The sequence below is a fragment of the Tamandua tetradactyla genome, chromosome 7 (genome assembly GCF_023851605.1).
Source record: "Tamandua tetradactyla isolate mTamTet1 chromosome 7, mTamTet1.pri, whole genome shotgun sequence".
Taxonomy (NCBI): domain Eukaryota; kingdom Metazoa; phylum Chordata; class Mammalia; order Pilosa; family Myrmecophagidae; genus Tamandua; species Tamandua tetradactyla.
Window position 1 is genome coordinate 109,572,700 of NC_135333.1, and position 60,948 is coordinate 109,633,647.

General features: G+C 37.0%; 1 protein-coding gene across 3 annotated transcripts; it reads right to left on the bottom strand.

The window, feature by feature from the left end:
* Positions 1–35,716: 35,716 nt before the first annotated feature.
* On the bottom strand, positions 35,717–60,627 carry CCNT1 (cyclin T1). Of its 3 annotated transcripts, XM_077170745.1 has the most exons (9): positions 60,216–60,627; positions 58,539–58,620; positions 51,859–51,987; positions 49,175–49,235; positions 47,717–47,779; positions 46,362–46,407; positions 45,073–45,236; positions 44,837–44,907; positions 35,717–41,669 (listed from the first exon to the last, which is right to left on the bottom strand). In XM_077170745.1, the coding sequence occupies exons 1-9, from the start codon at positions 60,374–60,376 to the stop codon at positions 40,266–40,268; spliced, it is 2,181 nt and encodes a 726-aa protein (XP_077026860.1). In that variant the 5' UTR covers positions 60,377–60,627; the 3' UTR covers positions 35,717–40,265. The 3 variants fall into 3 exon arrangements, 2 of the variants coding, with proteins under 2 accessions (XP_077026860.1, XP_077026861.1); XR_013179687.1 differs by lacking the exon at positions 45,073–45,236 and having other exon boundaries at positions 41,556–41,669; positions 60,216–60,615; XM_077170746.1 differs by lacking the exons at positions 49,175–49,235; positions 51,859–51,987; positions 58,539–58,620; positions 60,216–60,627 and adding an exon at positions 48,185–49,164.
* Between the last annotated feature and the right edge of the window lie 321 nt (positions 60,628–60,948).

Sequence of the window (60,948 nt, forward strand, 5' to 3'; positions counted from 1 at the left end):
ATTTATTTTTAATCCACATGTTTTACTCTTCTGTCGATAAGGTATGTAAAAGGAGAATCAGACACAAGGTTTTCACAATCACACAGTCACATTGCAAAAACTTTATCATTCTACAATCATCTTCAAGAAACATGGCTACTGGAACACAGCTCTACATTTCCAGGAAGTTCCCTCCAGCCTCTGTTATGCCTTAACTAAAAAGGTGATATCTATTTAATGCATAAAGATAACCTCTAGGATAACCTTTCGAATCTGTTTGGAATCTCTCATCCATTGACACTTTATTTTGTCTCATTTCACTCTTCTCCCTTTCGGTCAAGAAGGTTTTCTCAGTCCCTTGGTGCTGAGTCCCAGCTCATTCTAGGATTTCTGTCCTGCATTTCCAGGAAGGTCCACACCCCTGGAGTCGTGTCCCATATAAACAGATGGAGGGCAGTGAGTTTGCTTGTCGTGTAGGCTGAGAGAGAGAGGCCACATCTGAGCAACAAAAGAGGTTCTCTTGGGGGTGACTCTTAGGCTCAATTTTAAGTAGGCTTAGCCTATCCTTTGTGGAATGAGGTTTGATATGTACAAACCCCAAGATTGGGGGCTCAGCCTACTGCTTTGGTTGTCCACACTGCTTGTGAGCATATTGACAATTCTCCACTTGTGGAAGTTGACTTTTCCCTCTTTCTCACCATTTCCTCAAGAAGACTTTGCAAATACTTTTTTATTCACTGTTCAAATCACTCTGGGATTTACTGGAGTATCACTCTGGGCAAACCTACAAAATTTCATGCCCTACTCCATGTACTATGGTGTTCAATTAAGCTATCTACATAAATTATATTAGGAAATGCACTAGTCAAAATATAAATTTTGTACCAAATATTTTTTGCTTTAGTCTCACACATAAGTTATAGCTTTAAAATATTAATTACCGCCTATTTTCAACATCCTGCAGTATTGACATTCCTTTGTTCTTCCACATGCAAAAACTTTTTAAAATATGTACATTTAGTCACAATCATTATACACTCTAGGCATTCCTAGATTATACCATCTCAGTCTTTATCATATATCTTTCTTTCTGATTTCTTTTGTGCCCCAGCCCTCCTTCCTCTATCATTCTCACATTCAAGTTCATTCAGTGTTCTATTATTATTGCATTACAGTTAGGTAGTATTGTGCTATCCATTGCTGAATTTTTACAATCAGTGCTATTGCAAAATCTTATCCCTTCAGCTCCAATTACCCATCCTCTACCCTAGTTCTAGGTCCTGATGGTCTCTATTCTTAACTGAAATTCTCCAAGTCCATTCAGTAATGTTAGTTCGTATCAGTGAGACCATACAGTCTTTGTCCTTTTCTTTCTGGCTAATCTCACTCAGCATAATGTCCTTAAGATCCATCCATTTTGTTACATACTTCATAACTTTATTCTGTTTTACAGCTGCATATATTCCATCGTATGTATGTACCACAATTTGTTTAGCCACTCATCTGTTGATGGACATTTTGGCTCTTTCCATCTCTTTGCAATTGTAAATAATGCTGCTATAAGCATTGGTGTGCAAATGTCCGTTTGTGTCCTTGCCATCATATCCTCTGAGTAGATACCCAGCCATGGTATTGCCACATCATATGGCAATTCTATACTTAGCTTTCCTGAGGACACGCCAAACTGCCTTCCACAGCAGTTGTACCATTTTACATTCCCACCAACACTGGATAAGTGTGCCTCTTTCTCCACATCCTCTCCAGCACTTGTCTGTTTTATTGATAGTGGCCATGCTGGTGGGTGTGAGATGGTATCTCATTGTAATTTTGATTTGCATTTCCCTAATAGCCAGGGAAGTTGAGCATCTTTTCATGTGCTTTTAGCCATTTGTATTTCCTCTCCTAAGAAGTGTCTGTCATGTCTTTCACCCATTCTGTAATTGGGTTGTTTGTCTTTTTGTTGTTGAGTTGAAGAATCCCTTTATATATTCTACATACTAGACCTTTATCTGATATATCACTTCCAAATATTGTTTCCCATTGCATAGACAGCCTTTTTACTTTCTTGACAAGGTTCTTTGATGCACAGAAGTGTTTATTTTGAGGAGTTCCCATTTATATATTTATTTCTTCAGTGCTCTTGCTTTGGGTGTAAGATCTAGGAAACCACCACCTATTACAAGATTTATAAGATATTTCCCTACATTTTCTTCTAAAAGTTTTATGGTCTTATATCTAATGTTTGGGTCTTTGATCCATTTTAAGTTAATTTTTGTATAGTGTGTGAGATATGGATCCTCTTTCATTCTTTTGCATATGGATGTCCAGCTCTCTAGGCACCATTTATTGAAGAGACTGTTCTGTCCCAGGTGAGTTGACTTGCCTTATCAAATATCAATTGTCCATAGATGAGAAAGTCTATATCTAAGCACTCTATTCTATTGCATTGGTCAGTATATCCATCTTTATGCCAGTGCCATGCTGTTTTGACTACCGTAGCTTCATAATACACCTTAAAGTCAGGTAGTGCAAGACCTCCGGCTTCATTTTTATTTCTCAGGATATTTTTAGCTATTTGGGGCACCCTGCCCTTCCAGATAAATTTGGTTATTGGATTTTCTAGTTCTGAAAAGTAAGTTGTTGGGGGCGGGCCACAGTGGCTCAGCAGGCAAGAATGCTTGCCTGCCATGCCAGAGGACCTGAGTTCGATTCCCAGTGCCTGCCCATGTAAAAAAATTAAATTAAATTTTAAAAAAAAGTAAGTTGTTGGGATTTTAATTGGTATTGCATTGAATCTGTAAATCAATTTAGGTAGAATCAACATCTTACCTATATTTAGTCTTCCAATGCCTGAACACCATATGCCCTTCCATTTATTTAGGTCTTCTGTGATTTCTTTTAATAATTTCTTATAGTTTTCTTTGTATAGATCTTTTGTATCCTTAGTTAAATTTATTCCTAAATATTTTATTGTTTTGGTTGCAATTGTAAATCGAATTTTTTCTTGATTTCCCACCAGATGGTTCATTGCTAGTATATAGAAACACTACAGATATTTGCATGTTGATCTTGTAACCTGTCACTTTGCTGCACTCATTTATTAGTGCTAGTATTTCACTGTGGATTTTTCAGGGTTTTCAACATATAGTATCATGTCATCTGCAAACAGTGATAGTTGTACTTCTTCCTTTTCCATTTTGATGCCTTTCATTTCTTTTTCTTGTCTAATTGCTCTGGTAGACTTCCAATACAATGTTGAATAACCATGGTGGTGGTGGACATCCTTGTCTTGTTCCTGATCTTAGGGGAAAGTTTTCAGTTTTTCCCCACTGAGGATGATGTTAGCTGTGGGTTTTTCATATATTCCTATTAGCATATTGAGAAAGTTCCATTCTATTTCTATTCTTTGAAGTGTTTTCCAGAAAAAAAGGATGTTGAATTTTGTCAAATGCCTTTTCTGCATCAATCGAGATGATCATGTGGTTTTTCTGCTTGATTTGTTGATATGGTGTGTTACATTAATTGATTTTCTTATGTTGAACCATCCTTGCATACCTGAGATGAATCCTACTTGGTCATGGTGTGTAATTCTTTTAATGTGCTGCTGGATTCAATTTGCAAGAATTTTGTTGAGGATTTTTGCATGCATATTCATTAGAGAGATGGGTCTGTAATTTTCTTTTCTTGTATCTTAGTCCTGCTTTGGTAAGATGGTGATGTTGGCTTCATAGAATGACATAGGTAGCCTTCCATCCTCTTCAATCTTTTTGAAGCAGGGTTGGTACTAATTCTTTCTTGAATGTTTTGTAGAATTTACATATGAAGCCATCTGGTTCTGGACTTTTCTTTTTGGGGAGCTTCTTAATGACTAATTGAATTTCTTTACTTGTGATTGGTTTGTTAAGTTCTTCTATTTCTTCTCAAGTCAATGTTCATTGTTCATGCCTTTCTAGGAAGTTGTCCATTTCATCCATGTTGTCTAGTTTATTAGCATAAAGTTGTTCATAGTATCCTCTCATTACCTCTTTTATTTCTACAGGGTCAGTGGTTATGTCTCCTCTTCCCCATTTCTGATTTTATTTATTTGCATCCTCTCTTTTCTTCTTTTTGTCAACCTCAGTAAGGGTCCATCAATCTTATTTTCTCATAGAACCAACTTCTGGTTTTGTTGATTTTCTTGATTCTTTTCATGTTCTCAATTTCATTTCTTTCTGCTCTAATCTTCATTATTTCTTTCCATTTACTTCCTTTGGGGTTAGATTGCTGTTCTTTCTCTAGTTCTTCCAAGTGAACAGTTAATTCCTTGATGTTTGCTTTTCTTCTTCTTTTTGATACAGGCATTTAGGGCAATAAATTTCCCTCTTCATGCTGTCTTTGCTGTATCCCATAAATTTTGATAAGTTGTGCTTTCATTTTCATTTGCCTCGAGATATTTACTGATTTTTTTTGTAATTTCTACCTTGACCTCCTGGATGTTTAAGAGTGTGTTGCTGAGCCTCCATATACTTGTGAATTTTCTGGCCCTCTGCCTGTTATTGATTTCCAACTTCATTCTTTTATGATCTGAGAAAGTGTTTTGTATTATTTCAATCTTTTTAAACTTATTGAGACTTGCTTTGTGATCCAGCATATGGTTTACCCTTGAGAATAATCCATGAGTACTTGAGAAACAAGTGTATCCTGCTGTTGGGGGGTGTAATGTTCTATAATTATCTGTGAAACTAGTTCATTTATTGTATGATTCAAATTCTCTGTTTCTTTATTGATCCTCTGTCTAGATGCTCTGTCTGCTGATGAGAGTGGGGAATTGAAGTCTCCAGCTATTATGGTAGATGTGTCTGTTTCTTTTTTCAGTGTTATCAGTGTTTGTCTCATGTATTTTGGAGCACTCTGGTTCAGTGCATAAATATTCGTGATTGTTATGTCTTCTTGTTGAATTGTTCCTTTTATTAGTATATAGTGTCCTCCTCTGTCTCTTCTGTTTTACATTTTTTTATTTTAAAAAACTTTTTATTGTTTTAACTTTTTATTGTAGCATTTTTTACATTTGAAATCTAATTTTTTGGCTATTAGTATAGCTACTGTTGCTCTTTTCTGATTGTTGTTTGCATGAAATATCTTTTCCCAACTTTCTTTTCAACCTGTGTTTATCCTTGTGTCTAAAATGCATCTCCTGTAGACAGCATATAGATGGGTCCTGTTTTTAATTCTTTCTGCCAGTCTATGTCTTTTAATTAGGGAGTTTAATTCATTAACATTTAGTGTTATTACTGCAAGGGCTAGTACTTTCTTCTACCATTTTGCACTTTGGATTTTATATACCTATCTAATTTTTCTTTTTTTTACCTTTACTGATAGTCTTCATTTCTACACTCTTCTCCACACCTTGCTCTCCTGTCTCTTTGTATCTGCCTCTAGCACTCCTTTTAGTATTTCTTGCAGAGCTGGTCTCTTGTTCACAAATTCTCTCAGTGATTTTTTATCTGAAAATGTTTTAATTTCATCCTCATTTTTGAAGGACAATTTTGCTGGATATAGAATTCTTGGTTGGCAGTTTTTCTCTTTTAGTAACTTCAATATATCATCCCACTGTCGTCTTACCTCCATGGTTTCTGTTGAGAAAACTACACGTAGTCTTATTGGGCTTCCCTTGTATTGATGGATTGCTTTGCATTTGCTGCTTTCAAAATTCACTCCTTCTCTTTGACATCTGACATTCTGATTAGTATGTGTCTTGGAGTGCATCTATTTGGATCTATTCTGTTTGGGGCATGCTGTACTTCTTGGATCTGTGATTTTTAAGTCTTTCATAAGCATTGGGAACTTTTCAGTGATAATTTCCTCCATTAGTTCTTCTCCTCCTTTTCCCTTCTCTTCTTCTTCTGGGACACCCACAACATGTATATTCATCTGCTTCATGTTGTCATTCAATTCCCTGAGTCCCTGCCCATATTTTTCCATTCTTTTCCCTATATTTTCTTTTGCTTGTCAGATTTCAGATGTCCCATCCTCCAATTCACTAATCCTATCTTCTGCCTCTTGAAATCTAACATTGCAGGTTTCCTTTTTTTTTATCTCTTCTACTGTGCCTTTCATTCCCATAAGTTCTGTGATTTGTTTTTTCAGACTTTTGATTTCTCCTTTTTGTTCATCCCTTTCCTTCTTTATATCCTCCCTCAATTCATTGATTTGATTTTTTATGAGGTTTTCCATGTCTGTTCAAAAATCTTGAATTAATTGTTTCAACTGCTGTATCTCATTTGAATTATTGGTTTGTTCTTTTGACTGGCCATATCTTCAGTTTTCCTAGTATGATTCATTATTTTTGCTGGTGTCTAGACATTTAATTTCCTTAATTACTTCATGGAGACTTTCCCTTTTTTTTACCTAGGATTTTCTTGCTGAATGACTTTGTTGTCTATCTGTTCTTTGATATTCAGTTCAGCTTATTCTAGACCTCTAGCTTAGATTTTGTTTGACAGATCAGGATTTTTCAGTTCTTGTTTTCTTGTTTTTTGCCCTGCCTGCATGGTGGTTTTTTTTTTTTTTTTTTTTTTTTTGGCCTTAGGAGGGTCTACTTAGGTATTATAGACCCCAGTTAGATTTTCCCAGCCCAGACTGGCCTCCTCTCAGGAGAAAAGAGTCACCTGCTACAGTTTTCCCTGAGGGTGAGACCCAGTAGGTTGAAAGACTTGCCTAGAAAGCCTCTAGACTCTTGTGTTTTTCCTATCCTACCCAGGATGTGGTGCTTGCCTGCTTGCAGGTCCCAGCAGCATAAAGTGATGTGGTACCTTTAACTTCAGCAGACTCTCCCTGCTGGGGGCATGTGTGAGACAGAGGAGAGGTTCTGATCTGGCTTTAATTGCTTCAGTTTTCCAGACCTTAGGGTCTGAACTCCTTGAGGGAGGGATTCCACCTGAGCTGGGTGGGCCCCACCCCTCTCCTGAGGGAAGGCACATCCTCCAGGGAATTACTTCATTTCACCTGACCAGCTTCTTTGCCTCTCAGACAAGCTTAATTCTCCCCTTGCCTGGGGCAGTTGGAGCCTGAGAAGCCTTGCAGTTGTATGCAAAGAGCAGTCAAGCCTAGAAACACAGCCACAAAAAAGAAAAGAAAAAAAAAAAGCCTTTTCAGTGCAGGACCCTCATACCTCAGGTTTGCCAATCAGGAGCTTAAGTTGGTTCATTGCTCTATGTATCTCCAGGTTCTATGTATGCCCTTCTTTCCTCCAGGGCCCAGACCTTTTCAAGTATTTTGTGCTGTCCAATCCGATAAAAGCTCTGGTTGCCACCCCCACCATCATCCCTGCACCTCTGCACTGGAGCAAAAACTAGTAACTTTAGCTTTTATTTGGGGTTTATCTGAGCTGGGGGCTATTTTTAAAGTCAGAATTTGTTAATTAATTCCACAATTGGAGTTTGGTTGAGCTCAGCCCCTTGCTGTTAGTAAAGTCTCTTTCCTTTCCAGCCTGTGGGGGAGGGGCACCAGTCTCTGTGGCTTGGGGGACTTGCAGTTCCGGGTGTGCTCACAGCTGGTCCAGTTTGTCCAAAATGGTGTATGCTGTGTGACTGGTCACTGATGTGGCCCCAGCAGTTGTTCTGTACTGCTCCTGGCTATTTACTAGCTGCTCTAGAGGATGAACTAAATTCCACACCTCACTAAGCCGCCATCTTGGACACACACCCCCAAAGGATAGCTCTTTAGTCCAAACAGTTGCAAAGGATTTGTTCTTTCATCTTGCTAAAAAAAAAATGAAATGCTGATAGTGGTTAAGTTATTTGATATAAGTTCCATAAAAAATGTTTAAACAATATTATAGAAATTAAAAGAAATTTAATAGACTTCTGTTGGTTATTAATCTGCAGCATGTTAGACAATGTAATGTTCTAATTATGGTTTCAGTTCTTTTTAAAATGTCATAATGTCACAGAAACAATCAAATTTCCTTGTCAGCTATATTGTTTACTCCGATGCTTCTCTGAAAGTGCTTGCAAACAGTACAGGTCAGAGCTTCATTTTCAACAAAAAGAGATTTTAAAAGAAAGCAAGGCAAGTACATAAATTATGCTCTACCCATTAACATAACCTGGTAAAAATATATTTTTTTAATTGGACCTCTGTTTTAACTAAAGTGCTTACATATTTAGGCTCCAAATGCCACACATAGCATCTCCCCATTTGAGTTATTGGCACAGCCAATTCCACAGCCTGCAAAACTATAAAAATATCAGACACATATATCTTCTAATCATGCCCCAGAAGTAGATGGAAACTACGGACACCTGTAACTCCGCCTGCTGAAAAGAGTTCCATCACCTGAGCTCTTCAATAAACACTGCCTCCAGATTGGATCTATTGCATAGTGCCAGAGAACCCTGTGAAACAGGCCAACAGAACCCTGGATCCCATCTTCCTGTTCTCAGAAAGACCAACAGTGCTACAATATGAAAGAAGCACAAGAAATAGATCCACTGGGGAAATAATAGCTGGAACTATGTGGTTAAAACCTAAAAAGGACACAATTGACACTAAAGCTTACTCCTATAGGGAGACAGCATGTGTGATTCTTTAAGCCTAACACTCACTCATTAGCAGCAGATATGCTAAGCCACAAAGGAGAAAGTTCTGCAGTAATTTTACTTACAAGAAAAAAACCTTTACATTTAGGTACCCACTGAACATTTATGTTTAAGCCCCTAGTCTTCTTTCTGCTTCATCTAAGTTCCTCTGTCTTCCTGTTTGAGTTGCAGCCATAGCGGCATTTCACAACCATATTGACAGTTGGGTATGCAGATACATTCTAGCTTTAAATAGTTATGGACTTCCATGAGCAAGGGGTGCCAATGCTTTTTGATTATCTGCTCAAAATACTCTGGAATGTATCCAGACATTACATTAAGCTATGCAGAATTACAAGCCCTCATTCCCATTCTGGGATACATGTGTTTGGATTGTTTAAATGATCTATCATCATTTAAACAGACAGGTTGAGTTAGATTATGTGCAGAAAATTAGGTTCTGGACAAAATATGCCTCTCTTCCTTTGGTCTTATAGAGTAGATGAAGTTCTAAAATGTAGACAATGTCTTCCTTATGCCTGCATTCTGATTTACCTTAGTCCTGACCCAGTGTCAGCTTCATTCTTATATCTAATTGAAGCCGGATCTCTTTTTCAACTATTTTAGCAGTTGTTGTTTGTGGCAATGCTGCCTTTCAGACCTGCAGAACCCCTCCTCTGAGTCTTAGGTATCACACAGGTACCCACAGTTCCAGGGCAATATCAGGTTATACATATACAGCATAACCTCTGAAAATCTAGATACCAATTACAGGTCCAGACTGAATGTGACTGCTATAAGAGCTTACAGTCCAGGCCACAAGTTTTCTCATAAGTATTTTCCAAATGAGACCATACAATATTTGCTCTTTTGTTTCTGGCTTATTTTGCATCACATAATGTCCCCCAGGTTCATTCACATCATTGCATGCCTCACAATTTTGTTCCTTCTGTAGCAGCACAGTGTTTAATCATATGTATACACCACAGTTCACCATACTATTCAGTGCATCCTTCAGTCACCTCCATCCATTGGGTAACATGTATAATATCCAAAGTCAATAGTTTATGTCTCACGTTATCCTCTCTTAGTTGTATAATCAACAGCACTCTCAATTTTAGACAAGTTTCATTGCTCCCAAGAGAAAAATAACCAATAAGCACACCCTCACCAAATAGAAAATCCAAACCTCCCCTTAACTCTTGTTCTTCCCCCTCAATTATTTACCCCCAGTATTGCTGGGGTATTGTTGCTGTCTTATTGTTAAGCATAGCACACAGTATATAGCTCTTTTAAATAGAAAAACTCAAAACATTTTAAAAAGCAGTGTTTCAAAACCATAAGGCCTTAAATATGATCACTCTTGCTCAAGATGGTACCTGTGCCATGATTGGCACCACTTGCTGCTCACATATAACTGATGAACATACAAATGTCACTGATGCCTTGCATACTCACAATAGTCTATAAACCATAGCCAAAAGTTAGGATTTGTGGACTTCTTTTCCTCTTTGCTTACTAATCTACCCTTGCATTGGAGTTATTATACTCTTCTTTTTGGCATATTGATAGTATTGATTATTTGTCTACCTTGTCATTGTTTATATTATAGTTGTGCCCTCATTTCTCAACATCACAGTCTGTAAACCTATGGCCTCCCATTCCCATGCTCAAGGACCTGTGCAGAAGAGGTGGTGGAAAAACTATAAGAGTAGTGGGATGAAGTAAATTGTAACAGAGTAATATTTTCCCACTTTCCCTATTCTACTCTTTAATTATGCTTGGGCTCCTGCTCTGCTTTGGCTCAGAATTCCTTCCAGGACTCACCAACTTCATGTCTCAATGACTAAAAGCCACTAAGCTGTTTTTTGTTTCATGTGTCCCTAAGCTACAAGGCCTTAATCAACAAGATAATCCCCCTTGGTCTTTGGGAAGTCCTGAAACTGCCTTGACCAAAAGGAGTGAATGTGAAATTAGAATGGTAAATAACTTTACTGATCATCTTAATTTGCTTAAACTTCATTTTTACACAGCAAACAACTAAGAAGAAACAAAAAAGCAACTAAGGCAGGCTAACATACCAACAATCCTTTGCAGTGCTGAGTAAGACCCTCTACCTCCATGGAGAAGAAGGAACTGTAATAAACAAGTCCAACAAGGCTGCTTATCTTCATGAGACAAGCCCATTCCTTAAAAAATAATACCCTAGTACCAAAAGAAAGGTGTGTTAGTCAGGGTTTTCTAGAGAAACAGAACCAACAGGAGAGATCTGTAAATACGAGATTTATAAAGGTGTCTCATGCAACCATAGGGCAGGCTGTGAAGTTGTGGCTTTGACGAAGGGTCTGGACAAACTCCACAGAAGAGGCTTGCACACTGAAAGAAGCAGTGAAAGAGTCTCTCTTCTTTCTTAAAAACCTTCAACTGATTGGATTATCTAATTGTGGGAGATGCACATTAGTTAATCAGCCACAGATAGAATCAACTGACTGATGATTTAATACACCCACCTTGCAGTTTATCAACCAGCCATGAATTATCCTCCCAGCAATGGTCAGATCAGTACTTGCCTGACCAGACAACTGGGAGTAATCATTTGGCCAAGTTGACACCAGAACCTAACCATCAGAAAAGGTAAGGCGGCAATCTTCTTTTTAATAATTTTAAATATTAATGATAATTCTAATTATATAAATATATATACACACATATACTTCATGATTTCTAAAGATTTGTTTACATTTTGTGTTTTATCTTACTGTATTAAGAACTTGTTCTTTCGCCTCAGATCAAAGTAGGACACTGTCACCCTCCTAATTTTAAATGTTGGCTCTAATTTTAAAGCGGTATATTTGATTTCCACCGTTGGTAATGTGGAGTCTGAAAACAAATAAGTGACCCAAAGGTTGATGTGGTGGTGTTCAAAGTGAGGCGGCTCCCTGGCTTTCTGGTTTTGACAACAAGCTAGAGATTTTCAAAGCCTCACTTTTGATTAAACCCCTTATTAATTTCTGCCAATCCTAAAGAACACCTAGGACATTATGCAAGATTCTACAAAGGTTCCACACACTAGGGTAACTTTCCAGAAACTTACAACCTCCAGATGGGTCCTTGGACCAGATAAATCCTGAAACGCAGAAGGGCCAACCCTTCCAGAACATCAACTAGTTCCATCTCCCTATCCCATAATGTCGACAGCTCCTTCCAACATGAAAAAGTTACAATGGGCAGAGCTCAAATACCCTTAAAGAGTGGCAGAAAGATCAAAGGTGATGGTGGAGTTATACAGAGAAGTTAGGGTTTAACAAATGGGAATGAGTGCTGAATCACTATATTGATATTTCTTTTAGTCTCCAGTATGTTAGAGCAGCTAGAAGTGAAAAACTAAAATTGTGGAATTGTAATCCATACCAAACTCTGAAATCTGTTCTACAACTAGTTGTTGTGATGTGCTTTGAAGTTTATTGCTTTTTTTGTATATATGTTATTTTTCACTAAAAAAAATATAACTTATTAAAAGGAAAACATGAAAGAAAAAAAAAATTCCCAACCAGTACAGCTGCATAGGCTGGCACCAGGGCCCAAGGGCCTCATTTTTGTATGGTCTGAGGCACAGGCAATAATAAATTATCATTTCCCTTTTTTGGCTACAAAGCGCTCGTCCTTTAATTTGTATTCTCAGAGCCTGCATAGGTCCTGTCCTTAACATTTCCATGGGCGCAAGTCCGCAGGTCCGTGGTTTTGCATTCTAGTGGCTCAAGTCCAATGGAGCCTTTTAGTCCATTGTTTCATGGATGGTTAATCAAGTTTAAGAGGGCCTGTCCTGCAAATCATCCTGCCTGGGGCTCCCACTTACTCAGCCAGTGACAGTTGACCTGCCCAAGTGCACTATCTACCACCAGATGCCACCCAGAGAGAAGGAAGGGTAGGAAAAAGAGCCCTGAACAAGGGGCTGGGAGGGGAGTTAAATTAAACTAAGCAATAAAAGCAGATTGTCCAACAGAGCTGGGACCTCTCACCTCTCTTTTCTTGCGAGAGCACCCGCGTGTACTCTTCTCTGCATGTGTATTTAATACGCTTTCTGCCTGCTTACTCAATCTGTGCTCTACCCTTGAAGTCTTTCTTGTGGCATGGCCAAGAACTTAGAAATTCAACACCAACCACAGTTTGAGTCCCCTGGATCTGGGTCTGAAGCCCCGGGACCCACATTCCTGAACCATCCCCCTTGCTCTGACCTCTATGCCTTTCTGTTTTCTGGGTACCATTCTGTACAGGGTATGAGGCCCTGACCTGTGTTTGTCTGTTGAGTGTACTGCTGGAAAATAAGTACTCCAACAATTAATTAATATTTAATGGAATTAAGTATGCGTAACTGTTAACTGGAGTGTTACTTAGAAATAGTGTTTCGAGCCTGTTTAATTGTTAATTGGTATGTTTGGTCCAGTTATTAATTGATGTGTTACTTAAATATAGTAAGTGTTAAGCTTCTGTGCAAATTTGTTAGTTGGTGTGTTACCCTAGTTGTATTGTTCAAGTGTTCCTAATTAGTTACTGATTATGGAAATTTTTTAAATTGGAAAAATCTAATAGCATTCCTGAATATAGATCTTTGGGCTGTATTTTGAAAAATTGAAAAGATTTTAGTTACAAGACTATGAAAATAAACAAAAACAAGTTTATTTTTATAACACAGTCTAGCCTCAGGTTGATTTAGAATCAAGAAAAAAGAAAAGGCCTGAAAATGGTTCTATAGACAAGGACACTGTATTACAGTTAGAGCTGTTCTTCAAAAAGAAAAAGCAGAAATGAGATGAAATGATGAATATTGAATCCTTTATTTGTCCTTCTCAAAAGTATATTTCCGGGGCAGGCCATGGTGGCTCAGCAGGCAAGAATGCTTGCCTGCCATGCCAGAGAACCCGGGTTCGATTCCCGGTGCCTGCCCATGTAAAAAGAAAAAAAAAAGTGTATTTCCATGTCTACATTTTGTGTGTGTGTGACTTTTTATTCGTGTCTGTTTGCTTGTTAAATGTGTATGTCTCTACCACCAGATGGTAATATCAAATTGGTGAACAAAAATTAAAGAGCACTATTTGAATGCTTAAAGATAAATAAGCATGTATATAATATATATATATACTCCTGGAGTACCAAAGAAAAAGAAAAACAAGCAACCCTCTAGGCACCAGGGTTCAAAGCCTTAGAATATGTAATCACTGTAAAAATACCTAGACCCTGGAATTTCCCTAAGGCAGCAGAGAGCTGTTTAGGGAAAGGGCAAAGACTCTTCCAATTGTCCAGATCACAGTTTTAGGTGAAATAGATCTAATAATTGAAAATAATTAAAAGAAGGGCATAAGAACTCTTGTCAACACTAAGTCCTTAAATCCTACTGCCTTCATTAAAAATTTTAAAACCAAGTTCAACAGACCAGGTCTCATTCTTACTGTCTCACCTATTCCTGCCCTTAGGACCTAACCAGCTAAAGCAGTTATGGGGGAAGGGTTGGGTTCAGAAAAGTGCAGGAGGTGTGGGCTTGGTTTTGAATTCATTCTACTGAGCCAGAGATTAGAAATGGCAGGCACAGAAGAAATGCTGCAATATTTTATTCAGAAAGAATTCCAAAACCAGTTATTTTTTCCAATAATACCTTTGCAATGATAACCATAGCAAACAAATATTAAAATATAAATAGAATTGGGATAGGACTAATTGAATAAGATCTACTTGCCAAATTTCAGTAAATAAAAGAAAGAGCGCTATGAAAAACTTTTCCTGGATTTATGCTTGGGACAAATTAAACAATTGTAGTATGTGTTCCAGAGATTGATAGTTAACATACTTTTGAAGCTGTTCATATTTTAGGATATTATAAAAACAAAGAGGTTTTAAGAGGTTAAAAATATCTGTTTTTATAATATCCTAAAATTATGAACAACCTCAAAATTATGCATATTTTTAAAATTTTTTTATTAATTAAAAAAATTACAAGAAAGAAACACAAACATTCGCAACACATACACTCAGCAATTCCCAATATCATCACATAGTTGCATATTCATCATCATGATCATTTCTCAGAATATTTGCATCAATTCAGAAAAAGAAATAAAAAGACAACAGAAAAATAAAACAAAAACAGAAAAAAAAATTTTACATACCATACCCCTTACCCCTCCCTTTGATTGATCACTAGCATTTCAAACTAAATTTATTTTAACATTTGTTCCCCCTATTATTTATTTTTATTCCATATGTTCTACTCATCTGTTGACAAGGTAGATAAAAGGAGCATCAGACACAAGGTTTTCACAATCACACAGTCACATTGTGAAAGCTCTATCATTATACAATCATCATCAAGAAACATGGCTACTGGAACACAGCTCTACATTTTCAGTCAATTCCCTCCAGCCTCTCCATTACATCTTGGTTAACAAGGTGTTATCTACTTAATGCGTAAGAATGACCTCCAGGATAACCTCTCAACTCTGTTTGGAATCTCTCAGCCATTGACACTTTGTCTCATTTCACTCTTTCCCCTTTTGGTGGAGAAGGTTTTCTCAATCCCTTGATGCTGGGTCTCAGCTCATTCTAGAGTTTTTCTCAATTCCTTGATGCTGAATCTCACCTCATTATGGGACTTCTGTCCCACGTTGCCAAAAGATCCACACCCCTGGGAGTTGTGTCCCATGTAGACAGGGGGAGGGTGGTGGGTTTGCTTGCTGTGTTGGCTGGATAGAGAGGCCACATCTGAGCAACAAAAGAGGTTCTCTTGGGGGTGACCCTTAGACCTAATTTTAAGTAGGCTTGACCTATCCTTTCTGGGATTAAGTTTCATATGAACAAACCCCAAGACTGGGGGCTCAGCCTATAGCTTTGGTTCCCCACACTGCTTGTGAGAATATCAAAAATTCAACTTGGGGAAGTTGAGTTTTCCCTCATTCTCACCATTCCCCAAAGAGGACTTTGCATATACTTTTCCACTCACTGATCAAATCACTCTGGGATTCATTGGGGCATCTAGCTGGACAAACCAACAAAATCTCATGTCTTATCCAAGGTTCCATGTACTTATGTTATTCAACCAAGCTATCTACATAAGTTATATTAGGAAATGCACGAGTCAAAATATAAATCTTGTACCAAATAAACATTTTTGCTTTAGTCTCACACATAAGTTGAAATTTTAAAATATTAACTACAATCTATTTTCAGCACACTGCCGTAATGACATTCTTTTGTTCTTTCTCATGCAAAAACATTTTTTAAATTTGTACATTTAGTCACTGTCATTATACACTCTAGACAATCCTAGATTATACCATCTCAATCTTTTTCATCTATCTTTCTTTCTGATTTCATTTGTGCCCCCAGCCCTCCTCCCTCTATCATTCTCACATTCAGCTTCATTCAGTGTTTTAACATAATTGTGTTACAGCTAGGTAATATTGTGCTGTCCATTTCTGAGTTTTTATATTCAGTCCTGTTGCACAATCTGTATCCCTTCAGCTCAAATTACCCAATATCTTACACTATTTCTATCTCCTGATGGTCTCTGTTACCAATGAAATATTTCAAGTTTATTCACTGATTTCAGTTCATATCAGTGAGACCATACAGTATTTGTCCTTTTGTTTCTGGCTAATCACACTCAGCATAATGTCCTTAAGGTCCATTCATGTTGTTACATGCTTCATAACTTTATTCTGTCTTACAGTTGCATAAAGTTTTTCTCTTTTAATAATTGAAATATATCATCCCACTGTCTTCTTGCCTCTGTGGTTCCTGCTGAGAGATCTGTGCATAGTCTTGTTGGGCTTCCCTTGTATGTGATGGATTGCTTTTCTCTTGCTACTTTCAAGATTCTCTCTTTCTCTTTGACCTCTGACATTCTGATTAGCAAATGTCTCGGAGTATGTCTATTTGGATCTATTCTGTTTGGGGTATGCTGCACTTCTTGGATCTGTAATTTTAAGTCTTTCATAAGAGTTGGGAAATTTTCAGTGATAATTTCCTCCATTAGTTTTTCTCCTCCTTTTCCATTCTCTTCTCCTTCTGGGATACCCACAACATGTATATTTGTGTGCTTCATATTGTCTTTCAATTCCCTGAGTCCCTGCTCATATTTTTCCATTTCTTCCCTATATTTTCTTTTTCTTGCCAGATTTCAGATGTTCCATCCTCCAGTTCACTAATCCTATGTTCTGTCTCTCAAAATCTGCCCTTGAGGTTTCCATTGTTTTTTTCATCTCCTCTACCATGCCTTTCATTCCCATAAGTTCTGTAATTTGTTTTTTCAGACTTTCAATTTCTTCTTTTTGTTCATTCCTTGCCTTCTTTATATCCTCCCTCAATTCATTGATTTGGTTTTTGATGAGGTTTTCCATGTCTGTTCATATATTCTGAATTAATTGTTTCAGCTCCTGTATCTCACTTGAACTATTGGTTTGTTCCTTTGACTGGGCCATATCTTCAATTTTCCTAGTGTGATTTGTTATTTTTTGCTGGCATCTAGGCATTTAATTACCTTAATTAGCTTATTCTGGAGATTGCTTTCACTTATCTTACCTAGGGTTTTCTTGCTAGATGAGTTTGTTGTCTATCTGTTCTTTGACCTTCAGTTCAGCTTTTTCTGGGCCTCTAGCTTAGGTTTTGTTTAACAGAGGATAATTTTTCAGCTCTTGCTTTCTTGTTTCTTGCCCTGCTTGTAAGGTGTCTCTTCCCTCCCCACCCTTAGGAGGGTCTACATAGGTATTATAGACTCCAGTTGGGTTTTCCCAGACTAAACTGGCCTCCTATCAGAGGGAAGGAGTCACCTGCATCAGTTTTCCCTGAGGGTAAGACCCAGCAGGTTGACAGACTTTCCTGTGAAGTCTCTGGGCTCTGTTTTTCTTATCCTGCCCAGTATGTGGTGCTTGTCTGCCTGCAGGTCCCACCAGCAAAAGATGTTGTGGCTCCTTTAACTTTGGAAGGCTCTCCCTGCTGGGGGCATGGTGGAGGCAGAGAAGTTGTAGGCTGGTTTTAATGGCTTTAAATTGCTGAACCCTGGGTTCTGAATTCCTTGAGAGAGGGATTCCACCTGAGTTGGGCTTCACCCCTCCCCTGGGGAAGGTACAGGCGGGAGACAGCCCTGAAAGCAGTCCATTTCTGCCTATGCCTGGGGCAGTTGCAGCCTGAGTAGTCCTGCTGCTGAATCCAGAGTCAGCCAAGCCTCCATAGAAACAGCCACAAAAACCTCCATTTTGTCCCCTTTGCTGTTTTTTGGTTAGCCCAATAAGCGACCTCCAGACCAGGTTCGCCTGAGCTGGGGGCCTATTTTTAGTAGTCAGAATTTGTTTATTAATGGCACAATTGGTGTTTGGACTCAGTCCCTGCTACTGTTAGAGTGTCTTTCCTTTCCCTCTGGGAGGCCGCCTGTGGGAGAGGGGCTCCGGGCGCCAGCCACGGCAGCTTGGGGAACTCACGGTTCTGGGGAGACTCGCAGCTGGTCCAGCTGGTCCAGACTGGGGTACACTGTGTGTCTGGTCACTATTGTGGCTCTGGTAGCTGTTCTATACTGTTTCTGGTTATTTAGTTGTTGTTCTGGAGGACGAACTATAACGTGCACATTTCTAAGCCGCCATCTTGGCCCCTTCCCTCTATTTATTTATTTTTAATCCATATGTTTTACTCATCTGTCCAGAGTATAGATAAAAGGAACATCAGTTACAAGGTTTTCACAATCACACAGTCACATTGCAAAGCTTTATCATTATACAATCATCTTCAAGAAACATGGCTACTGAAACTCAGCTCTGCATTTTCAGGCAGTTCCCTCCACCCTCTCTGTTACACCTTAGCTAAGAAGGTGATATCTATTTAGTGTGTAAGAATAACCTCCAGGATAACCTTTTGACTCTGTTTGAATCTCTCAACCATTGACACTTTATTTTGTCTCATTTCTCTCTTCACCCTTTTGGTTGAGAAAGTTTTCTCAATTGCTTGCTGCTGAGTCCCAGCTCATTCTACAATATCTGTCCCATGTTGCCAGGAAGGTTTACACTCCTGACAGTCATGTCCACGTAGAAAGGGGGAGGGCAGTGAGTTTGCTTGTCATGTTGGTTGAGAGAAAGAGCCACATCTGAGCAACAAAAGAGATTCTCTTGGGCCTAATTTTAAGTAGGCTCAGCCTATCCTTTGTGGGATAAATTTCTTATGAACAAACCCCAAGATAGAGAGCTCAGCCTATCGCTTTGGATGTGCCCACTGCTTGTGAGAATATCAAGAATTCTCCAAATGGGGAAGTTGAATTTTCCCCCTTTCTCACCATTCCTCCAAAGGGACTTTGCAAATACTTTTTTATTCACTGTTCAAATCACTGGAATTTATCAGGGCCTCACTTTGGACAAACCTACAAAATCTCATGCCCTTCTCAAGGTTCCATGTACTTAGGGTGTTCAATTAAACTGTCCACATAAGTTATATTAGGAAATAAACTAGTCAAGATATAAATTTTGTACCAAATAAACATTTTTTGCTTTAGTCTTACACATAAGTTAGGGTTTTAAAATATAAATTACCATTTATTTTCAACACTCTACAGTACTGACATTCCTTTGTTCTTCCTCATGCAAAAACATTTTTTAATTTGTTCATTTAGTCATTATCATTGTATATTCTAGGGATTCCTAGATTATACCATCTCAGTCTTTATCATCTATCTTTCCTTGTGATTTCATTTGTGCCCCAGCCCTCCTCCCTCTATCATTCTCACATTCACCTTCATTCAGTGTACTAACATTATTGTATTACAGTTAGGTAGTATTGTGCTATCCATTTCTGAATTTTTACAATCAATTCTGTTGTACAATCTGTATCCCTTCAGCTCCAATTACCCAATATCTACCCTATTTCTATCTCCTGATAGTCTCTGTTCTTAACTGAAATTCTCAAAGTCCATTCACTAATGTTAGTTCATATCAGCGAGACCATACAGTATTTGTCCTTTTGTTTCTGGCTAATCTCACTCAGCATAATGTCCTCAAGGTCCATCCATGTTATTACATACTATATAACTTTATTCTGTCTTACAGTTGCATAATGTTCCATCATATGTATATACCACAGCTTGTTTAGCCATTCATCTGTTGATGGACATTTTGGTTCTTTCCATCTCTTGGCAATTGTAAATAATGCTGCTATAAATATTGGTGTGTAAATGTCCATTTGTGTCCTTGCCCTCACATCCTTTGAATAGATATCTAGCAATGGTATTACCTGATCATTTGTCAATTCTATACTTAGCTTCCTGAGGAACTGCCAAACTGCCTTCCACAGTAGTTGTACCACTTTACATTCCCACCAATACTGGATAAGTGTGCCTCTTTCTCCACATCCTTTCCAGCACTTGTCATTTTCTGTTTTATTGATAATGGCCATTCTGGTGGGTGTGAGATGATAACTCATTGTGGTTTTGATTTGCATTTCCCTAATAGCCAGGAAAGTTGAGCATCTTTTCCTGTGCCTTTTTGCCATTTGTATTTCCTCCTCTTCTGAGTGTCTGTTCATGTCTTTCACCCATTTTGTTATTCGGTTGTTTGTCCTTTTGTTGAGTTGAACACTCTCTTTATATATCCTGGATACTAGACCTTTATCTGATATACCATTTCCAAATATTGTCTCCCATTGTGTAGGCTGTCTTTTCACTTTCTTGACAAAGTTATTTGATGCACAAAAGTGTTTAATTTTGAGGAGTTCCCATTTATTTATTTATTTATTTATTTATTTATTTATTTATTTATTCAATGCTCATGCTTTGGGTATAAGATCTAGGAAATCTCCACCTATTATAAGGTTTATAAGATATTTCCCTACATTTTCTTCTAACAGTTTTATGGTCTTAGATCTAATGTTTCGGTCTTTGATCCATTTTGAGTTAATTTTTGTATAGTGTGTGAGATATGGATCCTCTTTCATTCTTTTGCATGTCGATATCCATTTATTGAAGTCACCATTTATTGAAGAGACTGTTTCATCTCAGATGAGTTGGCTTGACTGCCTTATCAAAAATCAATTGTCCATAGATGAGAGGGTTTATATCTAAACATTCTATTCAATTCCATTGGTCAGTATATCTATCTTTATGCCAGTACCATGCTGTTTTGACCACTGTAACTTTGTAATACCCCTTAAAGTCAGGTAGTGTGAGACCTTCAACTTTTCTTTCTCGGGACATTTTTAGCTATTTGGGGCACCCTGCCCTTCCAGATAAATTTGGTTATTGGTTTTTCAATTTCTGAAAAGTAAGGTTTTGGGATTTTAATTGGTATTGCATTGAATCTATAAATCAATTTAGGTAGACATCTTAATTATATTTAGTCTTCCAATCCATGAACATGATATGCCCTTCCATTTATTTAGGTCTTCTGTGATTTCTTTTAGCAATTTCTTGTAGTTTTCTTTGTATAAGTCTTTTGTATCCTTAGTTAAATTTATTCCTGAATATTCTATTCTTTTGGTTGCAATTATAAATGGAATCTTTTTCTTGATTTCCCATCAGATTGTTCATTACTAGTGTGTAGAAACACTACAGATTTTTAAATTTTATTTAGTAATTAAAAAAATTAACAAACCAAATAAAACATTAACATATATAATCAGTAATTCACAATATCATCACTTAGTTGCATATTCATCATTTCTTAGAACATTTGCATTAATTCAGAAAAAGAAATAAAAAGACAATAGAAAAAGAAATAAAATGAAAACAGAAAAGAAGAAAAAAAAGATTATACCTACCATACTCCTTACCCCTCACTTTCATTGATCACTAGCATTTCAAACTAAATTTATTTTAGCATTTGTTCCCCCTATTATTTATTTTCACTCCATATGTTCTACTCATTTGTTGACAAGGTAGATAAAAGGAGCATCAGACACAAGGTTTTCACAATCACACAGTCACATTATGAAAGCTATATCATTATTCAATCATCATCAAGAAACATGGCTCCTGGATCACAGCTCCACATTTTCAGGCAGTTCCCTCCAGCCTCTCCATTACATCTTGAATAACAAGATGATATCTACTTGATGCATAAGAATAACCTCCAGGATAACCTCTCAACTCTATTTGGAATCTCTCAGCCATTGATACTTTGTCTCATTTCACTCTTCCCCCTTTTGGTCGAGAAGGTTTTCTCAATCCCTTGATGCTGAGTCTCAGCTCATTCTAGGGTTTTTCTCAATCCCTTGATGCCGAGTCTCCTTGGCATCCTATTCTAGGATTTCTGTCCCACGTTGCCAGAAAGGTCTACACCCTGGGAGTCATGTCCCATGTAGACAGAGGGATGGTGGTGAGATAGCTTGTTGTGTTGGCTGGAGAGAGAGGCCACATCTGAGCAACAAAAGAGGCTCTCTTGGGGGTGACTCTTAGGCCTAAATTTTGAGTAGACTTGACCTATTCTTTGTGGGGTTAAGCTTCATATGAACAAACCCCAAGGCTGGGGGCTCAGCCTATAGCTTTGGTTGTCCACACTGCTTGTGAGAATATCAAGAATTCAACTTGGGGAAGTTGAATTTCTCCCCATTCTCACCATTCCCCAAAGGGGGCTTTGCAAATACTTTTCCACTCACTGATTGAATCACTCTGGGATTCATCAGGGCATCACTCTGGACAAACCAACAAAATCTCATGTCCTACCTGAGATTCCAAGAACTTATGGTGTTCAATCAAACTATCTACATAAGTTATATTAGGAAATGCATTAGTCAAAATATAAATTTTGTAACAAATAAACATTTTCTGCTTTAGTCTCACACATACGGTGACCTTTTAAAATATTAATTACCATCTATTTTCAGCATTCTGCAGTAATGACTTTCCTTTCTTCTTCCTCATGCAAAAACATTTTTAAATTTTGTACATTTAGTCACTATTATTATACACTCTAGGCATTCCTAACACTACAGATTTTTGAGTGTTGATCTTGTAACCTGCCACTTTGCTATAATCATTTATTAGCTCTAGTAGTTTTGCTGTGGATTTTTCACTTACCCTCTATTCTGATTTATCTTAGTGCTGTCAAGATCAGCTTCATTCATATCTCTAGTCAAAGTCTGATCACTTTTTCAACTTTTTAAACAGTTGCTGTATGAAGAAATGCTGATTTTCATACCTTCAGTGCTCTAACTCTGAAAGTCCCATGTGTCACATAAATACCTTAAGTTTCAGGGAATGACCAGTTTATACACAAATAGATCAATATCACAGAATTTAGAAATAACAGTTACAACTCCTGCATATATGTGACCACTATAAGACTTTACAATCTAGGACACTTTACAATAGGTTCAAATATGATAACCCATCCTCTTGACTTCAATTCTCAGAGTTCATAAATTATAGTTCATCCATATGAGTGAGGCATGATAATATTTGTCTTTTTGTTTCTGATATTTCATTCAACATACTGTCCTCAGGTTTCATTCACCTAATTGCATGCCTCACAATTTCATTCCTTCTTGCAGCTGCTCAGTAGTCCATTGTATACACCCCCTTCCATTCCTCAGTCATTGTACCCTCAGACCACCTCCATTTATTGTGGATCGGGAACATTACCACCATAAACACCAGTGTGCAAATGTTCATTTTTGTCCCCACATTCAGTTCCTCCAGGTACATACCTAGCAACAGTGTTTCAGGACCTTATGGCAACCCCAACCCTAGCCTTCTGTAGAGCTACCACACTGCTCTCCAAAGGGGCTGCACCTCTCAACTTCCCTACCAACGTGAATAGGTACATCTCTTTCTCCACATTTTCTCTAGCACTTGTTTCTCTGTGTTCATTTTTAAACTGTTTTATTTGCACATCATACAATCCAACCTAAGTAAATAGCCATGCCTTCATCACTATAATCTATATAAAGACATTTCCTTTTCTTCTGCAAATAATCCATGTCCCTCTCCCATATCCCCTGCTGGTTGATATTTGGTTTTGGCATAATGCCTTTGCTACATTCAGTGGAAGCTATTACAATGCTCCTGTTGACTATAGATGCTAGTTTGCACTGATTATATTTTTCCTGTGTACCACCCCATTTTCAAAACCTTGCAATGTTGACATTCATTTGTTCTCCCTCATGCAAAAACGTTTTTAAATTTGTGCATATAATCACCTTCATTGTCCACTTTAGGCATTTTGTGCTGGTTTGAAACTGTTGGCTATGCCAGAAAAGCCATGTTTTTAAATCCTCGTTCGGTATTTCTGGGTAAGATCTTTTTTATTGTTTCCATGGAGATGTGACCCACCCAACCTGGGCAGTAACTTTTGATTAGATGGTTTCCATGGAGATGTGTCTCTACCCATTCAAGGTGGGTTGCTTACTGGAGCCTTTTAAGAGGCAATCATTTTGGGAAAAGCTACTGTGCCAACAGAGCCCACACAGCCAAAGACCTTTGGAGATGAAGAAAGAAAATACCCCGGGGGAAAATGTTTGAAATAAAATGACAGAGACCCCAGCAGACACCATCCGCCTGCCTTCCCAGATAACAGAGGTGTTCTGGGGATGATCAGTCTTTCTTGAGTGAAGAAAACTTCTTGTTGGAGGTTATTCTTTTGCATTATATAGACATCTCTTTTTAGTTTATGGTATATTGGAGGGAAGTGCCTGAAACTGTTGAGCTATGTTCCAGTAGTCTTGATTCTGAAGAAGATTGTATAAAGATAATAACTTTTACAGTGTGACTATATGATTGTGAAAACCTTGTGTCTGATGCTCCTTTTATCTTAGAGCAGCTAGAAATAAAAACTAAAAGAACTAAAATTGTGGAATTGAAACCCACACCAAACTCTGAAATCTGTTCTACAACTAATTGTTGCAATGTACTTTGAAATTTATTGCTCTTTTGTATATATGTTATTTTTCACAAAAAAGAAAAAGAAGAGGAAGAGTATAATAGAGAAGATAGGATTTAACAATGAATATGACTGCTGAATCAATATATTGATATTTCTTTTGGACTTCAGTATCTTGAGGCAACTAGAAGATAAAATGAAAAATCGTGGAACTGTAACCTACACCAAACTTTAAAATCTGTTGTAAAAATACTTGTTAAAATGTACTTGGGGGAGGGCCACAGTGGCTCAGCAGGCAGAGTTCTTGTCTGCCATGCTGGAGACCCGGGTTTGATTCCCAGTGCCTGCCCACGCAAAAAAAGAAAAAAAAATGTACTTGGAAATTTATTACTTTGTTATGCGTATGTTATTTTTCACAATAAAAAATGTTAAAAAGAAAAAAGAAAGAGAAGGAAGACGAACATATAAATTATTTTCTATCTGTTAATTAACATAACCCTGGTAAATGTGTAAGGTTGAGACTGGATAAAACCTCTGCTATGGTTTGCAGTTGATGACCCCAATATAAGCCAACTGTCAAATATTTTTATACCCAAAAATAACTTCATTGAGAGAATACTTATAAGAAAATTTAGGGAAATTAACAAAAATTTTAAAAAATAAAAATTTTAAATCAAAAAAAAAAATTTAGGGCCTAGATTGTAAGCTCTTACAGCAGTCACATTTATTCCTGAACTTTAACTGTTATTTCTAAATTCTGAGATGCCGAGCTCTTTATGTATAACCTGGTCGTTCCCTGGTACATTGGGTTTCTGTGTGACACCTGTGTGACTCCAGCTCTGTAAATCAGCATTATCCCTTACAGCAACTGTTAAAGAAGCTGAAAAAGAGATCAGACTTCAGTTAGAGATATGAAGCTAACCTCGTTAGAACTAAGGTAAATCAGAATACAAGGTAAAAGATGATATTGTTTGTATTTTAAAACTTTAATTTCTGTAGCAGACCAAAGGAAGAAATGTTTATTTTGTACAAAATTTTAATTTTCTATAGGACACTAATATAACCTGTCTGGTCAGTTTATTTAAACAACCTAATTCAGCTCTGACACAGAACCTAGAATAGGGAATGAGGTCTTGATATTGTGTACAGGTTAGTGTATATCCTGATGCATATCAGAGTATTTTGGGCAGAAAATGAAAAAGTATTTGCAAAGTCCCTTGAGGGGCTGGAGAAAAATGTGGAAACATTAAACATCCCCACCTGGGGAATTCCTGCTATTCTCTTAAGCAATAGGAGCTCCCAATTTAATAAGCCAAGCCCTCAATCTTTTTTGTTATTGTTGTTCCCCCTATATTTATTTATTTTTAATCCATATTTTTTACTCATCTGTCCAAACTGCAGATAAAAGGAGCATCAGACACAAGGTCTTCACAATCACACAGTCACACTAAGAAAGCTATATCATTATACAATCATCTTCAAGAAACATGGCTACTGGAACACAGCTCTACAGTTTAAGACACTTCCCTCTAGCCTCTCTAATACACCTTAAACTATAAAGGGGATATCTATATAATCAAGCCCTCAATCTTGAGGCTTGCCTATATGAAACTCATTTTTGTAAGAATGCCAAGTCCCAACCAATAGTATTCCTGAAAACCATAAAGAATACTCTGGGCTCTAAGCCTATGCCAGATAAGCCCTGAAACCCAGGGGTACAGGTGTCTGAGGACGACAACCAGTTTCATTCTTCTACCCCATAATGCGAACACCTCTTTTCAGCATGAAGAAGTTAAAACGGCCATCACTCAACTATCCCTCAAAATTGAAAGAATGATCAAATGAGTGGGAAGAGTTGTAACAAGAAGTTAAGATTTAAGATACCTGTTATTGAAATGTTAACAGTTTCATCTCCCCTTGTTTCTGCTTATACTTGTTATTGAAATAGTAACAACTCCATCTCCCCTTGTTTCAATCCATAAAAAATCCTTGAACTCCTTAGTGTCAGGGAGACAGATTTTTTTTTAGGCCATAGGCCATTTGATCTCCTTACTTGCAGGCTAGCAATAAACACTCTCTTTGAAACCCCAGTGTCTCAGGAATTGATCATTTGAGCAAATTGGGCAGAGAATTAACTGCTTTTGATCGGTATCAATTCAAGTTACTATGTCTTTAATAATCTTGCTGCTGTCCAAAACAAACTCTTCCGCTTGTGCACTAGATCCCATTTCCTCTCACCTACACTAGGACATTGTTCCTATAAGCTTCCCTTTTCTCTCCATCATAGGATCTTTCCCATCAGCATATGTACATGTTTCAATTTCTTCCGTCTTAAAATTAATGAGAATCTTAATCTTAACTCACTTCACCGTCTTGATACTGCCCCATTTCTCTACTCATGCTTATGGCAAAACTCAGAAGAGTTGTCACAACATACTCTCTCCAACCTCTCTCCTCCCATTTTCTCTTCAACCTATTCCAGTCACATTCCCTCCAACACTAAATTGCTCATCAATTTTATCAATGACCTCCACCTTGCTAATCCCAGAGAACAGTTTTCAGGCCTCATCTTATTTGGGCGATTTGCAACATCCGATAGAGTTGGCCACACTCCCTTCCTTAAAAAACTCTCTAAATCTCCATATTCTTCCTAGTTTCCCTCGTACCTCATGGCTACTCATTCTCAGTCTCTTTTTGTTTCTTGTTCCTCCTCCTTTATCCACTAAGTTCTAAACCCCAGACAACTCTTCTTTTCCCTTAACACTTTTCTTCTAACCTCTCTGCTGAACTTCAGACTTTATTATCAATTTGTCCAGTAGACATCTCCACCTGGATGTCTAATTGGCATTTCAAATTTAATGTTAGGTCTTTGTCCGCCGGCCCGGCGCGCAGCGCCCACGCCCCACATCAGCCGGCCCGCCCGCCCTCCTCTCCCGTCTTTGTCCGCCAGCCCGGCGCGCAGCGCCCACGCCCCGCAGCAGCCAGCCCACCCACCCTCCTCTCCCCTCTTTGTCCGCCGGCCCGGCGCAGGCGGCTCTCCAACCACCACCATGCTCTCTTCCGCCTTCACCGGCTCCTCTGCCACCGGCCTCGACAGCCTTGCCACCCTCACCTTTCCTCCTCCAGAACAGTTACTGGGGGAGTGGAGACAATACAGAGCAGCTTCCAGAGCCACGACGGAGATCAAAGGGACGGCGTACCCCATCCTGGAACGGCTGACTGTCTGGGAGAACCATCTCCGGTGAGATCACCGAGGGGCGCAGGCTTTCCTGGGCGGGACGGCAAGCGACCGGAGTCCCTCCCTTCCTCCTTCCCAGGCCAGCTGGCAGAATTGGGCAGGCGGTCCCCTTGGGCCGCGGCAGCTGGCACCCCCACCACGCGAGGCCCCCCGGACCAACTGAGAGAGTTGGGTCGGAAATCCCCAGACTGCGGAGAACGGTGACCGGGGGGTCCCTTCCAAACACGTGACTCCCCGGTCTGGCTGGGAACAGTGCACTCTCCTGGGCTGCGACAGCTGGCGCCATCCCGCCACGCTTGGCGCCCCGGGCCGACTAGGAAATTCGGTCGGGCGCTCTCCCGTACTGCGACGGCCGGCGACCCTCCCCACGTTCGGACCCCCAGGCCAGCTGGCACTCTTCCAAGACGCTTCAGCTGCCGAACCTCCCTTACGGCGAGAGTTTTCCAGAGTTAAAGGACCCACAGCAACTTTCACTGGTGGAACCCGTAAACAAACGTGTGCCACGAGCACCACCTACTGGGCAGGATAAGAAAAACAGAACCCAGAGATTTCACAGAAAAATCTTTCAACCTGTGGGGTCCAACACCCAGGGAAATCTGACTAAATGCCCAGACGCCAGCAGAAGATAACGGATCACGCTCAGAAAATTGAAAATATGGCCCAGTCAAAAAACAAACCAATAGTTCAATGAGATACAGGAGCTGAAACAACTAATGCTGAATATACGAACAGAAATGGAAAACCTCTTCAAAAATGAAATCGATAAATTGAGGGAGGACATGAAGAAGACATGGGCTGATCAAAAAGAAGTAATAGAAAAACTGAAAAAACAAATCACAGAGCTTATGGAAGTGAAGGATAAAGTAGAAAAGATGGAAAAAACAATGGATACCTACAATGATAGATGTAAAGAGACAGAAGATAGAATTAGTGATTTGGAGGATGGAACATCTGAATTCCAAAAAGAAACAGAAACTATCCGTAAAAGAATGGAAAAATTTGAACAGGGTATCAGGGAACTCAAGGACAATGTGAATCGCACAAATATACGTGTTGTGGGTGTCCCAGAAGGAGAAGAGAAGGGAAAAGGAGGAGAAAAACTAATGGAAGAAATTATCACTGAAAATTTCCCAACTCTTATGAAAGACCTAAAATTACAGATCCAAGAAGTGCAGCGCACCCCAAAGAGATTAGACCCAAATAGGCGTTCCCCAAGACACTTACTAGTTAGAATGCCAGAGGTCAAAGAGAAAGAGAGAATCTTGAAAGCAGCGAGAGAGAAGCAATCCATCACATACAAGGGAAACCCAATAAGACTATGTGTAGATTTCTCAGCAGAAACCATGGAAGCTAGAAGACAGTGGGATGATATATTTAAATTACTAAAAGAGAAAAACTGCCAACCAAGACTCCTATATCCAGCAAAATTGTCCTTCAAAAATGAGGGAGAAATTAAAACATTCTCAGACAAAAAGTCACTGAGAGAATTTGTGACCAAGAGACCAGCTCTGCAAGAAATACTGAAGGGAGCACTAGAGTCAGATACAAAAAGACAGAAGAGAGAGACATGGAGAAGAGTGTAGAAAGAAGGAAAGTCAGATATGATATATATAATACAAAAGGCAAAATGGTAGAGGAAAATATTATCCAAACAGTAATAACTCTAAATGTTAATGAACTGAATTCCCCAATCAAAAGACATAGACTGGCAGAATGGATTAAAAAACAGGATCCTTCTATATGCTGTCTACAGGAAACACATCTTACACCCAAAGATAAACATAGGTTGAAAGTGAAAGGTTGGGAAAAGATATTTCATGCAAATAACAACCAGAAAAGAGCAGGAGTGGCTATACTAATATCCAACAAATTAGACTTCAAATGTAAAACAGTTAAAAGAGACAAAGAAGGATACTATATACTAATAAAAGGAACAATTCAACAAGAAGACATAACAATCATAAATATTTATGCACCGAACCAGATAGCCCCAAAATATGTGAGGAATACACTGCAAACACTGAAAAGGGAAATAGACACATATACCATAATAGTTGGAGACTTCAATTCACCACTCTCATCAATGGACAGAACATCTAGACAGAGGATCAATAAAGAATAGAGAATCTGAATATTACTATAAATGAGCTAGACTTAACAGACATTTATAGGACATTACATCCCACAACAGCAGGATACACCTTTTTTTCAAGTGCTCGTGGATCATTCTCAAAGATAGACCATATGCTGGGTCACAAAGCAAGTCTTAACAAATTTAAAAAGATTGAAATCATACACAACACTTTCTCGGACCATAAAGGAATGAAGTTGGAAATCAATAATAGGCGGAGTGCCAGAAAATTCACAAATACATGGAGGCTCAACAACACACTCTGAAACAACCAGTGGGTCAAAGAAGAAATTGCAAGAGAAATTAGTAAATACCTAGAGGCGAATGAAAATGAAAACACAACATATCAAAACTTATGGGACGCAGCAAAGGCAGTGCTAAGAGGGAAATTTATTGCCCTAAATGCCTTTATCAGAAAAGAAGAAAAGGCAAAAATGCAGGAATTAACTGTCCACTTGGAAGAACTGGAGAAAGAACAGCAAACTAATCCCAAACCAAGCAAAAGGAAAGAAATAACAAAGATTAGAGCAGAAATAAATGAAATTGAAAACATGAAAACAATAGAGAAAATCAATAAAACCAGAAGTTGGTTCTATGAGAAATTCAATAAGATTGATGGGCCCTTAGCAAGATTGACAAGAAGAAGAAGAGAGAGGATGCAAATAAATAAGATCAGAAATGGAAGAGGAGACATAACTACTGACCTCACAGAAATAAAGGAGGTAATAACAGGATACTATGAACAACTTTACGCTAATAAATACAACAATTTAGATGAAATGGACGGGTTCCTGGAAAGACATGAACAACCAACTTTGACTCAAGAAGAAACAGATGACCTCAACAAACCAATCACAAGTAAAGAGATTGAATTAGTCATTCAAAAGCTCCCTAAAAAGAAAAGTCCAGGACCAGACGGCTTCACATGTGAATTCTATCAAACATTCCAGAAAGAATTAGTACCAACTCTCCTCAAACTCTTCAAAATAATCGAAGTGGAGGGAAAACTACCTAATTCATTCTATGAAGCCAACATCACCCTCATACCAAAACCAGGGAAAGATATTAAAAAAAAAGAAAACTACAGACCAATCTCTCTAATAAATATAGATGCAAAAATCCTCAATAAAATTCTCACAAATCATATCCAACAACACATTAAAAGAATTATACATCATGACCAAGTAGGATTCATCCCAGGTATGCAAGGATGGTTCCACATAAGAAAATCAATTAATGTAATACACCACATCAACAAATCAAAGCAGAAAAATCACATGATCATCTCAATTGATGCAGAGAAGGCATTTGACAAGATTCAACATCCTTTCCTGTTGAAAACACTTCAAAAGATAGGAATACAAGGGAACTTCCTTAAAATGATAGAGGGAATATATGAAAAACCCACAGCTAATATCATCCTCAATGGGGAAAAATTGAAAACTTTCCCCCTAAGATCAGGATCAAGACAAGGATGTCCACTATCACCACTATTATTCAACATTGTGTTGGAAGTTCTAGCCAAAGCAATTAGACAAGAAAAAGAAATACAAGGCATCAAAATTGGAAAGGAAGAAGTAAAACTATCACTGTTTGCAGACGATATGATACTATTCGTAGAAAACCCGGAAAAATCCACAACAAAACTACTAGAGCTAATAAATGAGTACAGCAAAGTAGCAGGCTACAAGATCAACATTCAAAAATCTGTAGCTTTTCTATACACTAGTAATGAACAAGCTGAGGGGGAAATCAAGAAACGAATCCCATTTACAATCGCAACTAAAAGAATAAAATACCTAGGAATAAATTTAAGCAAAGAGACAAAAAACCTATATAAAGAAAACTACAAAAAACTGCTAAAAGAAATCACAGAAGACCTAAATAGATGGAAGGGCATACCGTGTTCATGGATTGGAAGACTAAATATAATTAAGATGTCAATCCTACCTAAACTGATCTACAGATTCAATGCAATACCAATCAAAATCCCAACAACTTATTTTTCAGAATTAGAAAAACCAATAAGCAAATTTATCTGGAAGGGCAGGTTGCCCCGAATTGCTAAAAACATCTTGAGGAAAAAAAACGAAGCTGGAGGTCTCGCGCTGCCGGACTTTAAGGCATATTATGAAGCCACAGTGGTCAAAACAGCATGGTATTGGCATAAAGATAGATATATCGACCAATGGAATCGAATAGAGTGCTCAGATATAGACCCTCTCATCTATGGACATTTGATCTTTGATAAGGCAGTCAAGCCAACTCACCTGGGACAGAACAGTCTCTTCAATAAATGGTGCCTAGAGAACTGGATATCCATATGTAAAAGAATGAAAGAAGACCCGTATCTCACACCTTATACAAAAGTTAACTCAAAATGGATCAAAGATCTAAACATTAGGTCTAAGACCATAAAACAGATAGAGGAAAATGTAGGGAGATATCTTATGAATCTTACAACTGGAGGCGGTTTTATGGACCTTAAACCTAAAGCAAGAGCACTGAAGAAAGAAAGAAAGAAATGGGATCTCCTCAAAATTAAACACTTTTGTGCATCAAAGAACTTCATCAAGAAAATAGAAAGACAGCCTACACAATGGGAGATAGTATTTGGAAATGACATATCAGATAAAGGTCTAGTATCCAGAATTTATAAAGAGATTGTTCAACTCAACAACAAAAAGACAGCCAACCCAATTACAAAATGGGAAAAAGACTTGAACAGACACCTACCAGAAGAGGAAATACGGATGGCCAAGAGGCACATGAAGAGATGCTCAATGTCCCTGGCCATAAGAGAAATGTAAATCAAAACCACAATGAGATATCATCTCACACCCACCAGAATGGCCATTATCAACAAAACAGAAAATGACAAGTGCTGGAGAGGATGCGGAGAAAGAGGCACACTTATCCACTGTTGGTGGGAATGTCAAATGGTGCAACCACTGTGGAAGGTAGTTTGGCGGTTCCTCAAAAAGCTGAATATAGAATTGCCATACGACCCAGCAATACCATTGCTGGGTATCTACTCAAAGGACTTAAGGGCAAAGACACAAAAGGACATTTGCACACCAATGTTTATAGCAGCGTTATTTACAATTGCAAAGAGATGGAAACAGCCAAAATGTCCATCAGCAGAAGAATGGCTAAACAAACTGTGGTATATACATACGATGGAATATTATGCAGCTTTAAGACAAGATAAACTTATGAAGCATGTAATAACATGGATGGACCTAGAGAATATTATGCTGAGTGAGTCCAGCCAAAAACTAAAGGACAAATACTGTATGGTCCCACTGATGTGAACGGACATTCGAGAATAAACTTGGAATATGTCATTGGTAACAGAGTCCAGCAGGAGTTAGAAACAGTGTAAGATAATGGGTAATTGGAGCTGAAGGGATACAGACTGTGCAACAGGACTAGATACAAAACCTCAAAAATGGACAGCACAATAATACCTAATTGTAAAGTAATCATGTTAAAACACTGAATGAAGCTGCATCTGAGCTATAGGGGTTTTTTGTTTTCGTTTTTTTTTTTTTACTATTATTACTACTTTTATTTCTTTTCTCTATATTAACATTTTATATCTTTTTCTGTTGTGTTGCTAGTTCCTCTAAACCGATGCAAATGTACTAAGAAACGATGATCATGCATCTATGTGATGATGTTAAGAATTACTGATTGCATATGTAGAATGGTATGACGTCTAAAAAAAAAAAATGGTCAGCACAATACTGCCTAATTGTAATGTAATTATCTTGGAACGCTGAATGAAGTTGCATCTGATCTATAGTTTTTTGTTTGTTTGTTTTGTTTTGTTTTTCTCTTATATATTTTTGTACTTCTTATTTTTAGGTGTGTTTTCTCTCTGTGTTATCACTTTCTTTTTCTGTTGTAGTGCTATTTCTTTCTCTAAATCGATGCATATGTACTGAGAAATGATGACCATACACCTATGTGATGATATTAAGAATTACTGATTGCATATGTAGAATGGATTGATTTCTATTGTTGTGTTAGTTAATTTTTTTAATTAATAAAAAAAAAAAAAAAAAACCTTTGCACTTTGTGTCCTCTGCCTGGAAGAATCTTCTTGCCATTACATGTCTTGTTCTCTCACCTCTTTCAATTCTTCACTGAAATGTGACTTCTAAGGCCTTCTCTAGCCACTCATTTCCAATTGCAACACCTCCACTTCCCTACACACATAGAATCCCTAGCCTCCAAAGTATGAATTCATCCTCCAAAGTATGAATATCTAACATACCATTTTACTCATTTGTCTGTCATCCCTACAACTAGAATGTAAGTACTGTGAAAGCAGGATGATTGTTTTGTGTAGTGCAGTATTCTCAGCAGTAAACAGTACCAAGCACTTAGTACTATTTTCCAATGAAGGAACAAATAATTGAAAAGCAGGGGAATGCCTGAAAGTACTTTCTATAAAAGGTTTGTCTATTATTCAATTTTATTTGCTTTCATGTTGTGGTTTTTTGATTACCCATTGGTTTGGTTTAAGCATTATGTGAAAGGCAGAAATGGAGTCAAGATTCCACAATGCAGAAGGCGGACAATGTGACAATCCACAAATCAAGTCAATTTAGCAAAAGCAGGCCCCCTAGAGCCAAAGACTGTGAATAAGACCCCTTTAAGAGAACCCATAGACTTATGTCTTTAAATTTTCTAAAAAATACTCTTCCAGGTATTCATACATTGGAATGAGGTTTTATTTTTCCCTCATCAAGCTACATAGTACTATATATCACTAGCTCAGTGTGATGACCAAATCTTAGTTCTTTTCAATAGACTCAATTCCCGTAGTATCTTGCATAGTAAGAAAGCACATAGTACTTCCAAAACTGAATCTTACTTAGCTCTCAAAATTGTCAGGGAATCCAGGATATCATGTAAGTCTTGATCATAAAATGAAAACTAGCTCTGTATCAATAAGCTTAACAAACTCTGTAACTGGAGATCCAGCTGTACTCAACCTTTATATTAATTTATACCTCATATACTCCCAAGGTGACAGTTGATATTAACTTTCTTAACAAAGGTAGGTCATTGTTTTTTAAATGTTTTTAAATGTGAAATCATCCCTTTACACAGTTTTCATTTATCCCTTCTATTTCATTCATATTAGATCAGTACAGAAAGCAAAAATTTTAGAAAACAGAAGGAATTAAAATTCAAGAGATCTTGAATTTTCTATCATTCTGTTAATTACCTTTTTTCTTTTTAAAGCTTTTAAACTATAGCTACCATTGACTTAGTTTTATAATTTTGGAGTATTTTTAGCGTGAAAATGATTTCCCTTTAAGTGTATGATTTACAAAATTACCTTATTCTTTTTTTTGTTTGTTTGTTTACATGGGTAGGCACCAGGAATCGAAACCGGGTCCTCTGACATGGCAGGCAAGCGTCCTTGCCTACTGAGCCACCGTGGCCTGCCCAAATTACCTTAAGCATAATGATATTATGTCCCAGGACAAGGGTGAGTAGTCACTATCAACCTTTCCAGGCACCACCAAGAATGCTACTAAATTTTTTCTTCAAAACATATTTTCTTTCAAATACACTGCTATGTCTACACAAATATTCAGGTTTTTTCAAAGAACCAAGTATACAATTACAAACTATTGATAGTGCTTACTAGATAAGTATTACATACTATCATGTTAGAGTTGTAATTTTTTGCATGCCAGTTAACTCTTTCAAGTATTCATGCAACATTAGAATGACAGGTTTTCCCTCTGACTATACCAGACTTTATAATACCAGTTCATTGTGATGACCAAATCTTAGGTCTTTTTAATGGCCTCAATTCCCACAGGATCTTGCACAGTAAGGACACAGTAGTTCCAAAATTGAAGCACACTTATAATCATATCAATAAAATAACAGTTAAATACTAAGGACTAATTTGAAGGTTCAGTACACATAAACAACAATCAGATGAGAGTTTTATCATTACCATTTATTGATGGGATGGATAAATACAGATTGAGAAACATACTTGACAGCAAGATATCAAACTGATAGCCAGACTATAAAATGTATACAACATCCTTTAAATTTTTAAAAACTTTTTTGAATTTTTTTTTACAAAGAGCCCTTACTGTAATGGTCACTTATATACTCTCACTCATCTAATAGTAGTAGACATCCCAGGGGTAGTATCAGAACTGAGGAACCCCAAGAAGAACAGAGGCAATGGCAGAACAATATGCTGAGAAAAGACTCTCTTAAGAGCAATACAAAGAAAACACAAAAATCTCACCACAAAATTGTACCTGAGTGCCATAGATTGGTAAAGGGTTTTATTCTTTTTTCCTTTTTTTGCTCTTTGGTCTGATAAGAAAACGGACAGTTTTCAGTATGTGGAGTAGAGTGGGGAAAAGGTCAGTTTCAAATCCAGAAACCTATGTTAACACTAAATTAGGCTGCTGCATTCTTTTCTTTGGGTGCTTCAACCAGCCAGCACTTCTACTTTGTAACAACCTAAGCACTAATTAGTTCTTCAGCTTCCAAGGAGAGTTCCTGATTACCAGATGGAGACACACTTGCTCTAGCTTCAACTAGTATGCTGTCAAGCATCCCTCTCCATGTCTAACATGGCAACACAAAACTCAAGAATTTTTCCCTTCTTTTCATTCAACCACAGATATTCATTCATAAGGGGGAAGAGCACACATTGCTTTTAGTAAACATTCTTTTACTTTCCCTCCCTATCACAATGCTAAAATCATATTAAAAACTTCAGAAACATTAAAAGGGAGGGCTCTCCCACTTAAAAAATAAATCTCATTCCAGATCACAGGTAGGATTACAGTTCCATGCCTATTTCAAACTCACATCCACAGAGGGATAAAAAGACTAAATAAAATCTGACGGTGTGGTACACCATGAACACTTTCTAAACAATCAGAGGCAAACACTCTGTTAAAAGCTGGGTGTTAAAAAGCAGCAAAACAGAAGATATGGGGAGGTATCAATGTCACTGAAAGCTTACTGGGACTGCAGAGGGCTTATTTCTCACCATCTGATGGGTTGCATAGACTGCTTAAATTCTTTCAATCCAAAAGAATATTTGTATTCCAATTTCAAGATGTTCTAAAATCTCCCTTTATCTAGCATTAGTATCAAGATAATTGATCAGCAAAAGAAAAAAATTTTTTTTAATGAATCAGTTCCCAAATATGGGAACACATATGTTTAAAGGCCAACCATACTGAGATAAAATCCCTCTAATTGCCTTTGTCTAGAAGCAAGGTATGCAGGTATGTGTTTTCAATATGGGGAATTAGGTAGCAGAGGCTTAAGGAAATTCAGCACTGATGTCACCATGATATTTATGTTATATCCTAATCCATTGCTGTTTCCAACTGGAGACAAAAACAATTTCTAGCAAAACTGGCAAAGCCAGTAATACAGAACTATGAAAATGTTCAATGAAAACACTATCAATTAAAAAAAAAAAGGAGGAGGAGGAAGCTGAGGTTCTCAGATACAGAAACACTGACAGATGAGTGGGAAGACTAAACTAAAACCTAAGTATTTTCTACACCCAAAAAACATGACTGGTACTTCAGAAGATTAATTTAGATGTAGATTAATGCTTTACTAGAGTGCATTTAACAGCCACACAGGTATGTGATCCTAAGGACAATCCACAGGTATATATTTTTGCCAACATGAGATTCTAGCGAAGTTTTAGGAATGAGATTTACAGAACTTGAGGCTCCAGGCCTGCTAACTACCATCACTTATCCTTGATAGTCTAGATTAAAGGGAGGAAAAAAATCCATGTTTATTAATTTTGGGGACATAAACCTCATTTCTCACCCTTTGAAAGTGTGAGGACAGGGAAGATACACAGAATTTAGAAACCACAAATCCTTCAGAAGCCTTATTAAGTTTATAGACTTTCAGTGATATGGCAGGCGTATCTGCTAACTTAAACACAACACAGCAGCTTCATGCAGATCACAGCAGGAGGGTCACAACGTGTGCAAAGATCTAAAAGCAGACATTGTAGGTATCCTAAGACAATATTAGGAGGTTTTTAATACGGAAAGGTCTCTAAATTGACGTATATCACTGATGATCTACTAGTGCAAAGACCAGATTACACAAAATAAAGCAACTCTAAGGCCTAGCAAGCACTTTTTTTCCTGGTCCACTCTTGACAAAGTTCTAAGGAACTTAACTAGATTGCTCTGAAGAATGCTATGATGCCATGTGGATAAGCGCCTGTCTCTATGGTGAGGGAGTGCATGTGATTGGAAAATATGTGAAAGCTAGAAAAAAATCATTTACACAATCAATTCAGTGATCATCAATTCCACAAAGATACAAGTACAAACTAAATGGCATATTTCCTTTGGGAAGGTCAAGAAAGGAAGCAGACTCCACCAAACAAAATCTAAACAAACAACCTAAATTTAGAAAACACAACCTCACATCTACCAATTATCTAGCACAACAGAGAAATATCAAGAAAGTGAAGTGACATTCAAGTCAAAAAGTATTACTGGTTTATAGGCCGGCAAAGAGCTCCTAATTTTATATAGCAATGGCAGGCACTGTAGACAGTTCAAATACTCAGAGATGCAGGACACTAATTCCAACTGTGAATTGAGTCTTTTCATTCTATGTACCTTCAATTAAGGTTTATTCTACAAATTTCTTAAGCCAGTGCATCATCAATTCAACTGCCTCACTTTCTCTTCCCAACCAGTTTCTGGCAAGCAGCAGCAGCACAAGTATAACTCCTGTCCCCTATGACTTCTAATTAAAAGAATTCAACTTCTGCCTAAAGAATATTTGGCATGAAGAATGCTGCGTTACAAACAAGACAGAATTCAAATTTGCTTCAGAGCCAAAAATGCCATGAAGACCAAAGAATTTTAATCTAATGATTTGAGGCTGGGTGGTATTTGCAGTTAGAGAGCTTGTCTAAGAATTCTTTCTAGCACCTTGAAAGATTTCTTTCCTCATTAAAATGTTCACTCCTAAAATGTGGTACAACCAAGCCCCTTTATCAAGACCCGTTTTTTAAAGGACCCTTAGAAGCCTCTTCAAGAACCTCTATCTATAAGGTAAAGCCAGTACCTGTGGGCTAGGCTGGCTCACCTCATGGCACCAGTACTGTTCAATTCATAAGCTCCAATCTCTGAAGTCACATAGGCCCGTAAAAAAATATAGAATGCAGCTGTTTTCCTTCAGATATACAGATACAAAAGCAAGTTACATTCATAATGTATTTTTAAAATACAATGTCCTAAAACTTTCCAATCACAATTTTATTGTTTTCAGTATCCTTTAGCTCCATGGTTTCTCCCAGAAACATTCTCACATATAGTCTGGGCTTTCATAGACAGGATATATAGTACATCCCCATTTCCTTCAGAAACCCTGAGACTACTCTGACTTGAACAATTTCCCAAAGCCCAACAAACAAGAGACACACCCAATTCCGTGGGACAGAAGCTGGCATTACCCTACAACCCCTCTTCCTCAACCCACCTTTGTTCTGCATCAAAGCAAAAACGGGTTGAAAAGGAAGTTTTATAACGGAGTCAAGAATCAGGCCATAGCTATACTTGCCCAAACTAGAATTTAAAGGACTGCCACTCAGTTATAATATAAAGAAAAGGAAAAATATTATCATGTCAAATGCATGCCTCTTCCTTCCTATATGTGCTCAAGGTGACACCATATTCTCTCTAGTAGACCACTGGGAAATAAAAACAGTGAGGGACAAGGAGGGGAAGGTAAAACATGATTTTTAAACACACACACTTAAAAAACACACATACCCACACTTACATACATACTTAAAGGTGTCAACACTTCAAGTGGCCTGAGCCTATCACAGAACTCTTGACCAAAAGCCTACCCTCCCACCCCCAGCACACACTCCCACCCTCCAATCCCGTCCCCCCCACCCCAATGTCATTGCTATGTATCTCATACAAACAGCAAAATCCCTATCCCCTCCCCGATTATATAAAAAAACTAAACAGATAACTTACTTTCTTTAAATTATTTTTAAAAAGTCTTTTAAAAGTTTTTGACGTTTAAATACTTCCTCTCTTCTGACATATTAAACCCCTAAGGATCTACAATTGTTTGATAAAACAACCTCCATATTTCAGTTCTGGCAAGAAGATGGAAGATATCAACTCCGATCAACCTAATTAGGAGGTGGAAAGGCCAAGAATAGAGAAAGTGTTCTTAATCCTTCACAGCTTCAACAGAGTCCCACCTTCCTAATATCAGTAAAAACTGTAATAAAATAGTTAGATTTCTGAGGCAGTAAGATATAATAACCAAGGCCCTCCACCACCCTCCTACTTCTCATTATCAATTTCTTCCCTAGTTTAAGAAAGATGATATATTTCATAATGGAAGCAATTTTCTTAATCCAGAATCAGTAGTTTTTAAAATAAAAAAAAAAGGGTTTTTTTAAAGAAGTTCTTTTCTCCTCTTCTTTTTCTCTTTTACTTAGGAAGGGGTGGGAGTGGTGGAGGAGGTTCTGATGGTAGAGGCGGTGGCCGTGGTTTGTCTGTATTGCCAGATCTGGAGATTCCACCAGCCCGTGGATTCACATATTCACCATAAGAATGAACAAATTCAAATGCAGGGGGCTGAGTGGGCTGAACACCCTGGGCACTGAGCAAAGAGTGAAGCATATTCACAGTATCTTGATAGTCTATTGCCTGGGTTGTGTTGTGGCCATTGGGTCCAGTGGGGCCTTTATCCAGTTTCATATGAGGAACTCGAGTTTTACAGCTGGGCTGTGTGAAAGGAAGTCCACTTGTGTCTGAGCTATGCCCAGGCAACTGGGCCATTGTAGGAAGTGGAGGAAAGGAAAAATTTATGGAAGAAGATTTAGTACTCTTGGCAATCTTGGCTGGATGATCAAAAACTGCTCCCCCAGTCTCTTCAGGGGGGGGCCTTTTACGAGCAGAATTGGAAGAGGAGAAAGAACTAGACAAGTTAAAGGTTTTATGTGCTAAGGTGCTTGTCTGGCTACTATGTTTTGGATCACCTGGACGTTTGTTCCCAGTGCCAGCTGGAATCTGTGAGTGCGAGTGCTTGTGTGAGTGGTGATTGTGATGATGATGATGATTTGATGGATGAGTCTTGTGCTTTTCTTTGTGCTCTCGGCTCTTTGTGACACTGTCATCTGCAGAACTGTGCTTGTCTGCTGCAGCGTGAACTTTAATGCGCATTTTTATCTCTTCCGGTTTTGAAGAGGCTGCTTTATCTCCACCTGCTACTGGAATTCGCATTTTGAGTGCTGTTTTGTCAGCCTTTTCCATAAAGGGCCGCTCAGGGTTTTCTGAACCTTCTATAGGCATTTTCAGAATGACAGAAGAATGGCTATCATGGTGAGACAACAGATTTTGGGCAGCATATGCATACTGTGACTTCACATTGGCCTCCATGTTCTCAAGTTGCCTCTTCTGGGCAGCCAACTCTTCTGCGTGCTTTGCACGGTATTCTTTCAGTGACACTTTAGCTGATGGCACACTCTTACTACTCTGTTTCTGGGAAATAAATGCATTTGAGCCATCCTGTTGCAAGGAATGATCAACTCCCATAAGTGCTAAATTCTCACTAGTCCGATGGCCCTGAGGAGGTTCTAGTTTAAAAGGAGGTTGGGAGGACAGCCAACGCTCACCCTGCAACATCTCCACATTGCTTAAGTTGCTGGATGACTCTTCAGTGGCTGGAATGGAAGGCACTGCACTTGTGGTAGAAGTAGTTGACATGCTCATTAAACCTGCAATGGTTGTGTCTGAAGAGCTCTGGGAAATCATATTGAGGATTGTTTGCTCTGAAGTGTTTTCATCCGCTCCTGGGTCATCTGCTTTTGTTTTCCTAGCAGCCTGGCATGCCTAGAATTAAGCAAATGAAATATCTTCACTTCAGGTAATATAAGCCAGAAGGAGGAGACTAAGCTAACATGAGATCCAATAACTATTACCATCAGGAAAAGTAAGATTTTTAAATGTTTAACTAGTTTGAACTTAAACGTTTGAAAATGGATAGAGGTGATGGTAGCACATTATAGTGAGTTTAAGTGAAAGTGTTGAACTGTGAGTGAATGTGGTTGAAACAAGTATTTAGAGTCATGTATGTCACCAGAAGGAAAGACAGAGGTGAAAACACGAGAATGTAGAACACAGTGAATCTTCTGGTGGATGACTGTGACTAATAATACAAATATAAAAAAGTTCTTTTATGAACTAGAACAAATAAATGACACTATTACAAGGAGTTAATAATAGAGGGGTATTTGGGAGAAAATATCCCTATTGTAAACTATGAACTATATAATAGTAATATCTTAATATTTAACAAATGTACCACACACAATACCAGGGGTCAAAAATAGTGGAGGACAAGGGGTATAGGGTATTTTGGTTTTTTCTTTATATTCTAATTTTATCTTATTATTATTTTTGGAGTAATGAAAATGTTTTAAAATTGATTAAGGTGTTGATTACAGAACTACGTGATGGTACTGGAAGCCACTGAAGGTATACTTTGGACTGTATAATATATGAATATATCTTAATAAAATTACATTAAAAAATAAAATAATAAAAATACATTCAACAAGAGTCACAGCAATCTGTGCGAATATAACAAGGCAACAACAACAAAAAAAGTATGCTTATATAATAATCATTCAGGAACACATGTTTTCTTATGACTCCTTACAACTGCAGTTACCCCATATGCAAATGCTAGGAATTATGGTGAGGTTTTATCCAAAAATAGAAGTTGCACTAAATGCTATCAAGCCTCCTTCCAAGCCTAGATGTCGAAGAAGCAACCCATTTTCTGCAACTCACTCAACTCAGTAGAACGAAATCAAACCTGTGAATATGGATTTATAGGAAACGAAGGGGAAAGTTTTTAAAAACAGAATGATAGAGCGAGGAAGGCTAGGGGCACAAATGAAACCAAAAGGAAAGATAGATGACAAAGATTGAGATGGTATAATCTAGGAAAGCCTAGAGTGTATAATGATAGTGACTAAATATACAAATTTTTAAAATGTTTTTGCATGAGGAAGAACAAAGGAATGTCATAACTGCAGGGTGCTGAAAATAGATGGTAATTAATATTTTAAAATTTTAACTTATGTATGAGACTAAAGCAAAAAATGTTTATTTGGTACAAAATTTATATTTTGACTAGTGCATTTCCTAATACAACTTATGTAGACAGCTTAATTGAACACCATAAGTACATGGAACCTTGAGTAGGACATGAGATTTTGTTGGTTTGTCCAGAGTGATGCCCCAATAAATCCCAGAGTGATTTGAACAGTGAATAAAAAAGTATTTGCAAAAAAAATGGTGAGAAAGGGGGAAAATTCAACTTCCCCAAGTTGAATTCTTGATAGTCTCACAAACAGTGTGGACAACCAAAGCTATAGGCTGAGACCCCAATCTTGGGGGTTGTTCATATGAAACAAAAGGATAGGTCCAGCCTACTTAAAACTAGGCCTAACAGTCACCCCGAAGAGAACTTTTTTTGTTGCTCAGATGTGGCCTCTCTCTCCAGCCAACACAACAAGCAAACTCACCACCCTCCCCCTGTCTACGTGGGACATGACTCCCAGGGGTGTGGACCTTCCTGGCAACGTGGGACAGAAATCCTAGAGTGAGCTGAGACTCAGCATCAAAGGATTGAGAAAAACCCTAGAATAAGCTGAGACTCAGCATCAAGGAATTGAGAAAAGCCTTCTTGACCAAAAGGGGGAAGAGTAAAATGAGACAAAATAAAGTGTCAATGGCTGAGAGATTCCAAACAGAGTCGAGAGGTTATCCTGGAGGTTATTCTTATGCATTAAATAGATATCACCTTCTTAGTCAAGATGTAAAGGAGAGGCTGGAGGGAATTGCCTGAAAATGTAGAGCCGTGCTCCAGTAGCCATGTTTCTTGAAGATGATTGTATAATGATATAGCTTTCACAATGTGACTGTGTGACTGTGAAAACCTTGTGTCTGATGTTCCTTATATCTACCTTGTCGACAGACGAGTAAAACATATGGAATAAAAATAGGTGAACAAATGTTAAAATAAATTTAGATTGAAATGCTAGTGATCAATGAAGGGGAAGGATAAGGGGTATGGTATATATGAATTTTTTTCTATTGTCTTTTTATTTCTTTTTCTGAATAGATGCAAATGTTCCAAGAAATGATCATGATGATGAATATGCAACTATGTGATGATATTGTGAATTACTGATTATATATGTAGAACAGAACGATCAAAAGTTAAGAATGTTTGCGTTTGGTGTTTTTTTGTATTTTAAAAAAGACTAAAAAAAACAAACTTCTGACACTGGAAAAAGTAGTAATTCCATTATTCATAAGACTTTGAAAAACAACTTTAGACTGCAATGTATATGAAACAAAATTCTAAAAACTCATTTTATTTATTTATTTATTTTTATTTATTTATTTTTTTTGCATGGGCAAGCACTGGGAAATGATTCCAGGTCTCCAGCATGGCAGGCAAGAACTCTGCCTGCTGAGCCAGCATGGCCCACCCTGAAAACCCATTTTAAAAAGTAGGTAATATCAGGGTGCATGGGTGGTTAAGTGGTAGAATGTTCGCCTACCATGTAGGAGAACAGGTTATTTCATAGCCCATGCACCCCTCCCCCCACCAAGAAAGGTAGGTAATATCAAAGACAAAATTATATCAGCTCTAACCTTGAAATTCTCTATCTTGTCTCTAGCAGAAGCCAATGACTCAGAGAAGCCACTTTCTTTCCCTAACAGTCTTCACACAGAAAATACTCAGCCAATGGTGGTAATCAAATGACCATGTCACAAGAGTTGCACAACACAAAGAAAATATTGCTATCGCATACACCCACTGGCTTCTTCAAGCTATGAAGTTGAAATCATGATTACTGTATTACCACAAAAGGGGAAATTCCAAACCTAGGCTATATGTCTGATTCCAGTATATTCAGCAGTGCAATCAAAAGAAGAAACTGGTTTTATTCCACAAGCTGACAGCAATCAATACTTACCCTCCAATTCCGAATGCATTTGAGCCTGCTAGGAGTTTTCTCCAGAATCTGCAGAAATTCATGTGTCAGTTCTACAAACAAAATAAAACATTGAAGAAAGACTGAGAGAAGCAGAGTAATGAAACAAGAATAACCTCAACTAACTCACTATTTCCATATGAATCAAGTCACCTTTGGCCATATATGTGAGAGTTCAAGAGCAAGTGCTTTTCAAGGTCCCTTACTCTAAAACTTACCATCTAAAAGTTCCAAGGTCACAGTGGCGTCAACATACTCCCACCAGTGCTTCCCGTCAGTTGAGACTGGGATCTCCCAGTTGGACCACTTGCAAGCCAGATGAATGCAGACACAGGCCACCACAGGAGGCGTGTACTGCAGGCTAAATGTGGTCAAATGCAGGCTGACATCAGAGGGAAGGAAACAGAGAGCGTCATGAGTTCTCAATTCTGAACCCAAAGCTAAAACTCTCCATTATTTAAAAAAAGTTTTTTAAAAATAAAAAGTTTAAAAAACACTGGAGAGCAAAAAGGGCAAGAAATATCTAGTGCTCTGATCCAGCACTCAATATAACGTTCTTCTATTAACCCACCTGCTCAGGTAACAACATTTCCAAATATTTCTTGACTAGACTTTGTATCATTCAATACATACACTAACCAGGGACCAAAAGAAAAAAAGGAAAAGAAAAAAAAAGCTTGGGTATATATACTCAGCAAGTAATTGGTAATTGAGGTGTTTAAAAAGTATTCCACTTTTTTTAAAACAAAAGTCTATTATCCCGAGAACTCAGAATTTAAAGAAATCATCTAAAAATAATCTTGATTCTTGCCAATCATAGCTCAGCTCTATTTAAAATAATAAAACAGTAATCACTCTCTCAAGTGAAAATATGCTTGACTAATGGTTTATTTCAAAAGTTTCCCCATCAGGCTATGAAACAAACTTCTTAGCCCTGACGGTCTTTAGGAGGCTATCAATGTTCTTCAGGAACAATCAATAGATTAGCGATGAAAACAGTCAAAACATTAGGTACTACATGTTATATGTTAATAATGTATTCAAGAAAGTAGGGGGGGGAGAAAAAATATTTCAACTCTTTACACATAAAAGTACCTGTATGTATGAGGGCAGGGGAAGAAAAAACAATCTTTTTAAAATGTCATAATTATTGCAGATTCCTCCAAATTCAATTTCTAGTCACTGTCAATGAGCCCTAAGTTTAAGTGAATTTTCAGGACTGTGCTCTTGGATATTTTAAAGTAAATTACAAATGCAGAACTGGGCATGGTCTCTAAAGAATCAGTACTAAATAATTATATCACCTCGGCAAATTAAAGAAAAGTTAACATTTATAAGAGAACTGACTATAACACATGGTATCAAAAATCATCTCCATGCCTAGGTCTTTGAGGCCAAGTTTATAAGGGCCAGACCTTACATCTTTCCATATGCCTTCAAAAGCTGTTAATTCCAACCAAAGAAAAGTCTTATCACAAAAATAGAGGGGAAAAAATTAAATATAAACCTGTTGGTTGCCATGTAGTAGGATGTCTGTGCTAAGTCCTTGCTTGCTAAAAGAAAAAAAGGGGGGGAGGGGAGAAAAGAGTATTAGTCTCATTCATTCTCAACAAATATGTGTTAAGCACTTAACATTTGCAAGGTATTGAGAATACAGTGGTACATGAGGCAAATAGATCCCTGATTTTTCATTCTACCTGATATTTACATTCTACCAAAAGAAACAGATGAACAATTTTTAATTATTACATTAATAATTAGACTGCTTCCAGACCTAGGGACTCAAGTTTTATTTTGCATGCCTGTTATATGGAATACTTGTTCAAATGCAATCCCTAAGAATCCTCGCTAAGAGTTTGATTCAGTATGTTAGAGAGGGATGCAAGCATTTTTAACAAGCAACCAAGAGTCTGATGCAGGAGAAACCCTAAGAAATACTGAGCTAGAGAATGAACTAATTGGGAGGCAAGATTAGAATCCAGAAGGACTTGACATATTTAAGAAAAGTGACTTTCCCTGAAAAAATTTTAAGTTTTTAATCGAGTAGCTTATGATATATTCCCAAATCATCAAATAATGCATAAATTATTAATATATTACAATGTAAAACCACATTCCTCCTTTAAAATATTTATCTTCCTTATGAACTTGGTCTTTTCAATATTAGCATATGCCAATCTTAGCATATGCAATCTCTATTCAATGTTTTCAAATATAAAGAAGGACTTGGGGAAAACTTTGGGAATTTTCACATGAAACACATTAGTGAAAGGTAAAAGAGAACCAACCATCAGTTTGTTCTACAAAACTATAAAAGACACGTAAATGTACAATGGTGTCCAGATGTTCTTAATGTTACTATTTAAACACAAACAGAAGTAGGTTTCAAAATCGATTACAGCTACTAAAATTAGATTAGATTAGAAAAAAGAAAAGTCCTGTCAAAGTATTGTCAGGACTATCCAACATTCCTTTATTGGAAAGAGAGTCAAATAAAATTCTAGATGATCCTCTGGGTGGCCTTTAAAAGAAAAGCTTCTAGGACTACCACTCTAGGATCAAAAAAAGTCAGCCACCCACAATATATCCTGAAAATTATTGTTATATACTTATGACTTGGTGACTTTTCAAAATCTGCCCCCAGCTTTGACAAATATGTTCAAAAGGCTAACTCTCTTTAATAGGAGACCATTTAAAAACATTTATTAAAAAAACTCAATGGAAAGAACCCTCATTTGGATTAAGCAAGGCAGGTTTTTAATTTACTTTTTGTCAAAAGCAACTGGGTTATGTTGCTATGCAAATCATAGTCCCTAAATAATAAAGCAATTTAAGACAGCTCCTCTAGTTGAGATTCCTTACCTCGAACAAGTTGAGTACACTTTACCACATGTGTATGTGGGTGATCAATTGTTAGTTCGAAGCCTTAAAAAAAAAAACGAACAAGTTAAAAAGCTAAAAATACTCAAGACATTTCATACCTATTTATCTGTGTCATTATTAAAAATCTCTTATTTCCCTCTCCCAAAACTGCTATCCAGAGACTAAGAGAGTCATACAAAGTAGGCAGCATGTTATTCTCAAGATGTATTATCTCTACAACTGCTTTATTTTTTGAGCAAAAAGTCCCCCTAAGATAAAAAAAACTTAATAAAGTCTCAAGACCCTCAGGAACAAATAATCTCTTAAAACAAAACACTTTTTGAGAAACAAAAGAACTGAACAGAATCTAATATAAGATAGGAAGAAGCAGTCACTCACAGTGATGACTATCTTACAAACTTTAATCTTGGGAAAAACAAAACATTTTAAAACCTATTCCTCTCTTACCTCAGTTTTTTTTTTCATCTCAGTTGCAACAAATTATGATCATTTTATCCAACTTCAAGACGTATTTAGTAAAATTACTTAGTAGAGGATGAGTGTGTTTATAAAAATTATCTTCGAATAAGTTTTCTTGAGATATAAATAAATTCTATTGAGAAAGTTAGATGATATAAATTATTCTATAAGGATAACTGGTTGCTCTAAATTAGATATACTGGTTTCCAATTATAATAATAATAATAATAAAAATTTATTCCATATGAAATATATTTTTGGCTCCTGAATATGATATTCTTGGAGATAATTTATTTTTCAAGTACACAGAAATTAACTTTAGAGATAGTTTGAAGAACTCACCTTGTGTTTATACATGTACAATAAAACAGATGTGTAATAAAACATAGGTATACCAATAATTTTCCAACACAACTCATAAAAACCCCTCCCTTATCTAGAGAAGAGAAAAACAGAAGTTCAAAACAAATTATTTATTTTCAATATCTGCTAAGCTCTTCAAGGCAATCTTTCTGCTGATAATAAAAATAGGTATCAGAATAGCTTGGAATTGCCCATCCAACAGCTACAGCTTGAGTTCCTCCATCTGTACTCTGTATTTCTACGCACAGATTATTAGTTTTAAAAATAGACCATAAAAATCCATGGAAGGAAAAAATTCTTTAGCTTCTATCATTATTTATCAGAATGTTAAAAATCTTTAAAAGGTGTTAAGGTTAAAACCTTAAAAAAATCATGCACACTAGAATGGAAAAAAATGCCTCAATTTCAAAGGTCAGCTGTACCTGAACTCTATCTGTGGTATAGGTCTGGATTAAAACCCTGAGTTCTAAAGCCTCTATAGTGCAGAAACAAATGGCCACTTTGCAGAAACCATCCCAAAGGAAATTTCTTTCTGTTTACTATTTTACAAATTGTCAAATCATATCATTATATACATATACATATTTTTTTAATTTTGAAGAAAAATAAACTTACCTAAAGTCTGCAGAATTATGCTTTCTAATATCACCAGATCTTGAACTTGTTGGAGATAAGCCTACAGGTAAGAAGACAGAAATTACTCCCCAAAAAAGCATAAAATTTTTTACTCCCCATAAAAGCTAAACAATTCTCTAACAGCGTCCAAGGGAAACCAAAATAACAAAAGGCAAGGCTGGGATTAAGAGGTAAAGTAGAAAATGAAATACAATCCTTAACCCATTCAGTACAGATTCTCCCTCAAAACAAAACAAAACAAACCTAGGGTAGTGGGTGAGAGATAACACACTATTCATTTATGGCTACAATACAAGAACCAAAGATTTGTTCATTTTTAGACTGCTAATTTAGTCTCAAAAATGTAGTCATACAGAGAAGATAGGGTTTAACAAATGAGTATGATTGCTGTATCATTATATTGACATTTCTTTTAATCTCTAGTATCTTAGACCAACTAGAAGTAAAAACCGAAAATTGTGGAATTGTAACCCATACCAAACTCTGAAATCTGTCCTACAACTCATTGTTGCTGTGCTTTGAAATTTATTGTTTTTGTATATATGTTATTTTTCACAAAAAAGAAAAAAAAAGTCAATTATGTTGATAAAAAATATTAATTCCTTCTAGCTTCCAATGTTCTGGAGCAGCTAGAAGGAAAAATCTGAGATGATGATATGGTGGCCCATGACAAACTCCAGGATCTGTCCTGTAACTACTTGTTGGAGAGTGCTTTAAAACTATTGCTTTTCTTTCTTAGCTTTGTGTATATATATATTATACAACAAAAAAAAGTTAAAAAACTTTTCATGAAATTTAGATATCAGAAAATTAAAAATATTTTTTTTTCCAACAAATATTATTAACATACACTTGCAGAGCGTTCCAGCAGTTCTGGAGGCATTTAATTGGTCTGTCAAACACCTGACTCCTGTTAAACCTTCCCATTTTAGGTAATGCTAGATTTCTAAAATTTAATAGAAGAGTTCAAAGGAAAAAGAAAGCTCCCCTCCCCAAAATTCTTTCAGATCTGTGCTGGACAATACTTGAGCCACTAGCCACATTTGACTAATTAAGCACTTGGAGTGTAGCTTAGTCAAGATGTACAATAAATGTAAATACACACACCCCACTTGATTTTGAAGATTTAGTTCAAAAAAGTAAAATACCTCATTAATAGCTTTATAATATTGATTACAGCTGAAACAGCATTTTAGCTAGACTGGGTTAAACAAATATATTATTAAAACTAATTTCACCTGTTTTTTTAAATGAAGATTTTCAATGCGGTTTAAATGTTAAAAAAAAATTTAATTATATGTGGTTCCCATTATGTTCCTATTAAACAGCATTAGTCAGGAGTTAAGATCCCCTACTTTGGGGTTCTTAAATTTCCATTAACTTTATGATCTTGAGTAAGTCTTATCAATGCCAGCTCTGTTTCCCATAATGGAGAAAGTATCTTCTCCTAATCATCTCATTAGGACTAGAGACTTAGGTGAGAAACTACCTAAATACATTTTGGAGAAAGGAAAAAAAGGCAATTACAAAAAAGGGGATTTTTGTTGTTGTTGTTTTATTTCTTCTAACTCAATTCTATGGACCAATTGCATTTACTAGTCTCAGACCTAGTTAAAGCCCAGAGCAATCAATCTTTTCAACAAGAGCTATGGGTGCAGTCCAAAAAGAAAATAAAGGAAATCAACATACTGATAGTCAATTAGTCAAAACACATAGTTCACTTTATTAGGGGGAACCAGTAGGGAAAACAAAAATAAAACCCCCAAAAATCTTTCTCCAATATGATTAGAAGAAAAGACACAATTCCATTTATCTATCTGATAAAGGTCATATACATCCATTGCAAGAGACTGAAATAATCTAATAACAGAAATGTTTATCCAAGCATTTACAAACGTCTGACCTCTCTCAATTTTTCACAACTCATCTCTCCAATTACTGGCTTCTAAAGCCAGGAAAGAGTTTTCCTTCTTTAAGAAAATCAAGGAAGGAAAGAAGGAGGGAAACAAAAAGTTATGTGTACATGCATAGGAAAAGGTCTGCTAAGAATACATATCAAATCATAATCTGCAGTATCCGTCTAGGAGTAGCAGGAGGGGAGATGAACTTTAATTTTTATTTTAAACATTTCTTAATATTTTGGTTCTTTTATGAGTATATTTAACTTTTGGTAACTTCTTAAAAAGCTAAAAAAAAAAAAAAAACTAGTGACATGATTCATTTTTTTTTAAGGATCCAAAACAAAAGTTTACATACAAGAATGTTCTTCATAATGATATTTATAGTGGTGAAAATATATATATATACATGATGATGAAATACTATCTAGACATTTTTAAAAGGCAGAAAATAAGATGGAAAATATTTGAGAAACCGTAAGTGAAAAAACATACAAAACATGCATATCTATTCATAGAAAAGAAGCTAAAAATAGTGGTTCACTGCTGATAATATATTTTCTTCTTTGTTTTCCTGCATTTTCCAATTTTAATACAATAAACACAAACTTTTAACCATAAAATTTATGACTTTTTTATCAAGAACAAACAAACACTGAAATGCTCTTTTAAGAGTCCCCATTCAGGCTTCAGTAAATTAAGGCCACCAAATTAAATTATAATCAAAATAAGTAAATAAAAATAAATGTGTAATTAACCCCCTACCTCACTTCTAGTATCAGGAAACGATTCCTGTGGATGGAGACAAGCATGTGCTACTTTGATGACGTGTTCCAATTTTTTTGGCTGTTCCTCTACTTTAGCTGCCAGAAACAAGGCTGCTGGAGCCACAGACTGGATGGAGAAAAAATAAAATATATCATATTTACCATTTATTATATTTACCATTTATTTCTAGATCAAGGTAGATCTAAAAAGAGCTAAGTCTCAAACAAATCAAATTCTTTGCTTTCCTCAACTTCTTATTTATGCTTTTTCACCTATTTAAAATGTCTTCCCCTCTCCTTTCTACCATTAATCCATATCCACTTCTGAGAACCAATCCTTCAATAAACTATTGCTCATTAAAACCATCTATACAAGAAGCTACTAGATGTTAAGCAGACAGTTTTCTCTTTAAAATGAGATTCTTTATGGAGTTTGTAGCAAATCCCTATGTTTTAAAAAAAAGAATTACAAGTGAAATGTCCAGAATAGGAAAATCCATAGAAATAAAAAGTAGATCAGTGGTTGCCAGGGACTGGGGGGTTGGGAGAGAAAAGCAGTGACTATTAATAAGCATGGAGTTCTTTCTGGAGTGATGAAAATGTTCTGTAATTAAGATAATGGTGATGGTTGTACAACTTTGTAAATATACTAAAAGCCGTTGAATTGTACAATTTAAAAGGGTGAATTGTATCTCGATTACATATAAAAATTTATCACAAATCTAAAAAGATATATAAAGCATAGTTATAAATTCAAGAGGTTATTCATAGAAGACAATAAGGAGACAAAAACCAATTCAAGCTCATATACAATTAAGCAATAGACACTAAACAATATAAAAGATTAGAGTAATATGACATAAATGTAGCCTGGTAATGTGGGAAACCCCAGAAAGTGGAACTCTTCTTGAATCTTAACAAGAATAATTACAATTAGACAAAGATATCAGTGGCCAGAGCTAGAATTTACTAGGAGGAAATAAATACAATAAATAATATTACAAAATTTAAACATCACTTTACTCAATCGAACCAACAAGCATTCTAATACTTATTTGTATCCCTGCTGTTCCCATACTATTCTAGCATAGATTTTGTGCCAAAAATTAAGTTCAATTCACAGCAACAATGTTCTTCCTTCACATTTGTTTCAGCTGTATTTGGAGTTTGTATTTGAAAATGCTACATATATATTCTTAAGCCTTAAGGATTAGCAAAGCAGGGCCAGAGGAAACTGGACATGAACAAAGGTATGGGGGATGAGATTCAGGTGTGAGGCACCATGCTTTGAACACTAAACTGAGTAGTTAATGATATAGATAATGGGATGTGGAACACTGAAGATTTTTAAGAGTACACCAAAGATTTTAGAAAATAGGCAAAGTTTAAGAAATGTTTAAGAAGATTAATTAGGTAGAAGGAAGAAAGGATGGGATATATTAAAAATTAACTTTTTAAAAAAGAAATTTTTTTTAATCCAGGCATAAGGAAAGTAAGTCTGATGTAGGCATTGGCAGTAGAAATAAAGGAAAAAAGAAATACAAACATCACTATGGAAACAAACAAGGCTTTACTAAATATGCATGTATATATTTGCAGGCAGAGAATAAAACTATAATAGGATATACTCTAAAATGCTAACAGGATTATCTCTGGATATCTTGTCTCACTGACATTTTAGATACTCAAAAAAGTAATATATCTTAAAACAATTTAAAGTGGACTTATAAGAAAATTTTCATTTTCTTCTTTACATCCTGTCGTTTAATTTTATAATGAAAATATAAATTTATAGGGGAAGAATTAACTGGATTTTATAACTAAATGAATGCGTCAAAAACAACACTAAGGTTTTAAGCCTACAATCTTGCCTTCAAGAAGCTAAAAATGTATTTGAAAGGACCAAACCAAAACACGGTATGCAAACAAAGGCAAAATAAAATCTCATTAAGTCAAACACTGCAACAAATAAATTTCAGTGTAATTTTTGTGCAATCAACCATATACTCAATGTCCCTCATGGATTCACTTGCCAAGATGGCTTATCAAAAGCATTTTCCCATCAAAGGCAAAGTTTCTCTCTATGAGGAATTCATATACCAGTTAAAAATGAAAAAATTTCTCCATTTTAAAATAAAAATAATAATGCCAAATAATATTTATTGGCTGTATGCTATCTACAAGCACTTGGTTAATTAATTCATTCATTTAAATCCTATCAACTACTCTATGAGGTAGGTATTATTGACTTTATAGAGATGAGAGACCAGAGGACCAAAGCCTAAGAACAGTGCAGCAAGGCTCCAAATTCAGACATGTACGACTCCAGAGCCCATACTCTTAACCATTAAGGTTGGCCTCTTAAGAATCAACTAATGAGAGTAAATTACACCGAGTCAAATGTGCTAGGCATCTCAGCACCACATACATGCACAAACATCACTACTACTTGTATACACCCCTACTTGAAAACATTTAAGACAGTGCACATAGAAATTCAGTAAATAAAACTGAATCTTTTTAAAAAGAAAGTAAAAGCAATGCCAGACTTTATGGGATTGAGAAAGTCTTCTTGACTTTCCCAAAAGGGGAAGAGAGAAATGAGACCAAATGAAGTTTCAGAGGTTAAGAGATTTTAAACAGAGTCAAGAGGTTATCCTGGAGGTTATTCTTAGGCATTATAAGATATCCCTTTTTAGTTTACGGTGCATTGGAGTGGCTAGAGGGAAGTACCTGAAATTGTTAAGCTGAGTTCCTGTAGCCTTGATTCCTGAAGACTGTATAACTATATAGCTTTTACAATGTGATTGTGTGATAGTGAAAACCTTGCGTCTGATGCTCCTTTTATCCGGTGTATGAGCAGACAAGTGAAAAAAAAAAAGAAGTGAGGAAAAATAAATAGATAAATAATGGGGGGAATAAGGGGTAAAAAAATTGGGTAGATTGAAATACTAATGGTCAATGAAAGGGAAAAGTAAGGGATATGGGATACATGAATGACTTATTGTTTTTTCTTTTTATTTCTTTTTCTGGAGTGATGCAAATGTTCTAAAAATGATCATGGTGATAAAGACACAACCATGTGATGATATTGTGAGCCACTGACTGCATTCTATGAATGGACTATATATGTGTAAAGATTTCTCAATAAAAATATTTTTAAAAAGAAATCTAAAAATGCGACTTAAATTGTATTAAAAAAATCATACCTTTAAATATCACCTCTATATTGATTAGCTCCCGAGTGTACAGCTAATTCCTAACTTTCCATCTAAGATCCAGGCACAGATTCCCACCCGCCGGCAACTCATCTCCATTTGGATGCCCGGTGTCACTATACGTGCAGTATGTCTACCATTGAACTGATTGGTTTATGTCTAACTTGGTATGACCAGAATTTAATCTCTGGGAGGGTAGGGACTTTTTTTATTCATGACTTTAACTCCCATGACCAGAAGAGTATGATCAATATGTATTTGTGATTGAATAAATCCTTACTGAATGAAATAGGGAAAAGAAAAGCAAGCAATGCCAGAACTATGTCCACTAAAGAGTCTATTTCAGGGCAGGCAATGGTGGCACAGTGGCAGAGTTCTTGCCTGCCCTGCCGGAGACCCGGGTTCGCGTCCCAGTGCCTGCCTATGCAAAAAGAGAAAAAGATATCTCTGGGCCCGCCAGGATGGTGCAGCAGGCAGAGTTCTCACCAGCCATGCTAGAGACACAGGTTCAATTCCCGGTGCCTGCCCATGTAAAAAATAAGTACATTCAAGAGTCTTTCAATCAAAAGGCAAGGGCTCTATCTTCCAGAGTACTGAGTAGAGGTTACACACTTTTAATAATTCAAAAATTATTCTAGTTGTTCGCTTCAGATTTTGTAGGCTTTATTGTATGTATGTTATAACAACAACAACAACAAAGGAATGTACTCTGGGCCCCAAAACACTATAAATGAAGAGAAACAACAAAATGAGAAATTCATACCACCTGATATGCATCTCTAAATACATAAAGAGCTCATATAAACAAGAAATCAGAACAATAACAAGTGGCAAAAAAGCATCTTTGATCAACCAATTTTCAGTCAATTCTTCAATTTCATAAGAACAATGACCAATAGGGAATAAGAAGCTCAACTTCACTAAGTGAAAAAATGTAAAATAAGAAAGTAATTACCACCATAACCCTAACACTTCACAAATAGTGAGAACTCAATAAATATTTTTTGAAATAAAGATATTTGACAGTGGTGAGAGAATAGAGAAAAGGACTCTCTTACACTGCTGGTGACAATGTATAGTGCTATAATCTTTCATAGGGTAAACTGACAAAATTTTTTGAATATATATCATAATATTTATAATATTCAGATAAGTCACTATATATGTGCAAGAAATCCCACGTAATATTATTTACAATAATAACTAGCAAAACCAACCTAAGTATCAACCAATAGGGACCTTTTAAAATAAATTATGGAGGAGGTGTAAGGGGGGGTTCAGTAACAGAATTCTCACCTGCCATGTGGGAGGCCCAGGTTCAATTCCTGGCCCATGTACATCCCCAAAACAAAACAAACAAGCAAAACAAACAAACCAAAACCAAAAACTCAACAAATGGTGCTGCAGTAACAGGATACACACACGGAAAAAGAATGAAGTGTGACCCCACCACACAGCATACCAAAAATAAAAAACATTTAAAATAAGTTATGGAACTACACAAAGAAATACTATGTGATCACTTGAAATTAGGAACTGATATGGAATACCTTTGTAATAAGAAAAAATAACATTAAAAATGCATGGGAGAGGGCGCACAGTTGGTTCAGTGATAGAATGCTCGCCTTTCACACAGGAGACCCAGATTCAATTCCCAGACCATGCACCCCCTGCCAAAAAAAAAAAATAGAAAACTCATTTGGATGGTACAACTGTGGTTCAGTAGGCAGAATTCTTGCCTGCCCATGCAAAAAAAAATAGCGTGGGGGTTTAAAAAAAGCGTAGGAGTTGAAACCATTATGTCCAAGAAAAACCTGCACATAAATATTTATTATAGCTTTATTCATTATTACCAAAAATTGAAAGTAACCAAAATGACCTCTAATAGGTGAATGTATAAACAAACTGTGGCACATCCACACAATGGAACACTATCTAGTAATAAAAATAAATGAACTTTCAAGCACAAAAAGACACGGAGGGACCTTAAATGCATATTGCTAAGTTTCAGTATGAAAAGGCTACAATATTGCATGATTCCAACTATATGACATTCTAGAAAAGGCAAAACTACAGAAGACAGTAAAAACATCAGTGGTGGCACAAGCTGGGGGAGGGTGAACAGGATTAATAGGTGGAATACTAGAAACTTTTAGGGCAGTGAAGCTATTCTGTATATTTATACATAATTCTCATGAGCATTTGTCAAAATCCAAAGAACTGTATAACACAGAGTGAACCCTAATGTAAACTATAGACTTTAGTTACTAAAGTATCAATATTGGTTCATCAACTGCAACAACTGTCCCAAACTATGGGAAGATGTTAGTAGAAGAAACTGCACGTGGGAAGTATATATAGGAGCTTTCTGTACTTCCTGTGCAATTTTTCTGTTAACCTAAAATGGTTCTAAAATAATAAAGTTTATTACTTTTAAAATACTATACTTGAAACATATTTATAAATGGAGAACCCATTATGTATTTGTGAATTCTAGAACATGCCAATTAAGTGTTTGCGTCACTTAAAAATTTTTTTGTCTAAGAAAATAAATGCCTTGGGGCTTAACAGGACATAAATATATCAGTGTTATAACAATTCATTAAGTCCATTCAAATTGGAATTCGGATTCATCACAACCAAACCCTTAGAATTAACTTATTAAAAGGGTGATACTTTTTATCTAATTCCAAAATACATCTAAAATAGATTCCTAGGGGGGATAAACAATTACAAATTAAATGTATCACTGGATTTTGGAAAAGGTCAACCAAAAGATTATCTCTGTATTGGATAATTACCAATCATATATCCACTCAACAAGTTACCTGAAGGTAATTTGGAGGACACTCAGAAAAATGAGTGTCTATCTTGGCTAAGCTTAATATATATAGGAAGGAAGATTTAGCTTAAAAGGTAAAAGTAAGGGGAAGTATTATTAACACATGTATAGGGTGGACACACTGACGAGATTTCTTTCTCCCAGATTCCAAATCTATATCATAATATATATATATATATACTTCTTACTGTAAAATATTTTCAGAACTTGCAAGACAACTATGCATTATGTAATTCCTCTTCAAATTTCTCTCTTCACCCACAACCTTTCATTCTGGCTCTATCAGATAGTTTATATTTAGTGCTAAAATGCTGACTTCTCCCTTAATAAAGGTTTGCTTCTTGCAATCAGAGGTATGGAATGGCTAGAGGAAGGAGGGATCCAATCTGACTGGATACTCAGCAGAATTCAGGAATATTTAATTCACAAATTCAAAGGACTGCCTGTACAGTTCCTCCAACACCCATTCTACCAATACCTTACATTACCGGAACAATATCTTGCTTCACAGATTCTCTCCCCATAGCATAAAAGAGATCACAATTCACACTCTATGAATAAGTCAAACATTTGAAATCATTCACAAAAGGACAATACCATATTAAAAATTATACTTGCATTTCGATGAAACTGTGTAAAGGACTGAATCATGTAGAATCGATGCATATATACTATAGCAGTGTTGATGGTCAGTTGTGAGCTGAAGTGTTCAAGTTAAGGCCCAAAAACAGGCAGGCAGCAATTCCCTACAATACAACCTTTATCACCTTCCAAAGAGACCACTTAAAAATCTTACACTTACCTCTCCAAATTAAAGAGCAGATCTGTTTTCTTGCATCAAATTACTAATGGCCAATTGATACTGAACACTGTCTTAAACAAAATGAATTAACAAATGAGTTTCTCAGGAAGTCTGGACCAAAATGAGACATAAACAAAACTATTTATGATCTAAACCCTTCCGTCACTTGCCTACTGCAAAAGTGACCCATTAGCTCAATATTTCTTTCATGTGATTTACAAGGCCCTCCTAGATCTGGCCCCTGGATACTTCTCCAGTATCTCAACTTCTAAGCTACATTTCAGTTCCTCTGGTCTCTGCCAAGAAGCCTTCTCACATGGTAGAAACACTGGAATCGTTTGATAATCATTCACTGAAGGGAAATATTTTAAAATGCATTTCTTCTAAAAACCTCAGAAAGCAATGTTGGGTAGACAGAGATAATGCAGTACCCTGCTGGGAACAACCTTAAAAACAAAATGGATACAAAAAGTTTTAAGAATGCGCTGAAACAAAATTTCAAAGAAAAAGACAACTCATTACTGACTGGACGCTTGGGATGTAAATTGGTTATCTGCAATAATAAAGGAGAACACCTCTTTCAAACTGAAGCATCATCTTAAGGCACAAACATTACGGCCAGCATCACAGTATTTCACAGAGGCTGCAACCTAACAATAATTTCTCATATGCACAGACTAGAAGGAACCTGTATTAGTTTTCTCTGACACAAACAGTTTATTTCCTAACAAACAAAAACAAGTGGGAAAAAAACACTAAAATTACTTCAACTTTGAGAATGAAAGCAAATACACATTAGCACTTACGTAACTTAAGAAGAACCCAATATTTTTCAAATGATTTTTAAAAACATCAGATTTTAGGTATACACTCCTACAAATCTAAACCGACATCATTTCTTCCTTAAAAATTCCACAAAACACGAGCATTATTCTGAAGCAAATCCAAGTTATCAACCCATTTTACAGAGAAGTAAACCAAGAAATCGATAGGCTATTTAAACAGCTAGTAAATGAGTGGATCGGAATTTAAACCTAAGCCGTTGGAGACATTAGTTCCAGGACACCCTACAAAGACCTTCGGGTTTTGAACTTTTCAAAACTTTCTTTACACCCTGTTTGGGAGGCAGCCATCAAAACAGTCAAACCTCCCAGACACCCAGGTATAGCGGAAAAGGAAAATCTCAAAGCCGTCAGAGTAGGAAGTCAGAATAGCTGAAGAGAGACCACAAAGGATTGATTAAAACACAAAGCCGGGAAGGATACGAATTCCCAGCAAGGTCGGCGGCACGCGTGAGAAAGCGGGAAATTAACTCCGCCTAGCTACCCAGCGCGAACACTGAATTTCAACCTGCCCAATTGTGGGCTCTCCAACCTAGACATCCAGCCTCTGTCCACCCTCTTCCCCCTTCCGTGCCTGACAGGTACTGAGGCCTGGATGCCGGAGCATGGCGGGACCCACTCTAAGGCCGAAGGCCTAGTCCAAAAGGATACACGTTAAGACGCTGCCCCATGATCTGGAGCAGATTGGCCGCTTGCTGGCGATAAGAAAGTTCTCTATCAGAGTCCAGGCCAGAACGACGGGATGGGCTATTTTCAAGCTGTTCTCGAGTAAAATACCACCGTTTGTTGTTGTTCTTCCTCTCTCCCTCCATAGTGCTTCAACCAGAAGGCAGCGGCGGAGGCTGCAAGTACTTCCCAGCGTCACCTAAGCGGCGACACACATCCGCTGTGCAGAAACAACTGCGATGTGACGAACTTCCGCCAGGGGTCGACAGCTAGGTTGGGACGCTTCCGCATTGAGTGACAGTCAAAAGATCTACTTCCGGAACGGACCTCTTGACACCCCGTAGCTGAATTAACAGCCAGTAGATGATCAGCAAAGACCTTGGGTCTAGAACGCAGGCGCCCGTCATGTGACCTTTGGGACGAAGGGTGGAGTTAAGAGTTTTCGTTCAAAATCACGTCTCTTACTGCGAGAACACGGCTGAGCGATCGCGCTCGGGACTACGCCGCAGCGCAACAGTTGTGGCGTTATCTGGGGTCTACTGGTGCGCGCTTGGGCGGTTTTTCAGATAACTTGCTTTCTTGCGGACAAGAAGATATAAAATGGAATAGATGGAGATGAAGAACAATAGGTGAGACAGTCAAAAAACTGAAGAAAAAAAAAGAATCAAAGAGAGTGGCCCTGTCATATATCAAAACATAAAGCATCTGCAAAGCTTTT

Coding starts and splice junctions, on each gene's coding strand:
- CCNT1 (XM_077170745.1), bottom strand. CDS start 60,376: ATGGAGGGAGAGAGGAAGAACAACAACAAACGGTGGTATTTTACTCGA. Junction 51,988..58,538: donor TTACACAGTTTCATCGAAAT/GCAAGTATAATT, acceptor TTCTCCATCCAG/TCTGTGGCTCCAGCAGCCTT. Junction 44,908..45,072: donor GACCTTGGAACTTTTAGATG/GTAAGTTTTAGA, acceptor TTTTGTTTGTAG/AACTGACACATGAATTTCTG.